General features: G+C 38.9%; 1 protein-coding gene across 2 annotated transcripts; it reads right to left on the reverse strand.

Annotated features, from left to right (window-relative positions):
- Positions 1–11,042: 11,042 nt before the first annotated feature.
- mxi1 (max interactor 1, dimerization protein) lies at positions 11,043–60,718 on the reverse strand. Of its 2 annotated transcripts, none has more exons than XM_038291245.1 (6): positions 60,303–60,718; positions 57,763–57,865; positions 43,321–43,350; positions 19,828–19,942; positions 15,242–15,440; positions 11,043–14,480 (listed from the first exon to the last, which is right to left on the reverse strand). In XM_038291245.1, exons 1-6 carry the CDS (start codon positions 60,526–60,528, stop codon positions 14,317–14,319), a joined length of 837 nt encoding a protein of 278 aa, XP_038147173.1. In that variant the 5' UTR covers positions 60,529–60,718; the 3' UTR covers positions 11,043–14,316. The 2 variants fall into 2 exon arrangements, with proteins under 2 accessions (XP_038147173.1, XP_038147182.1); XM_038291254.1 differs by lacking the exon at positions 60,303–60,718 and adding an exon at positions 57,979–58,454.
- Between the last annotated feature and the right edge of the window lie 1,692 nt (positions 60,719–62,410).

Here is a 62,410-nt window from a genome sequence, read left to right on the forward strand (position 1 = left end):
TATATACCGGTATGTAAAAAAAGACAATTCTACAAACTAATTCACAAAATTCACTTGAAATTTTTAAACCAAAGAAAGTAAAAAAAAAATTAAAAATCAAATTTTTGTGGCCTTTTTGGCGACCTTTACTGAAGGTTTGGTCAAATAGATGAACTCTGTCCTTGTTCTTAAAATATCCTATATTAACAGTGCTTTCAGTTTTAGTTTAAATTGTTCACCAACCCTTTCCTATTTTATGTTCTAGTTAGTTCTTCTCGTTTTTGAGGTTTCCAATAAAACATCCAAGTAGAAATTCATCTCTGCTCATCAAAAGCAACGTCAGCCTGTCTCTAACGTACATGGTAGAGATGTAAACATGATTGTTTCTGCTGGATATCCTTGTGTCATTTCTTCATTATTGTAACAGCTCGTCTTAGAAAGAGTCCACCTGTCTTCTGAGCCTCCACTGAACTGGAATTGTATTCCTGGAAGTTAAAATTTGTCAATATAGAGTGATAAAGATGCTATAACAGCACATTTAATTCCAATGTTTATATTTATGTCCAAGCTTTCAACACAGAAAGCTACCCAAAAACATGGCTGTTTCCTGTCCAAAAGCTTCGTTTCTCCATGTTTTCTGCTTGACTTCCTTACTCACGGGTCCCAGTCTGCGTATGTACCACCCAGGCTATTTTTATTTCATTTTTTAAATTATTGCTTCTTTTTTAATGTTTTCTGCAGATTTTTAAAAGGTTTGGCCTACGTGAGTTCAGGGAGAGACCTACGTGCCTGCTGGTTCTCCTCTCAGTGACAGCATGACTGAACCCATGTTACAGAAACACACACACGTATTATAACTTTCTATCCTTACAGGGACTCTGTATGGATTTCTATTCATTTCCCCCGTTTGTTTTTATGATCAAACCACGACCCAAAGCTAAAGCTGACCTTAACTCATTTCACATCTCAGTCCTTAATCCGGAAACAGTCTAAAAAAAAGGGAACACCAGAAACACGTCCTCACTTTCCTAAAATGACCCCTCTTTGCTGGTTAAAAACTTTGACACAGACACACACACACTCAGACAGACAGGCTGCTTATGATTGGATGGCCAGAAGCCTGGTCAGGGTGTGACGTCGACCGGCCTGTAAAGCCGTCCTTCCCCTGCGTCTGCAATTATTCTGACTGTCTGTCACCCACACTGACACACACACATACTCGTTCTGCCATTGTAGTGAGGACCATGTGTTGACTCCCACTGATTTACAGTCATTTTCAACCCTTTCTATGCCCTAACCCTCAAACTAACCCTAAGCCTAACCATGGCCAATGCACACCTCACCCTACACCTAACCCTAACCAATTGACTCCTTAGGCCTAAACCTAACCATTAGCAAAATAACATGTGAGGACCAGTAAAATGTCCTCACTTTGCAACAACTGGTCCTTAATCTGATGGTGAACTTAGAAAAATTGTCCTCACTCTGAGGGTTAGACAGGTACACACCCACACACACCTGGCTTCTTGTATCAGCAGAAAACACTGCTCTGCTTTGTCTACATGCTGCCAGTCTGCCCGGGGAGCTGATGCATAATTTGTTTTGCGCCCACTTTCGATCCATCAGCAGTGAAGGACGTTTGTGGCGTGTTGCTTTTCCTCTTTTGATAAAACCACTGTGATGTCAGATATGCCATGGGGATGGTGACTCATTCGCGCCACCGGAGGAACTCCTACCCCCACCCCATCATGACTACCAAATCCCCTTCCCCTCCTCACTTCTCCAGAAATATCCCCACACACTCAGCCCTACTGCCCTGCTTAATTTTTCCTCAGCTTCAACCCCCGTGGACCCCCCCTCCACCCCCCTGGCTCTTCTCTCTGACCAGTAATTGGCTATTTGGGTTTGCTCCCTTGCAGCCAAACTGGAGGGGGTCTAAAATGCTTTACATTATGGAGAGGAGAACCAAAGTATGACTCATAAAGAGAAAGTAAAAGTAGACCAGGCATTTATTTGAATGAAAGAAAACGTCCTTATTTCTTTCAGGAATTAATCTGGTGATGAAAGAGATGTGAAGTCTTGTCAAGTACAAGTAATGTCCACAGCTTGTCAGGCAACCCTGTTCTGCTTCATTTGCTCTGACACCCTTTAATAAAATCCAGTGCAAAAATTACCTTTGAAGTAATTTACGTAAATAGCAAGATCTCACCTGTGTGCAACTAAATGGCAGTATAAACACAGCTGGAATATGAAGGCCTCAGAGAACAATTATCCAGAGGTGGGTAGAGTACCAGCAAATAATGCTCAGTTAGAGTAGAACTATTTCAATGTAAGTCTGCTTAAGTAAAAGTAAAAATTAGCCTTTCAAGAAATTAATCAAGTAAGAGTAAAACAGAAAACACAGATAGATAAAATTAGGCTCAAAATTAGTTGTTGGGCTGACAGGCTGTCTGTCCACCCTGTGCTCATAGTGCTGTTAGGTTTCACTAACAAGTGTTTCTGTTTTCTTTTGGTGCAGATTTTCTCTCCGATCTTAAAGTTTATAAGAGCTGTGATCCATTCAGAGCGTGCACAGGTCTAGGATCAGGAAACGGCAAGGCAAGGCAAGTTTATTTAGAAACCGCAATTCAGTACAATGATAATTCAAAGCGCTTTACATGAGTTAGAGAAGTAAAACAAAAACAGATTAAAAGCAAATAAAGATAAAAAAAAAAAACATGATAAAAGCAGCTAGTAAAAGAAAAGGGCAGAAAGCATCTCAGCAAAGCTCTGACTAGAACTTTACCTTCAGGTTGCTGCTATAGAGCACTGTTGGGGAAAAAACAGAGTTTCTTTCTGATGAACAATTATCAGTCAGATCTATGCCACGATTTCTGTAACCAATCCTACAATATATTTATTCACGCTCCTTGCCTTTATTTTCAGTTTCTGTTAGTTTCTCTTTTGTTGTGGGGGAAAAAACTTTGGGATTAAAATGTATTCTCATTTGACATATAAATGAGTAAAGCATTTTAAACAAGATGTGATCAAGATAAAGTGTAGATTATTAAAATTATCTCATAAAGTGCAGGAACTCAAAGTTAACACCCAATGCAATAAAACAAATACATGTGATTTAAATGTAATTTGTAAGTCTCTCCTCTTATGGTTGATCATTTAAACAGGTAAGAATAGAATTAATCAGACAAGCCTAGAGGTCCATGGTAACTCTGATGGAAATCCACAGCAGAGGTGGGACATCTGTACACAGAATTTAAGGACATCTATAAAAGTCACAAATCTAACCTTAATGGTGGACGAGCAACAAAAAAATAAAGTAAAAAGTAAAAATAAGCCAAGGTTGGTAGTTTTAGTGACTCTGATCAAGAAAAACAAAATGTAACGTTTTGGACTATATATATATATAAAAAAAAGCAAGCATACAAATATAACCTTAACACCTCGTCTCCAGGTTGAAACATGGTGCAGGCAGAGTAATTCTGTGGGGATGCTTGTCCTCATCAGACACAGTGAAGCTGGTTAATGTGAAGAAAGAGTGAGCTACAAAATGGTTAATCCTGGAATAAAAGCACATGGAGGCTATTTATGAATGGGTGGGAGGTTAATCTTCCAGCAGGACCAACACCTGAAACATACAACCTGAGCTCATATGCAGGGATTTAGATTAAACTTATTATCTTGTTAAAATGGTCTAAATGGTCTTAAAGCCCAGAGAGCTATCCATTATTTTTTCAGTTTTTCACATACAAACCTAATAAAATTTGTAGCTTTAGTGAAACATCATGTTGCACTGCAGAAAACCGTAATCTAAAAAAATCATTTTGTTTAAAATAACCCGTTTTTTTTTTTTTCTTGAACTGAGGAGGCAAGTGAGACACTTTGCCAAATGAGCGAGACAATTTACATTTAAATAAAAAAAATTTTGATTTGTCTTATTGTCTTATTTGTCTTTCAAGCACATATTATCTAATTCCATTGGCAAATCATATTATTTACCTACTTAAATTTAGCAGAAATAAACTTAATTTAAGAACTTATTTCTAGATTGTTTTTGCCAGTGTGAGGCTACAGTGGGTGTAAAGGTTTTTGTGAGGCTCTGCAGGTCACTGACTCTGATGTTGTCAGTCACCGAATGATTGCTGCATAGGATGCAGCTGAAAAACAAGCTAAAAACAATGTCCAGATTTAAATTAGTCATAGAGCTCTGTGTGTAAAAATATAGAAACAGGATTCTGAGGAAGCAGACATAAAGAGAAGAAAACAAAGCAGGTTTTAGCAGCTTTGTTAGCTGTCAGCTCCATTTTTAAACAGATGCATGATGAATGCTTTATTCAACAGACTCATGGTTCACAAAGAGATTATACACAACACAACACAAAAAATAAAATGAAATAAACCTTATAAAAAACTTGTGTCCCAATGTTTCCACAGAGCGGACTGGTATCTTAGTGCACTGAGAGAGGGATGTGAAAACATTACAATAAAAGTGTTCAATGAGCTGCTCAAACGACACAGATACTCACAGTCTGTCCTACTTTTAACATGAACAATAGGTCCTTCAATGTTCAGTTCAGGATTTAATGTATTTAACATAAGGCATGGGAGGTGTATGTCAGGCAGGAGCAGTACTGCACATTATACCACTAAAATACTTTGATTGATTGTTTATGTGGATCTTTAGAGGAAAAACATCATTTTGAGGCAAATACAGTTCAGTCCACCTATAAAATGCCAATTAATATGGCAGACTATATGTATGCTAAGAGAGTGTAGGAAATTTTCCGTAACGCTCTGTGGTGGCATCAGTCAATTTTAATGGTATAGTTTGTTGAAACAGCAGCTTATCTGCAGCTAAAAAAGGAAGTGGTTGCATAAGCTCATCAGGAAGGCCAGCTCTCTCCTAGGATGCCCCCTGGACAAACTGCAGGGGACAGAGGACTACAACAAATATAAAACCCCACCCTGTGCTGGAAGCCCTTGCAGAGCTGCATCGCTCCTTCACTACTGCAACTTAGGTGCATGAAGAAGGCTTATCACAGATCCTTTCTTCCATCAACTGTTAGACTTTATAACCATAAGTCATCTCAACAAGCTCCATGAGTTTTTTACATAGCTGCTGTTTATTGTGCACTTTTTTGTGTTTTTCTTGTTACTAAATGTTTTTTTTGTTTGTTTGTTGTTTTTTTTTGCTAATTGAAAATTTAACAGTGTGCAGTTCTGATAAATTAGGGATCAAAAACAAAAATATTTTACAGCAGTATTATAAAAGTTTCCTAATCTTTAGAGAACAAATAACCAGCATCTCATTGGTCATCATAAAGCATCTGGTGCCACCTAGTGGTTGAATGGATCCTAAAGTGAGGGTGAGTTCTTTATAACCTCATTAACAATCAAAGTAAACAATATGATGAAACAGTAATGATTAATGATGATTAAAAAAAATCTTAAAAATAAATGTATGTCCAAGTAATTAAAAACGACATGTTGGCAGCAGATCCTGCATCTGCTGTCATTATATCTGTTAATTTGATGGTAGAAAGCTGAAGAGTTTAGGAGCCCCTGGTTTATATTTACTGCCTCCAGGGACATAACTCAACAAAGAAAGTTTGCATTCAATAATTAATTCCTAATTTTCCAAGCAGATCTGATTAAACTTAAAATCCTATCAAAATTAGAAGCAAAAATAAAGTAGTTTTCTTCTTTTGTTTTCTGCGAGAGCAGAAGGCATGATGGGAAAGATGGATGGATGGATGGATGGATGGATGGATGGATGGATGGATGGATGGATGGATGGATGGATGGATGGATGGATGGATGGATGGATGGATGGATGGATTCAAACTATATTTTGTCTATAAATAAAAAATTCTGCATTGACTGCGGAGATTGAATTATTTCTGACCACTAGAGGGCAGTAAAGCATCATGTTCCACTTTGATTAGCCAATAAAACACTTGCATCAAAATGTTTCACTTGATCTTCATGTATAATAACAGAAAACTTTGCTTGAACAAGTTATATTAAACTAGTATCCCATGCAATCTGTTGTATAGTTTGGTAATAGATTGGTATTTACTGCAATAACAAGCAGGTTGGGTTATTAACAAATACAGGAAAAATATTCACTACCATTAACATTTTTTTCACATGATCCTAAAATAATGTTGCATAATATCTTTTAACATTTTAGAAAGCCATTGTTCAGTCAGTCTGTCCTGCTGCACCAACAGGCCATGCTGGGTTAGCAGTGCTCACAGAGGCAGCCCAGCCCAGGCCTTTATGAAAGAGCGGCCAAACCAAAGCCATTGTTCAGAAAGGCATAACCACTGTTTGCAGCTTACCACAGTTCAGCAGGACCAACACTGAACATGTAGAGGAAAGCAGACGCTTTACATCGCCACGGAAACATGGAAGTGGTAGCATCATGCTATTTGGAGACTTTTCTTTTGCACAGAGAGAAGGCAGCTGTTAAAGTTAATAGAAGTTCATTTTCCAGCATAACCCGCAGATTCCACATAATCCGTCAGCGCTCCGCTCCGCTCCGCCCCGCTGACGTACGTCGTGCGGAGCGCTTGTCTTTCGTGGAAAATCAATGAGAGCTGTTCCACATCCACAGCTACTCCTCCGCACGTCTCCGTCCATGTACGTCTTCTCCGTCCGTCACCGACAAATTACGGAGCCGAGCTATTTTTTGCTCCGCTCCGGTCCGGCCAGGTCAAGATCCGCAATTGCAATCGCACCAAACAGGAAAAAGAACATCGACAAATTCCGGTTCGTCAAATTAAAATATAGTAGCAACAGATTGGTGACAATCAATTCTTATAAATATCTAAAAAAAAAAATAAAAAAAATAAAAACTAACACCGTTTATTTAAATGATTGGATCCAAACTATTGGTTATTCACCAACGAGGAAGCAGATTTCTCATCTCCATCAAAATATTTATTTTATACCGAGGGACTTAAACTTTAATCAAATCCATTCAAAAGAAGCTTCTTATTACAGGAATGAAAAGAGATGCTTAGTTGTAGAGAACAAGTTCATTAAAAAAAGCAGTATTGAATTATCCTTATCTCTGTTACAAAAATCTACAAATATATATATATATATATATATTTGGGCAGAAACTGAACATATGCTGGATGATGGTGGGATTTTTTTTAATATGTCATATTAAATTAAGCGCTCACAGGGTTCATACAGGAATGAGTGACTCTAATTTAATGCTATTTGAAATGATTTTAATGCCATCAACAAGAACCATGTACACACGTTATTAGTGTACATGAAATATGAAGGAGCTGTAAGCAGAGTTCCATGACTCCTGTATGTATGTAAACACACACACACATATATATACGTATATATATTCTCTAGCTTTTTCTCCGCCTCGAGCTTCCTTTCCGAACATACGGCTTTATAAACAGTTCCACGCAAATTAATAGCGATATAATATATCTGACGAAATTGTTTTTAGAAGCATTTTTATTAAAGAATCATAAATGCAACGATAAACACATTTAATTAATTTTAGTGCCAATTAAGGCCTTGATTAAAAAAAGGAATTATGAATTGTAATTATTTTTAATGATCCGCGGAAACCCTGGCTCATCTGGCGCATGCCCTCTACGATCTCCAAGGAACTCAGAGCGGAGGGGACGGAGCAACAGCGGCGGCTGTAGGCTTTGCTTTGTGCAGGCGGTCTGGAGCGCAGCGGGGCGGAGCGGATCGGAGCGCAGACGGAGTATGTGGGATTTCGGGGTAACACATCTATACAATTTCTGTTCACTAATATGCTCTGAATCTATTCTGAGTTAAAACAAACTTAGACAGAAAACTACTATAAGCAGGAAACTACTGTAGACTTTTCCTGCATTGATATTTCAGTTCATATCAAGCTGTAATTTCTTTTATTTCTTTTTAGAAAAACACATAAAAGCAAAAACAATGCAAATGTTTGCAAATAACATTTCCAAGCACGGTTTTCTAATAAACAATAGAACACAGTCATCAAAGCTTTTATATCACAGAGCTGAAACATTAGACCACAGCATCTTAATGTTTATTCATTTAGAACTAAAGCAGTTTCCGGTTTTTCTCTCATGAAGGCATATTTACATCTTAGTTAATGTCGAGTTAATAACTGAACCTTGCAACTCAAACTTTGAAGACTTTTTTGCTGCATGAGCTAAATGAGCTGATAACCAGGCTATGATCCAGCTAAGTCACCAGACCTGAAGGATCAGCTGCCTCTTGGCTCAGTCTGAAAGCATCAGCATCGTGCCTAAATAACATTATTTTAATCTTAGATTTTAAAAAAAGAAACTTGAAGTATGAATAATTAATGGAGCCTAGGCGGAAGTTGGGCTGAAGAAACTGATTGCTCTCCTATATCCACCTGCGACACAGCCTATCAGCTTTGAACCACACCTCTACGAGAGCCAATTGGCATTCAACGTTCATCTTAAAAGGCCTTCGATATGCACCTGTCTGCTCCTGTGCGCAGGTGGCGAATGCTCTGTGATTTCATTGAGATGACACCGTTTCAACCCACCTCCACCCCTCCTCGACCTTTGTAGCTAAAGCTACATCAGAGTGTCATTCCTCCTGGACTCTTACTGCGTTCCCTGTCTCATCTCAACCGGTTTGGCAGAAGACCGCCATGTTGAGCCTGATTCTGCCAGAGGTTTCTTCCTAATTGTGAGTTTTTTCTCTCCACTGTCACTTCATGCTTGCTCATCATGGACAGGTTCTTTCAACCTGTGTTATCCAACTGGACTTCCATCTTCCAGGTCCCTGAGTAAAGCTCTAGTATCAGCTAACGCAGTCCACTGGATCTACCCATAAGCATACCGTCTCACTAACCAGCAGTCTACAGACTGACCAACTTCATCTATCTCCACTCCACCACCAGTTTCAGGCCTGGAGGGGAAACAGCCCTGTTCTTTACCCCTGTTCATGCATATCTATCAGAATTATGTGCTGTGTTTCCCGTCGAGGTCTGAGCACCAAAAGACAAAGTAATTGTATCAATGAATTTCTTCTAATTGTCTTTTCTCTTCATGTGAGTTTTTCAGATTGAAATGTATTTATTCTTTATTTGGGCTCCCACCTATGAATGCTACATTTCCAGCTATCCATGGAAATTATTTTAAAAATATGTGTAACTGAAGAACTTTTACAGCTACTCTTTTTTGGTTGATAGGAATGAAAAGAAATGCAGGCCTTTTTTTAAAAGCAACTCATCGGAAAGATGAGAAAACATTCCCTTTAAGCAGAGATGGGAAGTAACTAAGTACAAATACTTCGTTACTGTACTCAAGTAGATTTTTCTGATATTTTTACTTTACTTTACTACTTATTTTTATGGCGACTTTTTACTTCTACTCTCTACATTTTTACACAAATATCTGTACTTTCTACTCCTTACATTTAAAAAAATTGGCTCGTTACTTTAGTTTTGAATCATTTCAATGGAGTTACCGTTATTATTTTTTACGTCATCAATACCAAATTCAATCTAATTCGATGGGAATCTACGTTGCATTTGACGCACCACTACAAGATGAATGGACAGATTCGGCGATATTCATTCGCGGCAAATCATTGCAGCTTGGTGGCGGTGGCGTTAGCATAGTAGCATGGACGACGAGATGATTGAAAATGAACACAACGGAGATCTAGTCCTATTGGCAGACATCCATTTAAAATGTAGGCAACGGCATGAAAAAAGTGGTTTCTACTTTTACTTTTATACTTTAAGTAAATTTACAAGCCTGTACTTTGTTACTTTTACTTGAGTAAAGAAGTTTAATCAGTACTTCCACTTTTACCAGAGTATTTTTTAACACAAGTATCTGTACTTTTACTCAAGTACGGAAAGTGAGTACTTTTGCCATCTCTGCCTTTAAGTGAGGCAGATATCAGTTGACCTGAACAAACTCATTCACTGTGTTATATTAATTTACATCAAACACACCACTTTTTGTGTGATATCAAAAAAGATTTCTTTTTAACCTCTGTGTTTATCTGCTTCCTAACATTTTTCACTTGCTGCTGCCCCTAAAATTTCCCAATATAGGACAATAAAGGATATATTTTTTCTATTCTAGATGGCATTATGAGGAGAGAACATTAGGTTGAAAACACGGCACTAAATTTGAAATAATATTGGCTAAAGGACAACAAAGTGTCAATCTCAATTCTCTGATCTCTCTGCACACCAGAGGTTCCCAAACCTTTTAGCTTCTGACCCATAAAAAGCTACAAGTCGCCCCAAATTCTTGGTTGAGAATCAAAGTATTTCTACAAAAATAAATTCAACATGGTGGAATAAAATTACAAAGAGGATATATGATGCTTTTATATCTTTGCGCTCTTAAACTTGATCATTTTGTTTAATTTTTGTAGTGGATTTAAAGAACCTAGCTTTGAAATAAATGCCCGGACAACTATGGCACCATCTCCTGCAAACCTGGCTTACTGCAGCTCTCTAAAGATAACAGAAATAAACCAATGAAATGCCTCACTACAAAAAAAATGAAATCTCAATAAGAGAAAGTAATTGTATTGTCTTATTTCAAGTGAATAATATCTAATTTTCTTATTTAAAGAGTAGAAATACTCTTTCCATTTGCAAATCATCTGATTTACCTACTAAACTTAAGGCTAAATTAACTTAATTTAAGAATTTTTACTTCTTTCTGGATAGTTTTTGCCATGCTTGCTTATTCTAATCAATTATTATTTGAGCTTATCTAAGACCTATTTATAATTTAACAGAATCGAGTATGTTTTAGTCTATAATTAAAATCTTTTTTTGCACCAATCCCACTGAAAAATAGTCAAATTTCCTGCCAAGCTTGGTTAAAAGCCTGATCTGCTATAAAATGTTTCATGCTTATAAATGAAAGCATAACAGGCACCTGAAATGTTTTTATGATTTCCTTTAGTAACTTTGTGCAAAACCATAATTTTTCATGAGACCTCCTGAATAACAATTGAAATAAAAGTTCAGATTTGACAAATATAACCCCTCTTAAAGAGTTTTAATACAAGATGTGTTAAAGTCACAAACTTTATTCATCTTAGTGTAAGTCATTTCTTTACAGTACATTCAGGAGAGAGACATTTTGTGGTATGAACAGCTCATTTCAGTCCTTTAGGGTTGAAAATCTTGGTGGCTTTATTGTTGGTATTGCATGTTCAACATACACAACTATAGAATCCTCCTCCTCATCATCATCATCACCGGAGTGCATGTTTTACAAAGAATGGCCACAGGTTCACAACAACAGGAGGCTCTTTCCTGCACTGCTCTTTGAAGTGGGCGTCCATTGGCTGTGACCTCACACCCTGATCATGCCAAGCGGCTGAACTTGGGCTTAAACACTAAGGGGATTTTTTGTTTTTTTGTGAAGATATGCTTGAAAATATGCAGAATAGCCAGAAACTTTTTTTCAGACCTGCCAATTTGCTGATCAAGGAACAGTCTGCACAAAACTGATAATCAAGCTCAGCTTACTCAGAGCAAATTTTGAACTACACTGGTGCAGCCCAGTTATTCTACGATAAATGATCTCTAGACGGCTTGGAAAGTTGTGTGCAAACGGATCCATAATCAGGAAAGTTTGCTGATGCTTGGTCTTTAAAGAAAACAAACAAAACACATTTGCATGTGTTTAAAATATCAACTTCTTTCAGTTGAGCAACTGCTCAAAAATCATCAGGTTTTATTTCCTGGTGCATCTCCAAATTTAACATTTACTAAAATCTGTGCAGGAAAATGGCATGTTGAACGAGGAGAGACGTCAACCATGGGGCCCTTCTGCAAGCAGTGCAGGTTCAGAAAATCAACATATGAAGGAAAAAAATAAAAACAGTAAAGCAACACTTAAATGGAAGTCATTAAATTAAAAGGGGGAGGTAAATGTAAACTGTCCCTCAGAGAGAGAGAGATAGAGAGAGAGGACACTGAGGTGTTCTGAGGTGTTTTTGGCATTTTTTTTATAACAAAGCACCAAAAGCGGTGACTTTCTGAATCAGTGCCAAGTCCAACAACCTCGACAGAGCTCTGCAGAGGAGCTCACATGTCATCCTTCACACCTTAGTGACATCCTTCAGAGAGAAACCAAAGGTTTGTTCTTTTTGTGGTCATCATTTTCATGAAATCCACAAATGGATTTAAATGTAAGACATTTAGCCAACTAGACCACGAGTCTGATAGAGACTACAACCCTCATAATAGAGGAGAGTGGATTTTTTTTTAGACCCCCTTTCATTGTGTAGTAGCTGGCTCAGAATTTGCCAGAAAAGTCTAGGCTGTAAGCGAGCCTCGTGCAGAAACAAGTGCACCCTCGGAGCAGAATAAAACCAGGACGATATGCTGCTCGGGGACAGAGACAGTTCTGGACAAGGCTGCCGACTCCAGACAGGTGAGGCTCAGCACTAGGAGCAGCTTAGGGGCCAGAGTACATTTCAAGTGTCCATACAATAAAACATCAGAAAAATAATAATAATAATAAACAAAATGGCTACATTTATTTTCTTTATTCCTTAAAATCCTCATTACCTTTAAAGACAAAGAAATCAGCTTAACAACAATTCATAAAATATACAATTCTTAAAATAAGGAATGAGGAAGAGTGAGTAAAATAAGACAGAACCAAAATAAGTGAACTTTTCCCCGTATTGCAAACACTTTTTAGGGGACTGAGAAATAAATATTTAAAACTTGTGGCAGTTCTCCTCTTTCCTTTCAGATGAAAATGATTGGATGGAAATTTTAAGCTTAAAGACAACTATGGTTGGAGTGCAATTCTTAAAGCCAGCGAAGGTTTGGTTGGAGATTATTGACATCATACAACCCGTTCTCCTTCAGAACGCCTGACCCACCCGAGGAATGCCACATGTACAAGGAATATTAAGAAATAAAATGTAAAAACAGTACAATAAATAAAATAAAACTGTGCTGCACAAGAACTGCATCCTTTAAGAACAGAGAGCTGCTTTTTGTTTTGTTTTCCATCACAAATCGATGATGCTCCACGTCAGGGTGGGAACTAAGTAGGTGGCAATCACTTGGAACAGAAAGGAAAATATTGCAGATAAAATTTAGTTTAAAATGCACCATAAACACAAGTCGAATAGCAAAACAGGTGATACTTCTATCAATGAGCTCTATCTTTTTTTAAAGTCTTTTTTAAAATTTAATTTATTTAGCTATTTGTATGTACAAAAAAATAAATAATTGCTTTAATTTATTTTTTTGTTTATTTTTGGGGACGGTCACACAGAAGGAGGAGGAAAAAAAAAAAGAAAAAAGAACTGCGGGAGTTATTGCTTCTTACTGCTGGAAATAGGACGGACGTCTGTTCCAAACTTTAAAGCCGTTTGGGTTTATTTTCCCTTGTTGCTGCTGCTTTTTTTGTGTGTGTTTTTATCTGGTCTAGGATTGTGCCTTATTATACTGACAGCTGCAAAGTAGGCAAGTGCTGGATGGCTTGTCGTAGCTGCTTATTGAGGAGTTAAGGAACCAAAACAACACATTCGCACAAAGTTACGATTTCCACTCGTAGAAACTGCACTAAGAACCAACATTCGGTAGGAATGCTCTTTTTTTTTTTTGCGGGTTTTCCTCTGTGATTGGTCGACACGCAGAGGACGCTCCGTATGGTACTGTATCTGCTCTGCTTCCCTGATAGCACCGATTTTGTTGATTTGAGCCTCCATGGTGTCGAGCAGAGACAAACGATAAAACGGGGATGACGTTTAGCTCTGCAGGGCCATTTTTATTCTATTCGTTGTCTTTTAGGGCCAAGCAGCGTCGATATGGCAGAAATCCCCCCCCCCCCCCCCTCCGCCGTAAAACAAACCCTGGTTTAACGCCAGACTGTTTGAATGAGTTAACTTCAGCTCAACACACACTCATATTAAGGAACTAAAAAAAAAAAAAAAACAATTGAATAATTTCACTATTATAAAAATTTAAGTGCATTTTAAGTAAAATCAGGGGTTGTGCATCTTTTGAAAATCAACACTTCAATCAATTACACTTTTTTTTTGTCATGGGTTTAAAAATCCAGAAGACTTGTGTGTGTGAAGTCTCTGATCTCCCTTTATGTGAATTTAGAGCAGTTTTTCAGTGCCAGAGGAGACGGTGTCGGGAGGAGCATGTCTCACTGTAGCTCCTCCAGCAGGGGAAAGAGCGCACGCGGCATAACGAAAAGGCTCGGAGCGTAGGTTGGTAGGGGGAGCGCCGTCACCGTAGGCGATGCCGTGGCCGGTTGGGTGAGCGGCTGGGTTTGGCAGGGCTGGTGGTTGCTGGCGGCGGAGGCTTTAGGAGGAGAAGGCGATTTTGACACTGCAGGAGGAGTAGCCCTCGTCGCTGGCCATGCTCTGCAGGCTGCTGTGGTCGTCCAGGTCGCTGGTGCTGGCTGTGCTCACGCCGTCGAGCTCTCCATGGGAGAACTCGGTGCTTTCTACGTCCACCTCGATCTCTTCTGCAGAAAAAGAGCAGAGAAGTTTAAAAAAATATTCTAATGTCATTCAACGCTATGGCTGGGTGTTTATTCCTGCTGTTTGACGCAGTTAAAATGAAACCTAAAAACCATGTTCCACTATCATAACGTCTGCTAGACAGAAAACCAAAGTCATGACCTTGTAATTAGCTCTTAATGTAAGGATAGAATTTATTTTCCAGTCATCAGATATTTGCCTGAAGGAAAATGTTTTACCTAATAACATGATTAAGGATCAGTCCTTTGCTTTTATACATTATAGATTTCATGTTTTGGTTTCTTGAATTCTTGTTCGTTCTTCAAACAGCGGTTCTGTTTACAAAAATGAATGTGCTCAGGTATCAAGCACCACTGGAAACCTGTATGTTTTGGGTCATTAAGCATTAATATTGGACAAATAAATGTCCAGTATTACCTATTAATCATCCTCAGCACGTTTCTACGGGGACGTAGCTTTCCTACATCACATATTGTTTTATATGACGGCTACAAGGCCGGTTTTGCTCCCATTCAATCGGAGGATTTTCTTCCCTGTGTCATTGTTGCAGTTTAACTTTAGCAAAGCTAAAAATAAAACACTTAAAAAAGAGATTCCATGTTTTCAATGAGGGCAAAATGTGATGAAAAAAATTTTCAGCAATAAAAATCAAACATTTACTTTCACATTTTTACACGTCGTCACCTCAAGCATCACAACTTTCAATGTTACTTTTGCCCGACCCAATGCTGTGAGGCGTCCTCACCTTGGTCTGAGTCCGAGCGGTCGGAGCAGAGGGTGGAGCCAACGCTGTCCATGCGTATCCTCTCGCCCTCCCCTGGGCTGCTCTGGACTGCAGCAACACTTCCTCCTCTCAGCAGCTCCAGCTGACGCTGTAGGTGCCTCTGCTCGCGCTCCAGAGACTCCAGCTGGTACTGACTTTTCCTGTCCGCCTCTTCAAGTTTCTGAAGATGACAAAGATGCAAGAAATAGTTAAAAGGTTTGGAAGTCACTTTAAACTTGGAACATCTGCCAAGAGCTTGACCCACAGGGCATGCAGTTTGCCAGCCAATTCCATCAACAGAAAGGACAATAGGTTCAATATTTAGGTTCAATAATTATCTGAAATTTACAGACATCAATATGTAATAGTCATATTTTTTTTTCTTTTCTTTATATCATCATAAAAAACTATTTTATATTTGAGCACAATGCAGATTTGTTCTTCTTTTAAAAATAAAAATTTTTGTAGACTTTTGCAGCAAAACTTGCTGCACATTATAGCAGTGATTCTTTTTAAACCACGGTAGCTTTAAATCCTTTCCTGCAGGCCCAAACTAACATCACACCAAGCACAGCACATGTTGGGTTCAGCTTCTGCCAAGAATGTCATCAGCTTTTAGCTCTCCTTCCTCTCCATTCCACTTGCATTGACTTTGCTGCAGCTCTTCCAGCGTGCATCAAGCACTGCTGCCCCCACCCAGAGAGGCAGGGTGCAGGTTGAAACTAACAAAGATGGTTTGACACGTAACCCGTCTGCAGCTCAGCACCGACCTGCCCAACAAACAGCAGCTAACCCTGAAAGCTACCTAGGTGCTCACAGACAGTGAAGGCTGTGACACCTGTTCCTGAGCTCTCCTAACACCCCCATCAACGGTCTCTACAGTCTGTTATTGCAATGCTTTCATGTAATAGAAGATAACAGCTCCACTCCTTACAGGGCATCTGACTTTGAAGCAAACACACTTAGATCTACAATGGAGTTTTTGTTGCGATGTAGGGAAAAGCCAACTCAAATATATCATCAAGCAACCAATATGACGGTATCCTACACAGACCTTGTCTTTGCATTGCTGAGGGTTCACTCACCTCTGCATGCAGGATTCTGGAAACTCAAAGTAAACATATTTAACCATTATTGGGGACTAACAACTCCAAGACTTCTTCTCTACTCATTTTCTTATTAATGAGTAAGCATTAACTAACCATCTAGAGATTGACTGGGATGTCTGGACCTTCAATTTTTAACCTTTGTTTTCTACAGAAACCAACAATTGTTAAATATGATGAATAAAACAAAAATAATGAGACGCACTTTAGACATAACAGACCTGGATGCTTTGGAAAGCTGACTTCATTCTGTCATTTTAAGAGCCGTAATAAACGCTTTTCAACATGAAAGCGTGCATCACAAAATGGGAAGCCATGGAAAACCCAGTGTGGCTTGATTCTATAAACCTTCATACATTTTATATTAACTATTTTACTTTCCACGTTGTCTGGGATGACTAGATACATCTGAGACCTCACTCCTTCCTGCTTTACCACAGTTTCAGTTATTTTAAAATCTTTGCTCGGTCGTGACACTGTTGATATGACCAACTTTAGGCTAGTGGATATTCTCTTTTAACCATGAGCACTTTTTAAGGAGTTACGTAGATTTACATTTGTTAAACAGCATCTTCTCTTGTCTTTTGAACTTTGAGATTTAGATATTTATTTCTGTTTTGTAAAAAGGAGTAAGTATATGTTTATACTTATTTTTGCTTCTTTTTATTCATAACTTCTGTTTCCTTTTTTTTAAGAGTTGTTTTTAAAAAAAGCAAGAAAGAAATAAAGAAAGAAAGAAAAAGATAAGAAAGAGAGAGAAGGTTTGAAATAATACTTTCTAAGTTGGTATTTTATTTAATAAGTGAACTCAAAGAAGAGAGTTTGTTTTTGTAAACATTGTATGATTGAGACTATGCGGCTGCAACAAATGGATGATTTCAGACTGGTTGTGAAACAAACTGGTTGGCAGCAAACTAAAAGATGACGAATCAGCAATTACCGCCATCAGAAAATTAGCAGTTAAAGTGCACATATAGAAAGACAAACCAGAGGGGAAACAGAGAAGAAAAACAGCGAAAGAGGAAAAGTAGCAGCCAAAACACAGACAGTGAGGTCAGGTGTTAACAGCTGGGGAAACGACTTTTTCCACAAAAGGAGATGTGGAGATGCGAAACTGCAAACTATAAGATACCATACAAATATCTCCCAACTACCAGTTACAGCATCCATCCATCCATCCTGGTTTTAATGCTGTGACGCTCTCACATGCAGCCCTATCCCCATTACGATACAAGCAGGGGCCACAGCCGTGCCTGACACAGCAGTGCTGTGCTCTAACCTAACAGCCTGATGTCACAGTGGCCCACACTAACAAGCGTGACTCCTAGTGACAGAGCAAAACAAAAGGCCATCAATAAGCTATGCAGTTGACAGCAGCCGAGGTGCAGAGTGTTGTCGCTGGAGAACAACGATATTGGCTTTATACTACTAACCCTCCCCAACCCCCCTGTGTCACGTGTTAGCACTCCCAGCCAACGTTTTCACATACAGACCACTTCATCTGAGGCAGACATGATGTTTTACCAGAGTACAACTTTATCCAGATACTTTAAACAACTCTGTAGGGATTTAACCGCATAGTCATTAATCCAGCTTTTACAGACATGGACACCTTTCCAGCAAACTGATGATAAATGAGCCCCGGCCACCTTTCTGCATTACATTATGTGATAACAATCAGACCATGCCAGACTTCATAACGAACACGTATTAGCGATAACTCGAGAGAGGTCACATGGACAGAAGAGACAAACCACAGGCAAATGCTGGTGCCCTATTGTTATAGCAACAGTTGCAAAACTGCATATTCACCCTGTGGACATTTCCACATTCTTGTCAAATCACAACCACAATTTGTGGAAGTATATACTTTGGTTAGATGAGAGCAAATCCCAACTTTCTGTTTATTTGCTAAATGCAAGGCTAACTTGTTCCTCACCATGAGCACACCGTCTGCATGGCGAAACATGGTGGGGTTCTGTAAAGATGTTTTACTTCAGCAGGGCTGAGAAAACTGGTCATTGTGATCTGCTAGAACGAAAAGTTAAACCTTTATCATCCAAATGACCAGTTTTTGGCAACTTGGATGTAAACACAGCTTTCCAAACAAGCAAAAATGGTGAGGACAAATGTGGTCTGCAGGGTCTGCAAGGTCCACCTCTGTTCTAAAGCTGTTTCATAGAATTTAAACAGTTATCCAGTTACTAATACTGTGTGTTATATGTTACCTACTGTTAATAAAATTAAAAACTTAGTAGGCTATTTGTAAAAGTTCATAAGCCATGTTAAAAAGTTAATAAGCTATGGGAAAATGTTAATAATCTAAGTTAAAAATTAGCCAGCTATGTTAAAAAGTTAATAAGTTAAAAAGTTAATAAGCTAAGTTAAAAAGTAAATGAGCCATGTTTAACGTTAATAGGCCAAGTTAAAAAGTAAATGAGCAAAGTGAAAATCTTAATAATCTAAATTAAAAGTTAGGAAGCTAAGTTAAAAAGTTAATAAGCTAAGTTAAAAAGTAAATGAGCCATGTTTAACGTTAATAGGCCAAGTTAAAAAGTAAATGAGCAAAGTGAAAATCTTAATAATCTAAATTAAAAGTTAGGAAGCTAAGTTAAAAAGTTAATAAGCTAAGTTAAAAAGTAAATAAGCCATGTTTAAAGTTAATAATCTAAGTTAAAAACTTAATAGGCCATGTTAAAAAGTTTATAAGATAAGTTAAAAAGTTAATAAGTTAAAAAGTAAATAAGCCATGTTTAACGTTAATAAGCCAAGTTAAAAAGTAAATGAGCTAAGTGAAAATCTTAATAATCTAAATTAAAAGTTAGGAAGCTAAGTTAGAAAGTTAATAAGCTAAGTTAATAAGTTAATAAGCTAAATTAAAAAGTAAATAAGCCAAGTTAAAAAATTAATAAGCCACGTTAAAAGTTAATAAGCTTAGTTAATATGCTAAGTTAAAAAGTTAAATGTAATAAGCTTAGATATTACACTTAATTTAATGTTATTAAGTTAATAAGCTATATCATAAAGTTATATCTTAATAACACTTTTGACTTGAAATTTGGAATTGCATTGAGGGCCCTATCAGGGGTTTGGGCTGAGGCACTGGTTTATTATCCTAAATAGACAGAGTTCCCCTGGGATGCTTTTGATCAGGGGAACCAAGGTTATTCCTCAGGGGCCACCATTCTCTTTCTTTAAGAAGAATCCATGGTTCGATACAGCAGAATGCAGCGACATGGTGAGGAGGTAAACCAGCTGCATTGGAGCAGAGTCACACCTATGATGATGACTGTCGGCCCTCGGTGACAGTAGTTGTCCAACAGTTGGAGGAAGGCAGCCGCAGACTTGTGCTGGTCAATTATATCAAAATGACTAACAGCTAAACAAATTTTTGTGGAGACCAAAGATAAACAAGTTGAAGGAAAAGGAATAAAGAGCAGTTCTCTTTAAAACTGTCTGCACCTTTATGTGTGCTTTGGCTTTATTGAGTAGGCCCAGGGTGGTGTGGCGGCTGCAGTCGGGTCCCAGAGGTATGAGGGCCTTCAACCTCTCCAAGCACAGCCGCAGGTGAGCTCGTCTACAAAGGAAAGAAACACAATGGTTTGATAAATATCCAAACAGAATATATAAGGCTGAATTTACTAACTTTGTTAACGAAAATGAATCCTGGTAGTAAATAGTGGACGTTTAAAAGTTGTCCAGAGTTTTGGTTCTAACTTTCTAATTCAAAACTGGGATTGGCTTTCACTTGTATTTGCTTTCCCGACAACGGGTCTCACATAATTCACATCCAGCTTTCTTCTCAAGCCGATACTTCATCTTCGGCAGTTACTGCAGCTTAAGCTACACCACTCATCTACATTACAAACAAGGTACAGTGATGGTGGAGGTGGTGTAATGGCATTTCCTGGAGCCTGCTCAGCTCATGCGCTCCATCATTCTTGACAGTTTCGTATTCGGTGACTGGAGATGGACCCCAGGTACAATCTATCCCGCTAATGGACCCCGGTTGAGAGGTAAAGGGAGATAATTGAAGCTTTAACAAAATCAGAGCTCCATTAGGAGGGGCTGCCCTTTCAGCTTAGCCTGGGGGTAAAGGCTGGAGAGACATTAAGCATTTAGATTCAGATGTGATCTCAGTGGGAACCTAACGGAGACGGACCCAAAGGACCAGAGCAGGAATTCACTGCAGATGTTTGGGCTATACGGCTCTCTGCTACGCCCTGCCTCTTTAGGGCTGGTGATTGCGTGCAAGTGGCTGAATTATATCAGCCCGAGTACATGTGTGTGTGTGAGATGGTTAAGTTATGCGTGGATGGTGCTGATAAGCACATAAGGGCAGACTATTACTGCCATTACACCAGTACTGTATAGGTTATTATATGTGAACAACTGTAGCATGACTGCAGACCAAATAAGTCTACAGCTGTCTACTGCATGCACTGGGATCAGTCACAATACACACAGATACATATACTCACATGCACACAGATATGCACACAAATAAGGTCTAAGTGATGCCTATCAGTCTGGCTCAGGTCAACTGGCTGTTCAATCAGCTCTATTCAAGCCACCTTTTCTTCTTCATCATGGACGCGTCTATCTGGGCTTTTCATCTCTTCATACACAGGCACCAACCGCCACCTTTCAACAACTACAAATACCGCTCTGTCTAACAGGGGGGCACAGACAAAATATGGCCCAAAAAAAGATGGGGTGGTTCTGTTACTGTAGAGAGGAACTACAATGGATTAGTCAGGAACTCAGAAAATAGGTGTTGTTCTAAATTAGGCCAACATGAGATAAAAAAAAAAAAAGAATCAAACCTAATTTTATTGCATATTAGTTGTTTACGTCTGGAGTCTTTTGCAGCCTTGAATATTTTTGTTCTAGCAGGATTCTACCGTCATTAGCTTCATCTTCCCATTAACTAAGACCAACTTCGCCTGTCCTAGTTGATCTAAAGCATCCCAGCTAAAAAGTGATCTTTCAGGAGCTATTTCCACATGTTTGCGGTTTCACCTCCTTTACTTGTGGCAAACTGAAACAGACTTTTTATGGCCTATTCAACTATGGCTTCTTCTTGGAAATCTTCCAAGCCTTATCTTGGTAGGTTTTCACCCTCTTCTCCAGTTTTGATGAAGGATAGATCAGGGCTTCATTAGATATTAAAACCTTTAGGTACTGCGTATGAGCTTCCTGTGCAGAAGTTCTCCACAGCCTTGACAGCGGTGTTCCTTTACAATGCTCTTTGTACACTGATGTTCTTGCAGCCTCTGAGGCCTTCACATTACAGTTAAAGAGAGATGAAATTATACACAGGTCGGTTCTTTATTCCTTAGATACATTTTTGAGACAACTGGTTTCATTTAGAGGGATTAGAATAAACTGAGCTGAATAAAAATGAACAGCAAACTTCTCAGTGCATCATTTGTTTATCTATTTAAATCACATTTAAATACATTATAGTTTGGGTCCCCAAAGTGGGAAACAGCTGAAGAGTTATGAATGCTTTTGCACGGCACTGTGGGTTTTTATTTAAATTGCATGATGATTTGCTACTTTATTTTACGTCACAGTGTTGAGCCTTTCCTTCCCAGATGGCCATGTACGGCCTGATAGAGAGAGCTGTGAGGGAAGAGCAGGGCACTGCAGTCATGCGTGGGCCTGTTTGTCTGAGCGTCTGCCCTGTCGGGCATAAAAATCTACTAACTGCAGACACCGGAGACTCTCAGCAGAGATTAAAACCCAATGGCAGACGACCCTAGATAACCCCCTCAGTTTGCATGCGTTCCTGCTCTTCATCCAGTCTTCACCCTCACCCGGGAACATGACAAACAGTCGGGGGAGGCAGCCGAAGAACGCGCAGTGTCGACAATTTCTAGCCCAAATATCTCATTATGGCGCTTAGCACATAGACCGCAAATAGAGTGCCAGAGGTGTGACAAGTAACTTATTGAGCAGCTGATTCACCACAAACACCCTTCCACACCCAGCTGATGTTGAGATGGGCACATCACATCTCTTTTACGGCTTGGACTTTTTACTTACAGCCTCTCCAGGCGTTGTTATATCTTCTATATAAAAAGAAGCATCTTATCAGTATTCGGATACCGTAACTCCCTCGTGTTGCTAGATACTGTAGCATGGCACTTTTTTTTTTTTTTTTATCTCTGCGGTTATGACACAACCCAAGTGTGTGGCACTTATATAATTGCAGTTGCTCAAAGAAGCACAAAGAAGACGGGAAAAAAGAGCAGTAACCACAATAGGAGAAAAAAGGGAGGAGCATCTAATTGAAACTTAAGGCTATTCCGCAGAATAGTTTGGTAACTGAACTCCGGCATTAGTCTAAGCAGAAAAAGGACTCCGAAAGTATTCGGTTAAACATTCTCATCTAAATGTACCTAAAGAGATACCATTAATTGGTTAATGGTAGGGACTACAACTACCACCATCTCAAACCAGGCATTTAAAGTAGATTATATTTAGTGTCTATTTTAACTTAAACAGATGTAACATGATTCTTGCCCTGTTGGTTTAAAAGCCACAAAAGAATGCAATGTCTTTTTGTTAAACTGAGTCAGACAAAGATAGACCCCTGCATCACTGGGTTTAATCTCTATGAGGTAAAAGTGTTTCTCTTAGAGGATGTGGGGTCATAAACTTGTGACTCCTGGTGATGACCCCTTATCACAGGATCAATACTGCTTAAAAGTGCCTCTTCATCAAGTAGAATTGCTGCCAGAAACACACAAAAAAGCTGTAAAAAGGAGCTGCTTGAGCAAGACTGAAAGCATGTGACCATAAATATGAGCGATGCGACAATCAATCAGCCAGAAATGAAAATAAGATCCTTTTCCCCTGATCAGCATGGACTGTAATTAGTGCATCGTTAAGTGAACATTATTTTTATTTTGTTTTTCCTCGTACAGCCACCTAACCAGCAACAGAGCCTCATGTTTTCAGAGTTCTCAGAAGCCTGGGGCCGGTTACATAAACAGCTATGGGTTTACTGAGAAGCCCCACAACTCTGTGTCCTCCGCCGCTAAAGCTAAGGATCTGTTAAGTACATGCGGAAGATTTGGTGCCAGATCATCTGTCATGAGAGGTTAAATTGCCTTCCACAAGCAAATCTACTTTAAGTTACACTTAGAAATCCAAAAGATTAAAATCATAATTGCAAAATAAGAAATGATGCAGCCAATGATGGCGTGTAGAGTCCGGTGTCTAATGAATGGCCCGGTGAGCTGCAGGTTGTCTGAATGAGCAACTCTCCATCTGTGACGGATTATGTAACACGCAGCACTGTTGATACCAAGACCTTTGCTCTAACCCGTCACGCGCAGCAGGGATATTAAACACTCACTTGCAGTAAGGCAACAACAGCAAAAACATTTTTTCTTGTGTTTAGCAAACAGAGATAGTGGGTTCGAAGAATAAATGGAAAGGGTTGGTTTTTCAGGTGCACTGGAGTTACGTGTCGGCAAACAGCCACCCCCACCATCCCACTGTCTCTTTGACAGAGCCATTTATGGGCAGATCGATCTATAATGTGAGTGGCTATTCAAAGAAAACCACATCTAAAGCTTCTGCAGATCTCCCACCAGTGCATGGGAGTTACCTGCAGCTCCCAAAGAGAATATTCACAGCAGAAATAAAACTGCCTTTCAGGAGCTTTTTTAATTCTGGTTTTACCCACTAAATAATCGGTAGTGAGGAAATTTCTTTTGCTGACAAACGGAAATTAATTTAAAATAAAATGACTTTAAAGGGTTTTCTCTTTTCAAAACGTAAAGAGATTGTCTCCCAATAAATTTAAGACTTTTAAAAAAGTATTAAAGGGGTCATGTTTAATATGCAACTGTCAAATAATTTATACAGCTTTCACCAATGATCTGCAGATAGAACACTGATAAAGAACAGATTCCCTAACATTTTATAACTGTTTTATAGTAAACCTGCATAATGCCTATCATTGTCTTTCATTCTGCTGTTTAACAGAGCTAACCATGCAGATGTGAGTTGGGTTATTAATAAGGGTCCTAGCTCAGGTAGCATCCTGATGTAGGGTATGGTTCTAAGATGCTTGATTGGAGCTAGACAACAGTAGTTTGAAGAGAATGAGGCCCCGTCCACACGAAGTCAAAACGAACACGAAACGCTGATATTTTCCAAAACGTTTGCCGTAAAGACGGAGACGTAAAATAAATGTGATCGTCCACACGAATGCATGAAAACGCTGCAAAATGTATGCCAGGCCTGTAAGTGGCGCTGTGGTGCCAAAGCAAAAATAAGCGACAAAATGTTGGGCATGCGCACTATGATTTATACATGGTTGCCCTGCGGGTCCATTTTCGTGGTTAAGTCAAATTCAGGTGCTGAACTATGTCGTCGATATTGCTCTGTCCTTCCTGGAGATATTCCAGAAGAAGAAGGTTCTGTTGTAAGCCCGACAGCAGGGTGAGTAGCATTAGCAGCAACGGCGCCATTGTTGTTGTGATACTGGTCGCGCATGCGTGTAAAAAAAAAAATGCGGTTAGAGAGTAAAGATGGAAACGCGAAAATGGCTGAGCGGCTGGTTTGGTGAAAAATTTGTGCGTTTAGGCCAGGGTTCGTCTTCGTGTGGACGGGGCCTGAGTTCCACTAAATTTCCAGGCCATACTTTAATGGCAATTGACCTATTTTTGTGTTTGTTGCAATCTATTCTTGTAGTATCTGGGGCTCCTTTAACCTTGATAACGTTTAACTCACCACAATATATATATATATATATATATATATATATATATATATATATATATATATATATATATATATATATATATATATATATATATATTTTTTTTTTTTTTTTTGAAGACACCCTGTATAAACATAGTTGCTATTTTAATCTTACTTTGCACTTGTGCTTAGAGTTGGCTTGTTTGGTCCTGCTTAACGCTGTCCTAAGTAGGTGATTGATTGCTATTGCAGTTGAATTTTACCATTGGTTAAAACGTTACATGCTGGTACAAGCTTTGGTCACTGGTAAAGGCTTTGATGGTCCCAGCCTTGTGATCTGGTATAAATACAACTGAGACATTGGCCTCTGCAGAGAATCCTCCTGTAATCCACCTCACTGGCAGCACCGGCTTCAAGCATCGCTAAATCAAGCAGCTCAAATGAAAAAGGCTCCGGTTTTGTGGAGCCCAAAAAGTAGAGAAGGACTGGGACAGCTGGACCTTCAATTTGTAACTTTTTTTCTCGACAGATACTAACAGTTGTAAAGAAGATGCATACAACAAAAACAATAAGACACTTTAGACATAACAGGACTGGATGCTTTAGAAAGTTTACTTCATTCTGTTATACAAGGACCGATGTTACATGTTTTTCAACCAACAGCATACATCAAAAAATGGGAAACAATGGAAAAACCAGTGGGGTTGATTCTATAAACCTTCTGTAAACCTGGAAGGGATGAAAAGTTCTCCATGGCCTAACAAGCTGCGCTGGGTGTGTTGGCACTAATTATTTTGTTTGCATTTTTCGAAATTTACCTGAGAGTGGGGTAATGTCTTCCATTTAGTTAGCTTACTTGTCTACAGTTAGTTAATTAGTTTACCTCTATCCACAGCAACAGATGGAGGAAGGGTGGTGTTGTGCTACTATATGCTCTATACAGCCAAAGAAAACTCAGGTCATACCAGAACCTTTGATATCTCATAGAAGTACTTTGAACCATGAGAGCAGTGCAACCAGAACAGTTTTTCAATCTAAACCTCAATACTATGTACAAAAAGAAAAGTAATGTTACTTGGTACCATTTAAACAGTCATCGACTTAAATAACTACATATCAATGTGAACTCCTCTGCCGGATTCTCCAGCAATAGTTGGCAAACAGACATCCCTTCCTGTCCTCCTGGGACAATGGGCAGCCTCCAAACTACTCACTCCACTAAAGTATGTAAGCATGTGGGTCTGTGTAGAGCTGTAGATTGTATCTGTTTGTGTGTGTGTGTGTCATTGTGACTTGTGTTCCTGACAGGCCCCAGATGGGTGTGCAGGCAGGCAGCTCTGCCTTTTGGCTTTGACGTGTGAGTGAGCAGCCAGGCATCCCTGGGTCACTGTGCCGCACCTTTCCCCTGCATCTATGCTGCTCTCTACACCAGCCCTCCAAGAAACCTGTGCAAACTGTTTTATTTATTTTTTTATTTTTTTACTTATATCCACACCCTATCTCTTTGTGAGTTTTTTTGTTATTGTTTATTTTTTATTTCCAACTGCTCACATTATTTATTTTCTAGTTTTGACTCAAATAAAACAGTATTCTACCTCATATGTTAACATCAAATCATTTTCAAGCTCTTGTTTCAATGTGCGATGGTGCCTCTAGTGAAGTAACTACAGTGCAGTCCTTTGTAGAGTTTAGATTAAAAAATCTGCCCACTTCAACTCTTACCAAAACCTACGCACATCCTATGTACCACTGCTCAGTGCTCACTTCACTGTTCCCGTATCGTTCACACGTGCAACATGCATGTGCTTTTGGTGTACCACTGCAAGGCATACAGTATAATATGTAAAACCTATAGTATATAACACAATGAGAGGATTGCCTTCACAACGTTATTAACTATGATGTTAAGCAAGAATAATTATTGCTACAAGGTGAGTATCTTAGCAGATCAGAGGGCCAAGGGCAATTAGAAACAATCAGAGCTTTAAGAATATCATAGAAACCATTATGGCAAAATCTAAACAATACAGCGAACTAGGATGATTAGTAAGAAACTCTCAAGATTAATTTCTCCCAGGTTAAACCCACTGAGCTTCAAATATTGTAATTTAAATAAACAGACTGAAGCAAACCATTATCCTTAACATCCTTTTTGTCACTTTGCTCCCTACAGAGTAACACACAAGCATAATAAGCTAATATTAGTCTGGTAAATGATGTCCTTGGTTAAAAAAAAACAATGATGTGTGGTGGTCCTTCATGTGACCATAAGAATTTCCAAACATCATTATTAAAGTATTTTGTAATCTGTGAGCAGAGAACAGGAACAGATGGAACAGTGTGTTAAAACAGTTTGAAAATGCTACCAACCCCTGGGCTTCTCTGACATCTTATTTAAAACAACTTCAAACTATAAAAGTGACGGCAGAAAATTTTTGAAGTATTGACACCAAACTTTTCAGCTTCAGTATACCTACAAACACTTCAGCTGCTGCAACACTGTTTCCTATTTTACCTTAATGCTGCCCATTTTCAAAACTGTATCTAAGCACCAGGAAATTAAGGGTAGCGTGTGAAAAATAGGTAGGGCTGGACTATCATGCAGAAACAGATATTTTTTTCATTATTAACTTCCCCATGTTCAACAAGACACGCCTAAGCCTTTCAAAAATCACAAATCACTATAACATAGCAAAACTACTAACTAGCTCTAAGACATACAAACTAAAGTTAATTCAGAAAACATTGACTGAACTAAGATTGTATCAAAAACATGCAATAACTGAACCTAAAGAATTCATTCAGCACTAACTAATGGCAGTAAGCCAAAAAAACAAATTTTACAAATAAATAGCTGTGTGAGGGCAGGGATGCATCTAAACATTTTAGGAGAGTAGCTCTCCAAGGTTGGACCTCAATTGCCCTAAATAAACAAACAGCAGCCCTTTACTGTATCATAATCTATTATTCTTATAATTTTTTATGACCAAAAAACATCTTAAAGAACAGTTTATAATGAGCATCATCAAATATTGAATAAATATATATCGAAAAATGTATCAAAATCAATTCTGGCATGAATATCATTTGATTCCTAAAAGTAGTAAGCATGGTGTTTTGGCAAATAAATAACCTGAAAGACAATCTAGTCCTCCAGTTGTTTGCTGAGAACAGTTTTAGCATCATGAACTTCTAAATCATTAATTAATATTAACATTTAATCCACTGCCCATGATGTCTTTTTCTTTGTATGGAAGAGAGATCCAGTAAATCCTGTTGTTTATTCTAGGGATGCACAATATTGCGATTTTGGCCGTTATCCGATATGCCGATATTTTAAAACTCATGTAGCCGATAACCGATATTGATACCGATGTTAAAGCTGGACAAAAATAAGTAGTCATTGAAAATAGCAGTTTTGTTATCCATTTCTGACACTTTGAAAAATAATATACTCAAATATATTTTCATATGCTGATATCAAATTGATTGTTAAAAACGCGGTATCGATCTATTTAACTTTCAAAATCTCGTGAAATTTCATCGTTCTGTTACAAACTCTCGTGATATTTTGCTAATTCTTGTGAGATTTTGTTAGTAAAATAGATCGATATTGCGTCAAGTCTGTAAAAAAGAAGTTTTTGAGGAAGAAGAAGAAGTAGTATTTTTTATGTTTTTTTAGACTTTAGAAACTCAGAAGCTGATCAAATATCGGGTTAAATATTGGTGGGGTGGCCGATGTCCGATATTCAGTTTTAAGGCCGATACAGGCCGATACCGATAGGGGGCCGATTATATCGTGCATCCCAAGTTTATTCCTGTGCTCTTAATCCAACCTAAGGCTGAAGGGATCAGCTCTGGGAGGAATAACGGATGTAGTTGCTTTGAGTTAAATAAATATATTTATTTAATAATATTTATATATACATAAATATTGTGTTTAATCACTAAAACACAATATTTCATCCCAAGACCAAATCAATCAACAAATGGAAAACTTTCCTCAAAAACTGAGTTCATAGCGAGTTTCTACCCCTTCAGCAACTGAAGCACTATCTCCATGTATAAAAAGCCATGCAGATGACCTACATTCTGAATACTTAAATAATAGATAAGTTCCCAGGCCATCCAAGATGTCTGACATAATTACTGGACAGGCTTTTAAAAGTCAGGGTCACATTTCCAGTGCAGATAACAGTCAATACTCTGCTCTCTGGCAAAATCCCCCACTCTCTGAAACGCACTTAAAACACACACACACACACACTTACACATACACTGTGTGACCCATTTTAAGTAGAGAATCCAAATGTGACCCTTTACCCATTTATTACACTAATTACACATGACCAATGATCACTTATGGCATAAATCTTTTAAATTGATGCAGGAGGTAATTAAGACGCCGCTGGACTAGTGAAAAAAAAACTCTGACTTCATGAAGGAAATCACTGTACATTCCTTACTTGATCTGCAGAATCAGGGCTTATTTAAAGGGGCCAAAACATGGTTAAAGGTTATTGAAGTGGTCACAGCATGTCGACTGAGAACGACATCAAACTGTCATCTAATTACCTCTGTTTAAGAAGGAGGACAGTTAAATCTATCAGAACGATTTTTTTTCCCCCCATCATTTTACCAATCCATTAGGTCTGTGCTACAGGCGTCTCCGTCTCCTGAGTCGTAAATCATAAAACAGCATGTGTCACGCTGGATCCACACTCTGGAGATGATAACATGTAATATGCATGGTCTACAGGCAGGTCTGAAGAACTCAGCCAGGCGTCAGCCTATATGCATGTTCCCTGTCATGGCCTGCTTTTAGTTTGGGAGATAAATTGATTCTGTTGATGGCTTAAGACTTTACTCCAACATTCAAAGATCGATAGAACAATTTTACTATATTGCACGTTTAACATCAACAGAATGGAAAGGAAAATGGAAGCTTTGACTGATGTAGGATTCAGATTTTAATGCATTTGTTTCTTTGTCATACATGTTTAAAAGGTAGCCTTAAATCTTATTCTTCCTCTGCATTTCTCACATGGCTGATACTAAGCTACAGCTAAAGTCATGTGTTTATCCATTAAGAAAAAAAAAAGCAACAACCTGACTTCATGGATATGTTTTTGCATCAAAGGGGAAGCAACTTCTACCTAGAATTACTGCTGACTGTCTTAAAAGAGGCACCAACTTGGCTGCAAAAGTGGAGCCTTTTCAATTACCGCTTCATAATCGAAGCTATAAACACAGAGGAGAAAAGATAACAAGCAGACAGAGCCAACCCTAAATGTCGACAATGGCCCCATCTGAAACTGATTTCATTAGCTTTGCTTAATGTGGAAAACTTTGTGCTTATGACATGTGATTATAAAGTTAGCCCATAATTGTTTACTATATTGTTATTAAAAGCCACAACATAACAAATTGAAGGACAGACCAATTAAATCAGGGTAAAGACGAAGGTATTTTTCTTTTACATGGTTGGTTTCCCTGACTAAACATTCTGATTAATAGTAATGGGTCAACGTAATTTATGAAATTGGTTTTATTAACTTTAATTTACAACTGAATTAAGACTCAGAATGGGCTAATTCCTAATCTTAAATGACTGTTTTGCAGTCAATTAGAAATATATATATATATATATATATATATATATATATATATATATATATATATATATATATATATATATATATATATATATATATAAATATGTAAAATTATGTGAAATTGCTAAAGTATTAAAAGAAAGCTTAGAATAAATTAAAACAAGGTCAAAAGCCATTACCTAAGATGAAGACCACCCACCAAATTCTGAGAAAGATACAAAGCGTGTTAAATCTTGTAAAGCAGATCAGAAAGATGATTTTAAAAGGTATAAATGTGGTAAAGTTTCAGTCGCTAGAGCCATTGGCTTCTTTGGAGCATTTCTACAATCATTGGAGCATCCTTGTCCTTCAATTGTATCTATTTTCTGACAGACTCCTGTTTATTTTATTGTCTCAGTAATACATGGACAGATGGACTAGATGCAAAGAGGCAGAGGGAGATATGGAGGGGTGAGAGATATAGAGAGCGGGGGTGGGACGGGAGTGTTCTGACTGTGTAATCTGCCCAGAAACTGACTATGGGCGTAAACATGAGCTGATCAGTAAATAATCAGGTTAATTTATGCAAAAAACAAAAAGCTTGAAGACATCATCATTGAAAATTAATCAAGGATATAAAATGTTTAATGAAATGAAGATATTATAAACATTGTTTTCCTAACTTTAAGCTTGCCAACTTTTTTAAATCTCACATTACATGTAAAACAGAGCTGATGCTACACTGCATTTAGCCTTCCTGTTATCCTGGAAGGGTTGATCTCTCCCAACATCTCACACACATATATGAAACACAGGGTTGTCTTAACATGTAAAAAAAAAAAAAAAAAAAAAAAAAAAAAAAAAAAAAAAAATTATATATATATATATATATATATATATATATATATATATATATATATATATATATATATATATATATATAAAGCTTCAGGCACCTGTGTGCTTCTTCAGGCTTTATTTTAAACAACTTCCTGATCATCAGAAAAAAAAAAACCAAAGCTTTGAGGGTTCTTTCCATGGCAAAAACCAGAGAGCATGACTTGGTAACTGATGCATGGGTGATAGAGAGACGTTAGATCATTAACTTTTCCACTGGTTGGTCTCCAGATAGGGTAATCTAGCTGAAAAATCACATGATTTCGGCCTCCAGCTAATTCTTTGAAGCATTTCTACTCCTATTAGGCTACTTCAAATGCTAATAGGAGAAGAGTCTGCAGGAGTTTGTCCTTGACAATGCATCGGTTAGAAAGCTTCACATAAATAGGGAAAATAATTTTTCGAATGACATCGAATAATTTTCTACCAAAAGCAGATCCACCACTTTAGAACATTCAACATTGTAGACTTCACATCTAAGCATCTTTATCATGTTTCTCAGAATTTTGATGCACAGTGCTAACCAACAACCACATGTTCAATTCAAGGAGAGAAATTCTTTGATCTCTTCCTCCTACTCCAAATTCTCTTTGTCAACTATTTGTAAGGCGGTTGGTTGGTGTATAGCAGACTGAAATAGTGAAATGGATCTATAAAGGCTTTACTGCCTTTAGGTGGATGGGAATAAGACTTTTCAGGCAGTTGTGACCTCAATCCCCAATGAAGGAAAGTCTGTATTTAGACCCAACATTTGAAAGTTACATGAATTCCAAGTCCAAACCGATGGTTAAAGAAGTAAAAAAAAAAAAGATTAATAACAAAACAACAACGATGATTCAAGTAGAAAATAGTCAATGACAAGGATGCTACAAAACCCACTCTGGACATTAGGTGTTGGGTATAATTTCTATATTTTTTTCATTTTTTTAATGCGTTGAAAAGCATCTCAGGAATGATTTAACAAATACCAAAACCAGGTTATCTTAATGTTTATTTATAGCCTCATTTGGAAGAAAGCAAAAAGGGGACTATAAATCATATATGTGTGGCACCAAGACAGTACATGGCGAACAAATAAACACAGATGGTTAGCATGAATGCGATCGAGAGCTAGCGTCATAGCCCAGATCAGTCATTTCTGCTAGTGGCCAGTCTGCACATATTTCTTTCAGAGAAGCATTTTGATTTCATTTTATTATCCAACTTATTTCTTCTCCTTTTTTGTTGAACTAAAAGACAGAGACGTTTATTATAAGTTCTCTATCGCCAAGCTCTTGACCCATCGTAACAGAGTGAAGGAAAAGAGAGATGACCAAGAGGAAAAAGGATGCAAAAATGCAGAGCAACTTCCCCCCTTAACAGCGACCGCAGACATCCACACGTTCACACACATAGGGATGCATGTGCAGAGTTTGCTGGAGAATAGAGGGGGTTAGATTTGTTCTCCGTGAGGCTGGGCAGAGAGACTGTAGGGCTGAAACCCATCACTAAGGGACGGATTAGTTCACACGTGCACACTGCCTTTTCATCTGCTCCACTGACAAAGGTTGGAAGAGAGCACAAAGGGAAGAAGGAGAGAGACAGGGACACGGAGCAAATGAAAGGGATGAGCAAAGAGATTGAGGAAGGCGGCGATGGGGGATTGGTGGAGGAGAGGTGGACAGAGGGACATTGAGAATGGAGATGGGGAAGTGATTTTGGCTTCACAATGATCCCGCCACTAAAAAGATGAACAATTATCCTGAATCCAGAACAGCAGAACACGACTCTCCAAAACACAGGCTTCATTTTCTGTAATTAAAAAGGCGACAGAAATGTGGCCACGGCCCAAAAAAGGTGCTTTGTTCAAAGCATGTGAGATCCAGTCTCATATTCTACAGCGTAGTCCTGTCAGAGCTCAACCTTCTCACTTTTGTGTCTCCATCTAATTTCTTCCAAAAGAGATGGGAGATATAACCTAGAAATCCTATAATCTCTGAATTTACATAACACAGACGTTCTCTACATAACAGAACCTACAAACTTGTCTTAATGAGCCCCCCCCACCCCCCCATCGGTGAGGCTGGTAGAATTACCGTTTCGTGACTTAATTTATACTTACATGAAATAAAGGCATTCCCTCAAGGCTTTGATGATGCGAAAGTTAGAGGGCGGAGACTTCTATCCCCCCATTCTATAGCTCTTTGCTCCTATTGGTTCAAAGCTAACCTCTATGATTGGTCCACAGCCGGTGGTGTTTCCCCCTTTCCCCAGCTGTGGGGCTAAAAATAGAAGCCACAGTCATATTTAGCAGCCCGTTTTTTAAACAGCCACCTTCTTACTCGTTATTTTCATCCCTAACTAAAAAGCATATGGGTCAACGTGGCAGCCTGGTGAAAGAATACGGAAAGTCAGCAGAGACATTCCTTCCTGGAAGGCTCTGTACTGTGTTAACATGTTCAGAACTCAGGTTGGTCAGGCTAATAATCTAATGTGGGAGGAAGGAGGTATTGTTCCGAACATTAAGGATCAGCCTGAACGTACCATAGCTGATTAATGGAGTCAATTAGAACACCAGCAAACAATAAAAGCAGACAGTTTGCATTTTACTGCTGAAAATGCAGGAGAGGCAGATTTGCTTTTTTAAAGCTGAATAGCTCCATCACTCTTAACTGTAACACATTATAATCTGTGAATAATATGGGCTCAACTAGGAGGCTGAAAACTACTCATAGTGAACCAGTGCAAAGCAAAAAAAATAAATTGTTGTGATTCGAGATTTTTTTGTAAGATCCAACAAATACTAGTGAATGATGATTAAGTGGAAGGTAAGTACTATATGGGTGAGAAAAAAACGAAAGGTGTGGGAATACAAGTGTGCATAGGCCTGTCGCTATAATCAATAAATCAATTAATCACACGATAATTAAAAACTATCCATGTCATTTCATTTATTGGGTATATCGTCTCTGCCTGTGTTTTTCCTTTTTTTCTATTGATGACGCTGGATGAAAAGGCTTAACTCTGGTGCTATCCACTGACCCCTCCCCTTCTTCATTTTTGAGGAGGGAGGACTATCGCATCAGGTAGTCAGCGCGCATCATTTTGTACTTCTGCAGCTTTAGAGCCCCATGAGGAGTTAGAGGAGTTAGCAAGGTAAAAAAAAAATACATCTTATGTTGGGGGGAAATCTCGAAATGGAACTGGTTTCAAAGTCGAGCACAACAGCCGCAGTGTTGGAGTATTTCTGATTCAAACCAAAACCGCTGAACCTATGCGAGCCAGTATGTCGCATTTGTCATAAAACAGTAGCAACTAAGAGCAGCAATACAACCAACCTACACATGCACCTAAAGCACAACCACCCAGCAAAGTTTCTCCAGCTGGGGACAAAAAGTACAAGCGGTGGCCCGCCTGCGTCTTGAAGTTCGTGACAGTCCACCATCACTGAAGCAATTAATCGACAGGCAGCATACAAAAAGGACGGCGCAAAGTGGCGAGCTCTCGCAGACAGCATAGTTCATTTAATTGCTAAAGAGATGCTTCCATTTATTATTGTTGAAAAGCCGGCATTTCGAAAAATGTTGCAGACATTTGATTGAAAACATACATATCACAAACGTGATATGTTGTACATACGTTTTTATTTCCACCATGGTTTTATCTTGTGTTTAGTTTTTATTCAAGTGTATTTTCAGTTAACAGAGACTGAGAGTCCATTGATTTTTATTTCTCGTTTTATTTTGTTAACCAGTTCCAGTGTTAAGTGTTCTGTTGAAAATAAAGTGTGTTTATCAGGAAAATGCATGCATTATTATGTCATTTCCATTAAATCAGTGTAAAAAGGTCTTAAACCAATATTATCATTTATCGCAATAATTTTTGAGACAATTAATCTTTCAGCAAAATTTGTTATCGTGACAGGCTTATGTGTGCATTAATCTTCAGTCGAATCTAAAGAGCATCTTTCACTTGGAATTACAGTTTCAGCTCTTAGAGTAAACCTGTTCCAGCATTTCACATATTGGGAGTAATATTTATCCTTTGTTTTTTCAAAATGGCTCCAATTCTAGTCTGTACTTTAACTAGGCCATGTTTGCATGTGGAAATCTTTAGGTGTGTGTCCTTCTTGCAGACAAACTTACACTGTAGGCTGAAGCCCTTTGCAGCCTTAATGCAAAGGTTTTCTTCCAGGCTGCTCATAATTGAGCATTACCTTACTTCCCATCAACTGACCAGCTTCCCTACGATGTAATGTTGCCATATGATGCTGGTAAATAGTTTAAATTGATTCCACCAAAAAGTAGATACTTGTGGTATTTCAATATGAATGTTCAAGCATTACATTTCATTTATTTTATAGATAGATGCTGATTTAAATGGTTTTAAGGGTTACCCAAAAAACTGTGATATGCAAGAAAATACATGTTAAATATTAAGGTCAAATAAAATTTGACACAATACAACTTCCTCCCACCACTGCAGCCCAAAGATGTCAAGCAGACCTCAACCTATTTCCATCGTCTGACTGCATTGGCAGGTGAGAACATCCCTCTTGGTAATTATAGAACTGAACGGTTCTCTGTCCAGAAATCAGGAGTACGGATTAGGCTTTCATGCTACTCAAGGCGTCCTGTTGTCAGGTTTGTTTGACCGATTACCTAGCACATCTCATTAACCTGTCAATTACTTCCTGGTCCTCTGGGACAATCGTTAGGTAAGCCAGAGCCAAGGGAGGCTGTCAACAACATGAACTGTGTGGCCTCTACAGTTGAAAACATCCCGGCACGTGTGTTCTATCAAGCTGTACTCACTGGACCAAAGATCAGGCCCAGTAAGCTGCTTTTCTAAGGAAAGAAAAGCTTACAAGTTGTCACGCTGGTCAGAACAAACGGTTCCTGTTTTTGGCCCTGCAGCAGAGCCTGAGAATAGGCAGTGCTTAGTGGGAAGATAACACAGAGATTGGTTAGAAAAAAAATTATTTTTAAGGCAACATCAGCAGAGAAAGGAATAGAGACTAGATTTTATTCATGTGTGAATGATCACTGCAACTTAAGGTAAATGAAGCCCTTTTGCATTGACCTATAATAAATTAAATTCTGTTTTAATTTTTTTTTTTTTTCCATAAGAGGATGAGAAGCTGTTAAAGAAATTGAGGAATAAACATGACTGTGTTTCATTTAGTGAGAAACAGGAAATTAAACCTAAACACTGAATAACTTTAAATTGAAGTTTTGCATCCCTTTACACAACATATATAAACAATTACAGTAGATAAGAAACCGAAAGTATCCATAAATCAAAATTGTTAATAATAATTGGAAGCATGATCTAATTGGACTGAGTTAAGTTTAATCAAGCAAACTGTTAAAGGCCCAGAAATATTAATTGGACGATGTCTGTGCAGAAAGCAATGCAAATATGTACAAATGCAGCAAAGCAAACATAAACATCGACTTTGAAACATTATCTTAAGAGAGCTCCAAATAAAAATGAATTACAAAATAAAACACAACCCAGCCAGCTCTTTAAAGGGTGAACAATTTACCAACTGACTCCAAATTGGAAGTAACAGCCGTTGCTTCTTTTTAACAGAGATGTAGCAGTAAAAATGCTTGCATCCCGAATGATTGATGCATGCATGCTCATGATGTTGCACATAAAGCGAGGATCCTCTGCAGCTCAACAAAAAAAAACTAAAAAGTAGGACACAAAGCTGCACTATAATCAACTGCATTGAGGACCCTCCCAAACATATTAAAATTTGCTGATTAGGGACATTATGCCTCCCGCTTACCTTTATTGAAGATGGGAAAACAACTGTCCATGAGCAAACAAACTTCTTGAAGGCCACAAAGGCTTTATTTCAATATGTTAGCCTGATTCCACCAACTTCACGTCAGGAAGCATGAGCAGCAGCTTTTCAAAGACTCCACAAACTATACATGTTTTGCTAAACTCCACCAGGACCAAAATATTTAGCAGGTAGATGAGAGCTCCATACATAGCAGGAAATCTCAGTTTAGCTAAATATCTGCCAGAGTGTAGACATGGCTTAAAAACAACTGTACCGCAAGTGCACAGAACAATGAGGCCAGTATCAGACCATGATTATTTTAACCATTTAGCCCCGAATAGTTATGAAAGAGCAGCTGGTCGTAGGGGACCGAAGCCTGGCGGTTTAAAGGTCAATGCCAAATAGGGCAGTGAAGCCAACTGATGTGGACATCTCTGTAATGTCATGTATGTCGCCAAAGCAGGACTGGGACCAAGTGCCTTCTTTTACACGCAACCACTGTGTTTTACTAATTGCTTGCATACTTAATCCCATAAGAATCCACCAGAGGCAGATACTGATAATGCACCAGCTACTAAAATCTTTCCATGCGAAATGCCATGCAGTTAGAAAGAAACTTGGTACCAGTCTGGCTTTTGCAGCAGGGTAAAAATCTGATGGTATGATGGACTTAAATGCTGAGCTGTGCGTTTTTCCCTATGAAGGATAATTATTTCTGCATTCAAAATTACATTTTTGTGATCAAAGTAGTGAAAAAGAACAAGCCTACAGGCCTTTTCTTGTTAAACCAAACTAAAGCTGCATAATTAGGTGACATGTGGAAGCTGAATAAGGCTCTTATGAGGTACAAGATCAAAGCAGCAGAGCGAGCAGCGCATGTTATCTCCTTCCAAGTATTTGGAATGAGTTGGTGGAGTTCTTTTTCAATGCCTTTTATCCACCTTTAGAGGTCTCCGCTGTCTCTGCTAGTCTGCACATCGCAGAGGTTATCAACACCTGTGCCAGGCGTGCAAGGCAGATCGTCTCGTTGGCTGCAGATACACAGGCTTGATAAGTCTTGGAAAATGCTGCGGTCAGGTCTCAAGATGGATCAGAGGCTGCTGGTGCTGCTGCAGCAGAGGCTGGAGAATCATGGTATAAGCCAAACACACTTGGGTGAGCAACTACGCCTGATACGTACATCTTGCAGCAAGGCAAGGCACTGTAGGGGAATTGGATTAGCCATTAGCAACGAAAAAGGATTAGAAATGTCTGACTTTTAATGTGCTGCTTTTAAAGCCCTTCTAATCTTGGGTTTTTTTTCTCCCTCATGGAAATATGAATTAGTACGCTGTAATCAGTGTTGGGCACGTTACTTTGAAAAAGTAATTAGTTATAGTTACTAGTTACTTCTCCCAAAAAGTAACTGAGTTACTAACTGAGTTACTCCACAATAAAAGTAACTAGTTACTAGTAAAAGTAACTATTGCGTTACTTTTGCGTTTCTCGCCCCCGTAACCCTCACCACCCAGCCCCCACCTTCTCGCCGTGTGTTTCCAAAGCCAGCTGAATAGAGCGGACAACAAAGACAAGAACCTGCAGACAGTTTAGCATTTATTGCAACTCAACGTAAATGACATCAGGGGGGAACGCTATGTGAAGTTTTTTAACAGGACATTCAGATCTGGTGAGTATATGAAATTAATAACTGGGGATGTCTAATTCTGAAATCCTGTGTGTTTGGGTTGTTATAGATACTGCAACATCTATCTATCTATCTATCTATCTATCTATCTATCTATCTATCTATCTATCTAGATGTATACTCTGTGTGTGACATAAAATATGGATCTCCATCCCTGCCACAAAGGCCATCAAATAATGTTTAAAATAAAAAATACAGTAGGTTGAGAAGGCAGAGCATCCATCCATCCATCCATCCATCCATCCATCCATCCATCCATCCATCCATCCATCCAGATTTCTCCCTTTCTCCATATAGGCTATCATTTCTGGCTGTTGTCAGGTTCATTTGATCGTTCACGCTCTCCATACTTCTCCTGTGGCGCGAGCACAGAGCGACTGTTGCGCGCCTTTAGCGAGCATGCGCCTTTCCTGTCGCTAGCGCGGTGACTCTTGCCGCCTGCGCTGTGTGGAGATGCAGAGGAAACCGTTATGTGATGGGGAAACGCAGCTCTACGTAACACCGGTATTTCCATGTGGAAAACGCTGTTTTGCTGCTGGAGTCATCCTCACTCTCCATCTCTCTGTGTGTGCTGTACGTTAACACCCACCAGCAGAAACACCCACCTATTCAACTGACAGACGGAATCTCATCCTCCCCTCTCTCATGACAAGGCGCGCACCTCTGGATGACCTAAAAAAATAATCTTTAATATCTCTTAAACAAAAGTAGCACAAACAATATTTTTTTCTGCACAAATCTGCACTAACGTTGCACTAACCATTCAGTCTATTTGCAGAGTTTTTTGACGTGGGTGGGGTGTCAGCTTCACGCAGCTGCGCACGAGTCCTAACATGAAAAAAGGTTCATTGCGCGACCTAAGTAACGCGCAGTAACGGGGTGCCTGCAATGGTAACTGCGTTATAGTTACAGTCAAAGTAATTAGTTAGATTACTCGTTACTAACACAAGGTAACGGCGTTAGTAACGCCGTTACTTTCAACGCCGTTAGTCCCATCACTGGCTGTAATATAATATAATATTCACTGTATTGAGAGGCAAGCCTATTTCTATTTGTGCTGATCAGACCTTTTTATATGCTCTCCATCACTACCTTTAATATTGTTCTTATTGTTTATTGTATTTATTTATTGTATTTTATTTATTAATGAAAATATTTCTGTAGAATTTTGGAGTCTTTGTTTTTATCCTTGTGGTATCGAAAATGGTATCGAGTATTGAATATTTTCCTTAGTATCGGTATCGAGTTGAAAAGTTTAGTATCGTGACAACCCTATTAAGAACACACCAAGATAATATTTGATTAATTGGTTAATTTCTTATTTTTGCCTTACAGGCTAGACATTGTTTCAAATTTGAAATAAATCAATAAAAGTTGTAATATAGCTATTCATTTTATTTGACAACAGCTAATAACAGAAGTAGCAAAGTTGTACTCATATAGGCCTTTGAAAACCTTACTCACTGAAAAATAATAATGCCTCTGTGTTACAGATTCTGAAAGGCCTTGCAGCAAAAAATACTGCAAGCTAAAAGAGCGTAGTGGCTAAAGAAAGCGAGGTAGGAGAGCAAAATAGGTTTAGCGCCATTGGAGCACGGGAGTCAGAATTACGTCCAAGAGCAAATGTATAAAAATAGACCGGAGGGAAAAAACAAAAATGAATTAATACTCTTGTGGACGTGTCGATGCATCGGATTCGTTGGCTGTTGGTTCTATGCATCGATACAAGACTATTATCATTTACACCCCTAAACTGTCATACATCTTCAAGGTTCCTATTCCATTTTTAATTGAAGTACTTAAAAATAAATAGAAAGTGCTCATGAGGTAGTGTTCCGAACTTTAAATGTGAAGTTAAGAGCATTAACAGTGGCTGATTACCAGGCCTTTGCAGATGGAGACAAGACTGGTGGATAAGATTGGTTTCACATTCAAATATCTGCTGTTTAAATTTAAGGGAATCTGGGCAAACCAGCTGATTGGTGTGATTCAATAGTCAGCAATGAATATGACACTCATGCTAGTAATAAAAGGTGTATGCTAATTACTGACGAGAACTGGACTCCAGGTTTGGTTGTTTCCTTTCAACTCTGCTTAATAGTTCCATAGAAATTCCGGTTATGCCGGCAAACCACAACTGCAGCCCTCTTTCACTGAATCAGTTATTCATAGGAAAACTATGTAACACTTCCTGAATAACTTACAAAAAAGCCTTCATGTTGATAAGTTCTTTGTCTGTACTGTTCGGTTCTTTTTCAGCACTGAAAACCAACCAAAGATTCTTTCTGTTTGCCCATTAACAGCTTTTCTCTAGGGTCTGCTGTGATTGATATTATATTCCATTAACGGCCATTGTAACAAATCGTACAGCACAGATAAGCAACCACAGTCTAAAACATGGTGATCTCTGAAATAAGTTGGCGCTGTTATCGGAATGCATTTGTGTAGGTGGAACACTGTAAAATGCAGCCCAGCAGCTCTGGTGCTTTGATCTGCTGAGGCCAGGCGTCTCCAAAGACTGGCTATGCACGTTAGCACAGAAATGACACATCAACTCATCTACATTTAACCCAATGAATCTCCTTCCAATGTTCCAAAGCTTTCAGAGGAAGTTGCCAGGGATTGTAGTGAGAAAAAACAAGCTGAGGTGATATGTAATCACGCTGAATTGATTCATCCTCCTACGTCCCTTCAGTGTTCCCACACACTCTGAGATAATGAAACAGGAGGCATCCTTTTTTTTTTCCCCTGCTTGTAATGAACACTTTAAGTTTAGATACTCCTATTTATAGAGTCGAAGGGAACCCTTAACAGGTTGACTCGAAACCTGCAAAGTCACACAGCGTAAACATAGGTGACTCCTACGTGGGCGGTAATCTTAATCTGATAAGGGCTTCTCTCGGTTTCTTCAGAGGATGGGCTGCAAAGAATCCTAAATCTGCGTCTGTCCAAGAAGCCACAGCAGATAGGCATCAACATGGGCACCAAAATAAGCTTTTTAAAACTATGTAAAACCTTTGAAAGCATCAAGTATTTTATAGTCTTTTGAATAAAAAGCTGCCATGCTTATATTGTTCACCCATCAACAAAAATCTCACAATCATGATAAGAAAGTTTCTACAGCTTTAAGCTCAGCTTTGACTGTAAATGTGCAGATAGTTACAGCACTTACTATGAAAACTCAGTGTACCTGCAACTTTTCAGGTGAAACTCAAAATACAGACGGCTTTGTATTGTATTTAGTAAACAGTTTCTGCATGAAGAGCAAGAACCAAAGCTTCTAGTAGGTGCAAAGAAAGAACAAATGTTGCATATTTCTACGCCTTAATGCTAGACCAAACTTAGTTGAAGTTCAAACAAGCAGCCACACCAGAAACAGATATGACAAGCTTCTGTAACACTAATCACTAATGATACTCACACGCCAGGCCAAAAAAAGCATTGTTATGGAAGAAGGAAAATGACTTGAACAGACTTACAAGTTACATTGCATTGTGAAGAGATCTGGGTATTTGTTCCGCCATTGTTTTTATGCAACAGTGTCTAGTTGCACATCAGCAAACATCAAAAAAGTTGCTCTACAAACCTCATTCACACAGCTAAGATAACAACACCCCCCAAAGGCATGTTATCATTATAAGGCTGAGAACTTGAAACTTTCTCATCGTATGGTCACTAGTCTTCTCTCTGAGCTACAACTGTGTATACATATATATATATATATATATATATATATATATAGGAATCATTTAAGAATTTATTTTATAAGTATAAAATTTATTGTTGAAGAGAAATTGCAGACTCTGAGAATTTATAGTTGGGGGAAGCTGCTTGTCGATAATTATTCCAAACCTTCGACTTTATCTAAAAACCTAAACCAGACCTCTGAACAAAGACTCAAAGCTGAGAACAACACAATAACAAAGGATGAGTTGCATGCAGACATTCAGATGGATGCAAAAGCCACAAGGACTTTATAAACGTGACTTTGTGCTTCAGCCTTTGCACACAAAGGAGAAGAGAGAGCAAACATCAGAGGTTGGGGCAGTAGGGCGTTGCATAAACACGCATGAGGATGTCAATGTTAGTTTGTTGCTTTTAAAAACAGCTGTTGAAGATGTAGAGCTTACTTCAAGAAGATGGCAAACTTGTTTCACAGAAAAGTGAAAGTGAAACAAAATGAACTCGTTCACCTGTAAGGCCAAGGTGTGGCTGTGTGTGTGAGGTTTTCCCTGTACTATAAACATGAAATGTTATAAGATAAAATAATGCCAACTCACCTGTTTTTTTCAAGTTCGTTGTGTGTTGACCTGAAAAAAAAAATAAAAAATACAGAAAACATTAGCAGTCAATAAATATCACAGGGGAGCTCTTCACAAACAGAAAGATAAATATGGACTGGATTTTGAGGAAGTTAAAAGCATAGAAAACATTCCTGAGCATTACACTAAAACAAGAAAAGATAAAACATTTGCATTTTTGTCCTGGTGCGTCATGATAAGGTAATAAAGGCAGCCTTCTAATGCAGTAAACACATGAAATAAATGGAATAAAGCAACTTTTTAAAATGTTTTATGAACTGATCAACAGTCAAAGATCCTGTTCCTTAAAATTTTAAGTAATAAATAAACATGGCCTCCATGCCCTTTTCTGTCAAGGAACCACAATTTTGCAAACCCCAGATGACAAAGGATTGCTAAGCTGCACAAGCAGGGCCCTCATAACACGCCACCACTGCATAGTTTTAATGCATTAATTTAGGTGTTTTTAAATTCAGATAAGGTTATGAGATAGATCCAAATGAATTAAATAAGATCTGAGCCAAAATGCCCCACTGAACCACCTGATGACAAAACATTTTGGAGTTTAAACAAGGTTCATACAGTAACGAGTAACCCTAATTTAATGCTTTTTAATGCTCTTAGAAATAATTTTAATGCCATCAACATTGACTCAACAATGACTCTCATATATGGCAAAATCCTTCGTCATCTTTACTGTCGACAGGCCGCAGCCATGTCCCAAATTCCTTATTTCAGCCACTTTTGTTGAAATTTGTAGGAAAAGCATTTTCTCTAGCTTTTCCTCCGCCTCGAACTTCTTTTCCGAACATAGGGGTTTACGATTAACCGGAAGCATTTCCGCACAAACACGGAACACAAGTTATTTCTGATTTATCAACTGTTTTTTTCTTAGATCGAAAACTTTTGTATGATCTGGTGAACTGTAAAGTGCCTTGAAACGACATGTATTTTGAATTGGCGCTATAGAAATAAATGAATTGATATATCTGACACAATTTTTTTTTTTACTTTTTTCTTTTTAAATAAAGCATTTTAAATGCCATGATAATAGCATTTAATGAATTTTAATGCCAATTAAGGCCTTGATAAAAAAAATAATAATTTAATGACTTTTAATGACATTAAACCCTGTTAAATATAATCTTTAATGATCATCGTAATCCCTTTTATTTTTATTTTTTTTCGGAAGGTTCACACATTTCTTCTTGTCTTATAATTCTGCTGTGATCCAGCATGGAAAACAGCTGCCAATGCTTGTAGCTTTATTTCCCCTGGTTTTAAGATTTGGATCAGGGTTGAATACAAAAGGAAAATCCAATGAAGGCTCAGATTTGCAAAATGAAAACCAACTCAAGCGAAAGAAAACCCAACATACTAAAGACTTGACATGAGCAAATATCCACATGACATCCAGGCATTCACAGCAGCATCATAAAGCCTCTTACTCAGTAATGCACAACAGAGCTCTGAGGATGCATGTGACATCGAAGGCACTTATGCTTCCACTGAGTACAGTATTAAATCCAAAGTGTGTGATTGCTGCTGGGCATGCAGTGCCGTACGCAGCAGCATCCCGGGCTCAGTCCTGTGTTATTAATGTAAAGTGAATCAGCTGGTCCCTGAGTGTCTTTGTATGGCAACAAACTGAGACCAGACACGGCCTCCTCCTGATTCTTAAACTGCTTTCTTTTAATGTGGTTCAGGTTCTTGGGTACAGCGTAATTTACTCCCCTACATGGTGGCAGTTCGAGACTCTTTAACTATAGAATTTAAATATTTTTCATTTGGATGTAAAGCAACAATTAGGTATATAGAGAAGGAAAAAAAGTATTGGAAAAAACAAAAATACAACATTGAAATCTTTTTTTTTTTTTTTACTGTTGGTGTTTACGTTCCAACTGTGAGCTGCAGAGAACCTCAGTCTGTATGGAAGAACTCCAAGAAGAAAGCCTGATCACAGTTTTCCACAAGACATCCAGCAGACAGCTAAAAAAAAAAAGGAAGGAGGAGTTCTGACCAGATTAGGCCAAAATTTAATTCCCTAGCCTTTAAGCAAAACTCTAACCTTACAGTACATTGTTGCGGGACTTGTGAATTCAAAAACTCCTGAAAATCCACCTTGCCAGGGGCTGATAGATGCATTAGCCTTGAATAAAGAAATGTTACAAACCAATGGAAGGCAGTAATGTGTATGACATAAATCAGTGGCGGCAGACTGAAGCAAAACAAACTTGATTGTGCCAATAAATGTACTTGTATACGTTACTAATTAGAGTGTTTTAGCTGGAATACCTTCTATTGCTTTTCTTAAAAAATAAAAAAAGAGCAAAATTAAAGGATTTTTGCCTTCGCGAATGAGTCTGATGACTGTGTGTTCTCCCTATCTGTTTTTAGACATTTGTCAATCAACTCTGCTCATTGTGAAACAAATCGAGAATCTGCAGAGGGATCCTATAGTTATAATCATGTCGCCTATTGCCGCTCCTATGGACGACAAAGTGGCTAAGGCTGAGATGTTTGGCCTTACTGCTGTAAAACTTGGCTACTACTACTGCTGTGATTGGCTAAAAGCTTGACATGGGGTTCCACTTGGTAAATACCCAATCAGCTGATAGAATTGAACTGAATGTCCCAAACTTTTCTTTCCACAGGAGCCCTTCCAGGTAGATACTGTGTCAAATTCAAATTGAACTACACCTACCGATCTGGTTTATGCCAAATTAGCAAAACTCTAAATGACACAGAAAACGAACGGTGCATTCTGAAACAAGGCAGGGACAGCACTATGTTTTGGGCGTGCTTTTTGATAGGGAAGCTGGTGGGAGTTCATGGGAGAATTGACCTAAATTCAGGCCAATCCTTGAAACAAACTTGTTTGAGACTGAAACAAACCTGTTCAGACATACCACATAAGACCTGCAGTAACAAAATATGTTACTTTCCCTTCATGTCATGGACCACATCATGTTGGTCTAACATAAAAAATGTATAAAACCATGCATTTATGTTTGGGCCCGATACAATATAAATATGTAAAAAATAATGAAGGTAAATGACACGTGAAGCAATATCCCCTTTACAACAGAAAAATACTCTCAAATAGCTCTGTACATCAACACAACAAGACCTTACCATTGTGGCAGAGCAAGAACAGAGTACAGACAACATCTTTGACAAGAAAAATACATTACTCCAGATATGCTGGCCAGAGCTCTTTACCTGTAACTCGGAGTGCCTTGGCAGTTGCACATGACCTCTAAAGGTATTAACTCACATCATCAATATCTCTGCTGCCATGCTTAGAAACGCTCTACCATACAACATCCAGTCACATTCATTGCGATGTGAGTCAAGATGAATTTACCAAATGTAACCAATGTAGACGCCCAGAATTTGCACAAATACTCCTTTTGAAAAGGCAGCAGCTCTCCAGACATGTACATCTGCTTAAGTGTTTCGCAAACAGGAGATGAACACAACCATAATTTTCATAATTTGCGTCAATATCTGTCACAGTGCCTGAGCTTCATCTGGGTTGCTTAGTAACCCACATCCCCTTTGCAGGACAATAAAACCCTGTGTTTACCAAAACTGTGTTTGATTCCAGTCGATTGTTCCTTAGGCCATAGGCTGAAGCCTGTATCGTTCAGGTTCGCTCCACCTATTTAGGGACTACTAAATGACAACTACAATAAAATCCTAAGTGCATTTTGAGCCCATAACCAAAAGTTCTCCAATCACTTTGCGCCAGTATTTTTACAGTAATTACTTAAAAGTGTAACTATATCGGTAGCCTGATCACACCGTTAATCTATGCTCGAATCAATCCGCCTAGCCGTTAGCCAATCAGAGTGCGTCCTTCAGGTACGCTCTTCCACTTCAGAAGCGGAAAGAGGAGTACAACAACAAACATGGCGGCCCCCATGGAGCAGAGCGTTCCCGTTGGATCAGACAGAAAACGCAAGAAAAATGTGGATTATATATGCATCACACACATATCATCGATGGACAAAGAACGGACACAGCCACTGACAGTTGTTCGTTGGAAGAAGCTGGTTGTATGTGCCCGTAAGTGGCTAGAAATTGACGGAATCGACCGCACCTTGGCGGAGGCTGTATGTGTACACGATGAGTCCGCCAGAAATAACAATGACGATTCCACGTCAACCCTGGCTTGTTCAGAAGACTCTTTCTGGCTTCTTAGGGGGAAAAAACTTGGTTTTCATCCAACTTGTTATAGGCGTTTCATCGATAAGAAACGAATTGCCAGTGCTGAAAAACTAGCAGAAAAACGGGGAGCATATGGTGGTGACAACAATGGTTCTGATTCTGATCACGAGTCTTCCACAGCCACGTCCACGACAAGCCGGCCACCATTGTAAAAACAGTTGAGATCCACGACTAAATCATTGAGGTCTGGCAATGTACTTCCTGCTGTCTGTATAATTTGCAAGAGGGCTGACCACTTTGTGAAAGAAGGACACAAGACAAAGAAAGAAAAAATGGTCCAAGCAGAAACTATAAATGCTGGTGAGTAGATAATTTGCAGATTGCATCTTTGTTTGTGGCTTATAACCAAAAGCAAAAGTAATACATATGTTGATTTAAAAAAATGCATGTGTAATTGGTGCCAGCCCAAGCCTGCTCTTTTCATTGTGAAGTAAGCGTATGAAGGCTATGTGTAGGGCCTCAAAAATAATAAAAGGCATTATTATGAACTTGAAGTGATGATAGGCAATTAATTCATTTGTCAAATAATGGTTAGATTTTAAATTTGTCACCCAACTACCAGTTCAGTCTCGTAAAACAGAGAAAAAGTATTTGATATTATTTGTTGGCAGCTGGTTTATGATTGAACTTTTTTAACTCTCTCTTTGCTAGGGAGTTTGGTTAAAGCAACTGAACTGCAAATGGATGAATCCATCCTCAAGGATGTAAGTGGAAAAGATGCTACAAAGAATATACAAGATTTCTGGGGGCTACAACAAGTGATGAAAGGTAAATTTCAGATAATTCAAGTAGAATATTTGTGAAATACAAATACTTGAGAGTGAACCATATATTGATGGTAGGGTTACATTCTGGGCTTAAACATTTTTGAAAGTTGATTATTCTTACAAATTAAGCCCAGTTTATAGAGAAATTATATTGTAGTAAAAAATGTAGAATACACATTTGGATGCAGTTTTAAATAAAACATTTTAACCATAAATTTGTATGAAAAGAGATATTCTATCATTGTTAATTTTAAGATTGAGTAAGCATTTTAACTCATCTGTATTTTGCATTGTTTCACACAGTATGCCAGAAGCCTGGGAGTATGCCACTGTGTACACAGAATGAATTTTGTGAATTTGGGCACAGTTGATTAAAAAACAAGAAATCTTCAGGATGAAAAAGCTCTCTTCCCTGTTCCAGAAAATGATACAAGAACACCATGGTCAAGGAAGTGACAGGTAATTATGATTCATTAATAGATTTTGATATTATTCACATCAGGGCTGCACAATGGTGCAGTGGGTTGCCCTGTTGCCTTGCAGCAAGAAGGTCCTGTGTTCAAATCCAACCCTGGGTCTTTCTGCATGGAGTTTGCATGTTCTCCCTGAGCATGTGTGGGTTCTCTCCAGGTACTCCAGTTTCCTCCCACAGTCCAAAAACATGACTGTTAGGCTAATTGGCTTCTCTAAATTGTCCTTAGGTGTGAATGGTTGTTTGTCCTGTATGCCTCTGTGTTGCACTGTGACAGACTGGCGACCTGTCAGGGTGTACCCCGCCTCTCGCCCAGTGAACGCTGGAGATAGGCACCAGAAACCCCCGCGACCCCATGAAGGATAAAGTGGGTTGGATAATGGATGGATGGATTATTCACATCAGCATATATTTATTATTCCTTGTCAATTTTTCACAGATCAGATCTTCTGAAGAAAAGACTGAGGCAAGACTTTTCCCAACTAAATTTCTACAAGCCTCCGAGGAAAAACCTGAGTGAAATGGTATTTACAGAAGCTACAGAACTTCTCAACAAGGGTTCATCAACTGAACCTGAGTCATCAGGATCGCAAGAGACTTTGTCGAGTAGTGGAGAGACAGTTCAGGAAAGTGGTACATATGCAGCACAATGAGGCTGTACCAGAACCATTTATAGTGCAGGTATAACTCTTAAACAAGCAGTTAAGAGTGCCCCTAACATGAGTGCCAATTGGCCTCCTACATCTGAGGATCTAAATATTTCCTCAGCTGGAAAGATTGTGCCAATTGAACTGTATAATTCACTTGCTTGGTGCATAGGTGTAAGTGATGAGTTGACATTATCTAACATGGTTAATGTTAATTTTAATAAAAGTCATTGTTTAAAAACAGAAATGTCTTTGTGCCTAGTTTTCATTGTTCAAATTTTAGCTGTGTTTCAATAATTTCCTAAAATTTTGCGTCCAATATTGTAACTGGTCTGCTAGGTGATAAAATTCACACCACTTTTCATAATAATTAGTTAACCAGACACAAAAGGGTATCTTGCTATTAGAGTTTTTCAATTGAAAATTCAAAGAATTGCAGTTTTCATGTGCAATAAAGATATATTTTGGGAGATTGTGAAATTGTTAAAAAGTGTATTTTTTCATTTAGAATAACTCCTTACTTAAAGCACGCAGAACATTGCTGCTATATAAGCTCTGAGTAAGTATGAATCTCTGTGGGAATCTAAATTCTGAGTCTGATAGCCTTAATAATAAAAAAGTTACAAGGGTTTGAAAATGGTAGAAGACCCAAATTTGTCACTTTTTGGGGTTAACTGCCACCTTTGGCACCCATTTTCTCAAATACTGGCAGGTATCCCATGGAGAACTTTTTTTCCCAGCTCGAGTACATATTTAAGATTGGAAAACAGCTATCGAAAAGTAGTCCCCAGGTTAGTGGAGCGAAATCCTATTTCTAGCCTCATTTTGAGCTTCAGCCTATGGCCTACCTCTTCAGGAATGAAGAATCCAGCACAAATTGTGGAAGCTATTAAGAGAATGCCAAGCAGAGCAGGTCACATTCTGCAAAAATATTTACACTAATAGAAATCTTACGCAAATTAAAAATTATTTTAGAAAACAGGAAATAACTAATGCTGTTATCCAAGTCAGAAATTGAATTATGTAACTTTAACCACTCCCCTGCAACAAGCCAGCCTTCAAGTCCGCCCTGGTCCAAAACCTAATCAGACAGGAACATACAGCTATCTTAGTCTGACCTCCTATTTAAAGACATCGGTCACAGTTAGATTACTTCCTCACAAATATTGTATAATCAGAAACCATTTTCCTACATCCTGACTCCAATATCTGAATCTCTAGTACATGACAACAGAGTAGCAGAGATTATAAACTGGCTCAAGGCCAGACATTACAGCATCAGGCGTCCTCCTGTAGTCTTGTGGGTGTACATGTATGTGTGCATGTATGCACGTCCGTAGAGTGGGTCAGCGAGATAAAGCATCCCTGCTATAAACGGCAGGCAGGAGAGGACAGAGTCAGATAAGCCTGCAGCTTTTAAGCCTTAACCCGCTACTGAGGAGGCAGCTGCAAACTGGAGCGAGCCGACAATGGTAAAACAAAGTGCTCTCAGTGATTTTCAGCTTTAATGTAAACGCTATAAAACATTCCTTAGCATCATCTCTATTAGGACAATTGAACTAACTTAAGAATGTTGCTGCTTTAAGGAAAAAAATAATAACACACTAGATTGAGGTGTGGGTATACTATGATGGTCCATTACAGCCAAAGGTCATCAGTGCAATAAAAATAGATTCCGTGTTATTTATATACAATACAGATGAGTCAGGTCATGGGCAAAGGACATCTTCACTATCCTTCTGTTCGCATGTGCAGAGTGAGTGATCCATCAAGTGTTAAAATGATAACTGCATGAAGGTCGAGATACAAGTTCTCCAAGCAGAGCATTTTATCTGGATGAAGTGTGCCGTGCGATTTACTCGACCTGTCAGAAGTCATGAAATGATGACTTTCTGATGAAGAAAATGCCAGAAAATAAAATTCCTGGCATTATTTTAGTATGAACACTGTGGAATGCTGAAGACGCAGATAAACTGAGCTAAATCACAACAAACAGCTTAATGATGGTGTAAGAGACACTAAAGGCTGGTTTATACTCAGAAACCAGGTCGTCTGCGTGTGTGTTGCAGTGAACGCAAATGTTCCCCTGCCCCTTCCACAGACACTTTGGTGCACCTCTCCAAAATTGTAGGTGACCGCAGACAGTGCCGCCTCTGATTGGTCAAATCTACCTCTGCTCTACACAACGCGTATTTCCTGTTTGGTACCTTACCGCCTTGTTTTATTTGTATGATCTCCATTGTGGAAAACGACTCATGAAGATGGACCAGCTAGAAAAGTGCTGTGCTGGAACACTGGGACCCTTTTTCCTCCTGGATCCCCGCTCTTTTTTGCCCTCATGTCCCTCCGTTGTTGTACAAACTTGCCCCCACTTCCTCACCGCTTTAGCCGTATCTAGACCCACAGCTAGTTTGTGATTGTCCCTCTTGCGTTGTTGCGTGCAATAACATGGCACAGATCACGCTTCAATATTGGGCATAAATCAAAAATATCTGCAACAAGCTCACTGCAGCGCACTGCTGTGGGAGGATAACCAGCCCTTAACCATGTAACCAAGGGTATATTTTCCCAACATGGTCAAATCTAGAACATTCCTCTGTTGGAGGTTTTAAAAAGCCTCCCTTTATGCAATCTCTCAATGTGGAGGCATAGCTGTATACACATTTTCCCCGATTCTAGGCAAATCATCCTAAGCGCCATAAATAGGGCAGCAGACTTTGAGTTTATCTGATCAAGACTGTTGCCATGCAGAACAAGGCAGCGTTCAGTTCTTGTGATGAGTAATGTGCAGCTCCTGTTTGTGGCGCTCTCTTTTATTAATATTAAACAGCTTGTGTGGCTGTCAATGGGCACAGTTGGGTATACAACTATGGGTTGATATTTTTGCTACCAGTTATAGGTTCATGCGCAGCTTAAGCAACTTATTTTGTTGGAAGACTTTAAAAATAATTTGCCTGAGAAAGTTACCACCTACTTGAATGAAAATAAAGTCTCAAATGTGTCAGAAGCTGCGGTGCTCGTTGATGAGTACATGTTAACGCACAAAAGTAATTTTGAGCGCTCACATCTCTTTAGTAAGTTTGACCACTCTGAAAATAATGGGAAGGAGTGGGCCAAAACTGCCTCGCTTGTTGAAACAGATGTATCTGCTGCGCTCGGTGGCGTGGGAGGCAAATCGGATAACAGGTTGGAATTAAAAACTAATGGGACGTGTTTTTATTGTAAAAAGGGTGGACACGTTATAGCCAATTGCCCGGTTTTGCAGAAAAAGAACACTAAGCCCGTCGCTCTAATTAAAACTGTGAAAGGCGATGTTCATCCGCTTTCAACACAGCCTTGCGAGTATGCTGATTTTAAGCCTTTCATTATGGATGGATTTGTTTCTTTGTCTCTAACTGGTGAAAAGATCCCTGTAAAAATATTACGAGACACTGCTGCCTCTCAATCTTTTATTATGGAGGGAATCTTGCCGTTGAATAACGACACTGCGATTGGCTCTGATGTTCCAGTGCGTGGTTTTGGCATGCAAGAAATCTGCGTTCCTCTGCATAAAATCGTGATCCAGTCTGAGCTGTGGTCTGGTGACGCTGTGGTTGGGGTGCGTCCTAGTTTTCCAATAGCGGGCGTCTCCATGATCATGGGCAACGATTTGGCTGGGGGTCGAGTATTGGTTACCCCAGAGGTTACACCTGTTCCGGTGTTGAGCGACTGTCCAGATGCGCTCGCCCGTAAATTCCCAGGTGTTTTTCACGTCATGCGCAGTTACGCGTGCAGCACTTAAACGTCATCAAGCCGAGAGGAAAGATGAGTTTGACTTGAGTGGAAGTTTTTTGTTCAACGCTGAATCCGAACATGTTCCATTGAAGCGAACTGTGGAGGATGACATGTTGGATGTGAATACGCTATCATGGTCTAGGAAGCAGTTGATCGAGCTCCAGAAAAGTGATAAGAGTTTGGAGTCATTGTTCGGCGATGCATTAACTGATAAGCCTGACTCCATTTCTACTGGCTATTTTTTGGATGATGGTCTTCTGATGCGTAAATGGACCCCTTTGAATGTGTCTCCTGTTGAAGAGTGGAGTGTGGTGAAGCAGATTGTTGTTCCATCTCCATATCGTTCAGAAATTTTGCAGTTGGCACATGATAATCCGTTAGCGGGTCACCTTGGCATCAGAAAGACCTATGATCGCATTTTGCGTCATTTCTTTTGGCCAGGGTTGAAGAGCGATGTCGTGCGCTATTGTAATTCGTGTCACTTTTGTCAAGTGTCTGGAAAGCCAAATCAGACGATTTCTCCTGCTCCTTTGTATCCCATCCCAGCCATCACTGAACCATTTGAGAGAGTATTGGTTGACTGTGTGGGTCCGTTGCCTCGAACCAAAGCGGGGAATAAATTCTTAGTAACGGTGATGTGCACCTCTACTCGTTTTCCAGAGGTTTTTCCGGTGCGTAAAATAACTACGCCCGTAGTGGTTAAAGCATTGACAAAGTTTTTTTCATTGTTTGGTTTACCTCGGGTTGTGCAGACTGACCAGGGGTCTAATTTCATGTCTAGAGTTTTTGCACAGGTTTTACGTCAATTGGACATAAAGCACTGTCATTCCAGCGCTTATCACCCAGAGAGTCAGGGCGCACTCGAGCGTTTCCATCAAACTTTAAAAACAATGCTTCGCACCTACTGTTTGGAGTTTGAAAAAGACTGGGATGAAGGTGTACATTTACAAATGTTTGCTATTCGGGAGGTGGTTCAGGAATCTCTGGGGTTTAGCCCGTCGGACTTGGTTTTTGCTCACACTGTTCGCGGCCCTTTAAGGCTGTTGAAAGAGAAGTGGTTGTGTGAAAAATCTGACCTGAATTTGTTAGACTATGTTAGTAATTTCCGGATGAAGTTGAATCGTGCGTGTGAGATTGCTAAAGAGAATCTTAAAACTGCACAGGCTAAAATGAAGTCCTTGTTTGACAGAAGGGCAGTTTTGAGAGTTTTTCAGCCTGGGGAGAAAGTGTTAGCGTTACTTCCGGTTCCTGGTTCCAGCTTGCAAACGCGCTATAGTGGGCCTTATACAATCACGAGAAAGGTTGGTAATCGTGATTATCTGATCTCTACTCCTGATCGGAGGCGCACTTCACGCTTATGTCATGTGAACATGCTGAAGCCGTACGTCGAACGTGCATCTGCTCTGCATAAATCTATCAGTTGTGTTTCCAGTGAACGAGATGACGCAGATGTCGGGGCAGCTGCAGATGCACGGGAGGAGCTGTCCGGTGCTGAACCTGAAGATGACGTTTTCTCCCCGGCTGTTACTGAAGGGAGGGTTCCAAATTCAGCGGTGTTGGGGAACTTGCCTCTCTTGTTGTCACACCTTGATTTTTCCAAGCAGGCTGATGTGGTTCATTTGATCCAGTCTCATAGGTCTCTGTTTGCAGATATTCCCACTCAGACTCGTGTGCTCAGCCATGACATTGACGTTGGTGATTCCAGGCCAATTAAACAACACCCGTACAGAGTGAACCCAGACAAACGGCGCCGTTTGCAGACGCAGGTGGAGTACATGGTGGAACATGGACTTGCTGTTGCCAGCAGTAGTGCGTGGAGTTCACCGTGGAGGACCGTTTTTGTACGGACTTCAGGAAGGTAAATGGGGTGACTAGGCCGGATTGCTATCCACTCCCTCGTATGGAGGATTGTGTGGACCATGTGGGGGCTGCCCAGTTCGTTACGAAGCTGGATTTGCTAAAGGGGTACTGGCAGGTGCCCTTAACGGCGAGAGCCCAGGAGATTTCCGCCTTTGTCACACCCGATGATTTCCTTCAGTACACCGTGATGGCTTTTGGGATGCGTAACGCCCCAGCGACGTTTCAACGGCTAATGAATGTTGTTTTGTCTGGTTTATCATTCTGTGAGGCTTATTTGGATGACGTGGTGATTTGTTCTGCTACCTGGACTGAGCACGTTGACCATTTAAAAACTGTTTTTACGCGTCTGAGTGAGGCTAATTTGACGGTTAATCTTTCTAAACGCCAATTCGTCCACGCAACGGTGACCTATCTTGGAAAAAGGGTCGGGGGAGGTCAGGTGCGCCCCGTTGAGGCTAAAGTAGAGGCTATTCTTTCTGTCCCAGTGCCCACCACTCGTACTGAGCTACGCCGCTATCTGGCGATGGTTGGCTACTACAGGGGGTTTTGTAAAAACTTTTCCTCTGTGGCTGCCCCGTTGACAGACCTACTTAGCCCTAAAGTGGCTTTTATTTGGTCTGATCGGTGTCAATCTGCTTTTGAGCAAACTAAGCATTTGCTGGTTAATGCTCCTGTGTTGTCTGCTCCTCGTTTTGATGTACCATTTAAGTTGGCTGTGGACGCTTGTGATTCTGGTGTCGGAGCTGTCCTGCTCCAGGATGGTACTGATGGGGTGGAACATCCGGTTTCTTATTTTTCTAAGAAACTGGATAAGTATCAGAGATGGTATTCCACCATTGAGAAGGAGGCATTAGCGTTGATCCTTGCTTTGGAACATTTTGAGGTGTATGTTGGAGGTTCTAGCGGATCTGTGGTTGTTTTTACGGACCATAATCCGTTAGTTTTTCTGGCTCGCATGCGGAATAAAAACCGCCGCTTGATGAACTGGTCTTTGCGACTCCAATCCTTTAACATCTCTATACAGCATGTTCGTGGTAAAGACAACGTAGTGGCCGACGCACTCTCGCGTCTCTAGTCCTGTTTGTTTTTTTCTCTGAATGGGTTGGGGTTTTTTTTTACTTCAGACCCCATTCAGAGTCTTTGGGTGGGGGTGTTATGTGCTTCGGGCACATTATGATTTTTGTCCATTTCTTTTCTTTGTTTCTTATAAACTTTAGTTGAAGGATCTTTTGTTAATATATTTTGGGATTCTTTTAGCAAGTTAATTATGTTAATTTGTGGTGCTGTCGTCCGCCTATAAATAGGCTGGCCTTCAGCACGTTAGCGCGTTCCTTTCCAACCTCGTTTGGACGCCACTTCCCACCTGCTTCATTTGCTCCATCGTGCGCGGTGCGCACTGGTCTTGTCGCTGCGGCCTGCAGCGGACGTTCCAGCCTGCCATGTGTTATTTTTTGTTACCTTTTTCTTACTTTTTTCTTGAGGTTTTTGGCCTGGCGGGACCGGTAGTCCTGTTTTCGATTTTTCTTTCGCTTAGGTTATTTTTTGCCTTTAGACCGGTACCAGTAGGGGCTTCGACGGCCCTGTATAGGGTTGGCCCCCTGCTGTACCGTTTTATTCTGTTTGATCGGCCTGCCAGGTCCAACTTTCTGTTGTTACTTTGGGTTTCTTTTTTTATTTTTTTGGGGCACGGGATTTGAGGGCCGTTAACTATTTTTCTCTTCGCAGAACATCTGAAGAAGCCGAACCAAGAACAACTAAAACGGAGAGAATTTATTAATAAAATATCTTTTTTTGAACCCTCATTTTTGTCTCGTGTCCTCAAATATGTTGTGTCCTTGGTGGGCGTAACACTTGCTAAGCAAAAAATATAAATTTGGTAATTTCTGTTCATGAAAAACAAAAGGGAAACAACCCAACACTCCTAAGATGGTAAACCTTTTTCAAACTATTCTGCACTCTTTAAGCAGATTTACTCTAAAGCTACGTTATTCAAAATGTAGGTGCAATTCATGCAACTAAGTAGCTACAAAAATATAAACTAAAATATTATAGCTGTAATCATTTCAACGTTGGTTGCCTGTTTTATAAAACCAGATATGTTTTAGTAAATACCTTTAAAATTTTTACAGAATATTATTGAAACTTAAAATTATAATCATTTCCTTAATCAAATACTACTGTTAGGGCGTTATTTGAAGGATTTTTTTAAATACAATTAGAGTCCTCTTTATAGTGAAACAGAAAGTACAGCTGTAAGTCGTTTAACATGGAAGAGAATTAACACGTCAGGAATCAAATAAAAGAATATAAAAAAACAACAGTACTTTTTTTCTTTAATTAAGCCTAAATATTTCACAATTATTACAAATGAATGGGGCAACACTATGCCGTTTCTTGTGTCAGTTTTTTTAACCTGGATCAGGAAGTGGGTTTATCAATCAGCTGTTGAAACGACTCTTACATCAAAAATGCCTTCTTACATGTTCTAAGCCTCAACACTATGGTTTAAAAATGAATCAAGTATTATGTAAAGAATATATATAAAGCTTTTTCTAGTTCTTTTTAGTCTGGGTGGATTTTAAATGCATTTATAGGTAAATATTTGTCCACATTCATAAAGCACAATACATTTCTCCAGGAATAAATGACATGACAGAGAGCATATTACCTGTTGTGGTTACTGATGAACTTTTTATTTCGGAATTTCCTCTGCCTCTGGTGGTTTGTGCTCTGGTTTGAAGGGAAGGTCGAAGCATATCCATGTTCGCACTCTGAAAACAAGAGAATCAACGGTGATAAATGACAGCAGATCAATGTGGAAAAGGCAGGCAGGAACCAGCTCTGGGAGGCCATTAAAGGCCTTTAAAAGAATAAAGCATATCACCTCTGTCTCTTCTTTCTAAATACTCAGCCGCCTCCAATAACCGTTGGATATTAATAAGCTGGACAGCAGTCATTCTTCCCTATCTTCTCTTGTCCTGCTCAGCGTGAAATGCTAGCTAAACGATTGCAGGACCGTTTTTTTTTCTTCTTTTTTATGGAAGACAGCACTACATCAGCACTAACTGGGTAAATACGACTTAGTATTTATCTTAAATTTAAATGACAATTCATAAAGCCTTATTACCCGAGCTAGCAAGCTGCTACTGATACTAAAAACCCGTAGTTTTAGATTTTTGCTAGAAAAAGTATCCGTACACGTGTATTAAAATAACTGTTTTTCTATGAAACAGCATTTCATTTTGTCTTGTTACAAAAAAAGCTTACAAAAAATTTAAAAAATATATATCTCAAAGGGGGGTAGGAACCCAGCAAAAAAACGTCTGCTGCTGCTCGTTTCCTCTCTTGTCCTGTTTGTTTACCTAGCTGCTGAGCTGGGAGGCAGGAACTAAGGAGGGGAGGGGAAAAGGCTGCTTTAAACGCGGTGCACTATGGGACATTGAGTATTAAGGTGAATGGGATTGAAACGACTATTTGAGGCTACAAATCAGATTTTTTTTTTTTTTTCTAGACCATTTCTTAGATTTTTTTCAATTCATATAAAAACTAGGCAATGAGAGTTTGTCTATTATTTATTCTGTATTTCTAAATGACCATAAAAAAACCCTAAAAACAGACTCCACGAGTCCAAGGATAGAGCCAAACGTGCAATAATCTAAAAAAATAATAGATGCTGAATATATAAATGTTATTGTCTACAAATGAGAGATAAATGCATTAAAATAGGAACAGAATTGTATCTTTAGACATTTAGGGTAGTCACTAAGGTATAAATTGCATTGATAAGTGAAAAAGTATTATAAATCAAAATCTATAGGTTGTATTCTAATATGTATTTTATTAAACTTGAATATATAATTGGTTACTTATGTATGTTCAAATCTAGACTTTAATCAAATGTATCAAATAACTAAACATGAACCCAGTTACTATTTTTGTATCGCATGGAAGCGTGTTTAGCCTATGAAACTTCTCTAAATGTCCATTTACAAAAGCAATATAAAATCAAAGAGACGTAATTATTACTGTTGTTTTTTCGATTAATTTTTATATATAGTGATATTTAAGAACCGTCTGTCCAACCGAAGATATGACTAAGGAGGCGTTAAAGGAAAAGAACTAAAAGTCCCAGACTTCTCCGCGGCAATGGGAGTGTATTCACCGACGGAAGCCATGCCCAGCAACACGTGACGTCAGAGACGAGCACAGGACTGATTGGTGGGGAACTTTGACGGACGAGGAGGGTTTAACAGGCAGCTGACCAACTGCAGAAGTGGTTTGCGCCATGTGGAAAGCAGCGCGGCACGCCCCCAAATAGCAGGAAGCAAACAATTGGGAGAGAGGAGCAGTTTCCAGCGATCTGATGAAGATTCCCACGTTACATGTGAAAAGTTCCCTTCTCATGCGCAAGTTGTCAATCTTTCAGCGATAAAAGAAAATCAACTTTTGTAGACACCTGCATAAATGAAAAATCTTCTAAGATCCTCTTAAAAAAAACAAACAAAAAAAAAACATTCCCGACTCAAAAATATGACATCAATAGGAGATATATATATATATATATATATATATATATATATATATATATATATATATTCGAAGCCATGGCCTCAATGCATAGAGATTTGCCATCTGCAAAAAGTCTCATAACTTATTCATAGTTGTATAAATGGTAACAAAATGGACATTTTTGCACATCTAATAGCTACAGCATTACATGTCAAATAAAATTCACATGCATCTATTGCGTATTTTCTGTTACATATGATCATTTTCTACCACAGAGTCTGCGAGGCAATGACATCATCCTAAACTGAGCCGAAGGACGCCGCAATGTGATCAGATTTTATTACATTTGCACACAGCTAAATCGCAATAAAACCTGCTTTAGGAGGAAAAAAATAAAGATCCCTGTCTTGCCTTTAGGGCAGCAACTATGCTGCCATATAAAAAACAACACGCATGCAGAAGTGTCTAAAAATAAATCAAACTGTTTTTCTCATTTCTAATCGCAATGCTCCAATCGCACGTATTACTCTACTGGAACATATAGAGGGTGCTTTTTGCAGACAGTGAGTTCAATGAACTCGGGCCTTTGTTGTCTGATTTTTCTTTTTTTTTTTTTTTTTTTTACAAAGAAGTCTATTTTTTCCTTCTGAAATCCAGAAAAAATGCAAAGGGATCAAAACGCAGCAAGGATGAACTCACTTCCGTCCTTGCGCTCGGAGCTCTCCAGAAACCTCGCAGCCTCCAGCAGGACCTGGACATTTTTCAGGAAAGTGATCTGCTCCATGTGGGATTCTTTGGTGTTGAAGACGTCATTAAAAGCGCAGCTGGACATGTCGAAATCCTGCTGATCCAACAGAGATGCTTCTGAGTCAAAGAAGAATTCCTCACTTTTCAAACTTCGTCTTTGCCTCTCAGTTTTGGCCATTTTTTTCTCTTTTTCTTTCTATCCCTCTGTAGACTTTCAGGGCTTTCTAATGCCGTGCGCGGCGCAGAAACGGCGAGGCTGTAGGACGCGGCTGGGCTTGCTCTCGTTGGAGGGTTTCTCGTTTCTTTCTTTCTTATTTTATGAATGCAGGGTGTTTAATGTGGCCAGTGTCAGTGGATGCTGGCGCATGGGAAAGAGCAGGAGGGCGGGCCCTCAGTGTTTACGCAGTCTGCAGGGTCCCTGTGCCCGCCTCTCCATATAACCCTAGGAGCTTGAGAAATACATGACTTTGCTTTTAAGACGTTTTCTATGTTTTTCTCTTAAAATCAGTGGCAGTTCTAGACTAAATGTACCAGGGGGCCGGGAGGGGGCCAGCGAGTTTTCATGGGGGCACAGAAAAGAGTGAATTATAAAACAGGGCAAGGGATTAAAAAAAAGAACAAAAAAGAACTGTCATATGTTTATATATATATATATATATATATATATATATATATATATATATATATATATATATTTTAACCATTTTTCAAGGCTGCACTTAAAAAAAATAATGAAATTGTCCAGAGAGCTATTCTAAACGAAATTTCTTATTGTTTTACACTTGTGTAAATAAAATGACAAATAAATCTGTCTAAATATATTAAGAGAGCTGCATAAGGTGAAATTTCCATTCAATTACGTTTCATTAAAATCATATCTCTTCCAACTGAAAATATTTATCTTTGGCTTGAAAAATATTCATTTGGATGATCGTTAAAATCAAAATAGAACAGCAAAAAGCAACTCAAAAAAAGTTTAGCTATATAAATATCTAAAAGATCGAATAAAGCTAATATTGGGAATAAATACACTCATAATTTAGGAATTTTAAATATTTTATTGTAATTTGAGTTAAAATGACAGTTTTCTATAAAATCAGAGTTAGAAATCAAGAAAAGCTGATAAATTAAGCTGTAAAAATTTGAGTGTTTTTTTAAGTGTTTTGAAAAAAAAACTGGGATCCTATTTCAACACCATTGAACCCTTATTATCACCTTATTGTTTTTAAATAATTAGTAAAACTGAATTTTTTAAGAAAAAAAATGAAATAGAACCAAAGGACCTATAAGTAACCATGTCTGTTCCAGCGCATATCTTCATTAGATTTTCTTTTAGTATTATGTCTTCAGTACAGGGGCCATAACAGGGGACAGGACAGGATCTACAGGGGCACTGGCCCCCATTGGCCCCAGGCTAGAACCGCCCATAGGCTAACTTGGTTCTATTATGAGTCAGCAGATTTTAAATGTTTGTAAAGTCAAGAGTTACAGCGGATACAATTTTTTAAGCCAATAATTGATCTATAGCAAAGAAATAATGCATTAATAAGATATCAGGTCAGTATTTTGCTATATGGTGATATGCTGGGATGTAGTAAAGCTCTACTTATGAATGTAAATCTGGTGGAGTTGTTCTTGGCACTCAATTCTGAGTGCTAGACTAATGAAAAAATATAGGATTGTTTCCCAAAATAATATTCATACAGCACACAAAAGAGGAAAGTCATTCCTTGTGTTTATTCTAAAGGTATCTGGTTGCTAGAGATTTAATGAAAAAATCTGAATTTAGGATTTTGTGTTGGGAATTTTTTGTTCACGTTGTTATAGAGTAGTTGACTGTTTTGTTTCTCAATTTCTCTCTTTCTGTTGTGTAGAAGCAAACTTCTAGGGTGTTGTCTTGTATTCTCTTTACTTCTTTTTACCTCGATTCATTTTGACTTTTAATTCCATTTCTCTTGCTTTCTTCATTCCTTTAGCTCCATGTCCAGTGCATCTGATAGAGCCTCAAAGCAATTTCTGCTAAAGTTTGTATTAATGCATAGGCTTAATTCAAGCAAAGA

The sequence above is a fragment of the Cyprinodon tularosa genome, unplaced genomic scaffold, assembly GCF_016077235.1.
Source record: "Cyprinodon tularosa strain WSP-4 unplaced genomic scaffold, ASM1607723v1 ctg108, whole genome shotgun sequence".
Classification (NCBI taxonomy): Eukaryota; Metazoa; Chordata; class Actinopteri; order Cyprinodontiformes; family Cyprinodontidae; genus Cyprinodon; species Cyprinodon tularosa.

Excerpts from the sequence above, each read along its gene's own strand:
- mxi1 (XM_038291245.1), bottom strand. The coding sequence starts at position 60,528 with ATGGCCAAAACTGAGAGGCAAAGACGAAGTTTGAAAAGTGAGGAATTC. Across the intron at positions 57,866-60,302 it reads CTCCGAGCGCAAGGACGGAA|AGTGCGAACATGGATATGCT; the intron begins GTGAGTTCATCC and ends TCTTGTTTTCAG. Across the intron at positions 15,441-19,827 it reads AAGCCAAAGCACACATAAAG|AAACTTGAAGAGGCGGACAG; the intron begins GTGCAGACAGTT and ends TGTCATCTTCAG.